The sequence below is a fragment of the Primulina tabacum genome, chromosome 1, assembly GCF_025594145.1.
Source record: "Primulina tabacum isolate GXHZ01 chromosome 1, ASM2559414v2, whole genome shotgun sequence".
Lineage (NCBI taxonomy): Eukaryota > Viridiplantae > Streptophyta > Magnoliopsida > Lamiales > Gesneriaceae > Primulina > Primulina tabacum.
This window is the reverse complement of record NC_134550.1, coordinates 11,549,076-11,621,164: the sequence shown is the minus strand read 5'-3', so window position 1 is coordinate 11,621,164 and position 72,089 is coordinate 11,549,076. Positions and strand designations below refer to the sequence as shown.

The following is a 72,089-nucleotide window of genomic DNA, read 5'->3' as shown; positions in this document are numbered from 1 at the left end:
ATCGAGTACATTCCGAAGTACATGAAGAACACCTACAAAGAAAACTTTCAGAAGAGCTCACACTCGAGCTAATGAAAGTTTTAAAGATTGTAATTGCTGGACATATGGAGTAAGAGGTCATATTTCAACCAACTGTACAGAAAATGAAAAAAAAAGAAATAAAATGCTTCGATCCAATCCCAGATATTGAAGAAGCAGTTTATTATATGTATCTTATTCAAGTATACCGGTTTGAGGATATTGCCTCAGACGAAAGTATATATGAAGAAGAAGAAGTCTTAAGTTATGAAGAATCTGTTGGAACAGAATCGGAATATGATTGAAGACGAGGTGTTTCGACACGAAACCCATGAAGATTTGTCTGGTTTGTTTAGTCAGACAACAATATCCCATAACATGGTTCAAAGGATCATGAGGGAAAATTCTAGTCTTCAGAGGTATCATGAATTCTCTGCAGGACATGTATAAAATTTCTTAGGAAGTCTTGGCCTAAGAAATAAAAAGCATCATCGAATATATAAAGTTTTCAGAAGAGAAATGAACATCCCCATGGAACTTGCAGGAAATAGAATGGAGATGCAGTTAATCCCTTTCGAAGAAATTAAGGATGAATTACAAAAACTCAAGATAGAAGTAGCAAGAACAATGTCCTGGATTCATATCGGAGCAATCCATATTATGATAAATGCTACTTTTAAAGAAGGAATAGATTCACCTATTGATATCGCTATATGCGACAAACGAATGGGGAATCTTCAAGATTCAGTACTGAGAAAAATATCAGGAAATCTCTGTGCAGAGAAAATTGTAGGAGTAATTTATCCAAGAATTGCCTAAAACCTGGCAGACCGAGATTTTAGCCGAGCTTTGACGTTACATCAGAACTTCAAAGAAAAAAGGCTGATGAAAGAGGGTAATAGACTGTACTCTATTACCTATCAAATTTCATATGCTCTATCTAATACACATAATTCAGAATTGTTTATTAGAAATGAGTTTATTGAAATACCTGAAATATTTGGAAAAGTTTCTCAGACAATTTATCTAGAAAGAGTTGAATTTCCCTTAATACATGAAACAGATATCCAAATACAAGACAAACTGATTCTACAAAAGAATCAAAGTCTTAGATTGGAATCAAGAAGACTATCTTTCCAGTGAGATAAAATCATGAGCTACAGGTGGGGAGAAACACTTGTCCAAGAAACCCAACAGGCACTAAAAAATTTTTCGACAATAGTAAAGCTTAGATGTCCAGAAGAATGGAAGGAAATAGAAATATTATTTGATATTATGTAACAAAGGAATCAATTTCCTTGTAATACCATATACTATTTAGAACAACTCATGATAGGAACTTACCAAGGAATGATCAACATCGGAGAATTAGAAGTTAATATCAAAGGAATTCCAGGAAAAGAACCAGATCAATTGGTTCTTGGGCTAGAGTTTCTTGAGGAACATAAACCTTGGAAACGTCTAGAACATGGAATGGAGTTTATGGTTGAGGATAGGATGTGGAAAATCCAATGACCACAAGCCAATTCTCGATATAAATTCTAGTAGGAATTTTATACGAACGATATAAATCAGAATACTTTGCTTCTTATATTGATTCAGGTGCTGGAATCCATACAGCAAAAAGAGGAGTTTTTTCAAATAATTTAGAATAAAAATTACCTAAAATTGCTGGAAAGGATTTCTCTAAAAGAATCTTAATCTTATGTAAATGGATTAAGATGACAGAAATATTAATCGGAGGTACGGGACAAACACTGTAACGACCATAGGCTATCCCGATCTTGGGCTCCCTCAAGGGGCCTTTGTCCCTCACAGGCTTTCCCATGCGCCATTACTCAGAGGACTTCTCCATCAGTCCATGATTTCGTGTAAGAAATCATGGTGAGATAAAAAGAAACAAACCCAGACTAGTTATTAATTACCAAGAAATTAATAAGATTCTGGAGTTTGACGGGTATTTTATACCAAGTAAAGAACATATAATTAGTTGCATAAGAAATACAAAGATATTCTCTAAATTTGATTGTAAGTTTGGATTTTATCAGATTCGGATGCAGGAATAAAGCAAGAAATTCACAGCTTTCTTCACACCATAAGGACACTATATTTGGGAAGTATTACCAATGGGATTGGCTAATTCACCTCAGATATTTCAAAAAAAAAAAAAAGGATAATCTATTTAAAGATTATTTCAAATTTATGTTTGTATATATTGATGACCTTTTAATTGCGTCTAAAAATATGGAGGAACGTATCAAGCATTTAGAGATTTTCTCTAAAGTTTTAAGGAAGAAGGACTGATTTTATCTGAAAAGAAAGCAGTCATTGCCACAAGAAAGATTGAATTCCTCGGAATAGAAATTGATGAATCTGGAATAATTTTACAGGATCATATAGTAGAAAAAGTGCAAAATTTTCCAAACGAGCTAAAAGAAAAGAAACAACTTCAAAGTTTTCTAGGAGTTGTTAATTTTGTTGGGATGTTTATTAAAAACCTAGCAAAACACAGGAAATTATTCATTCCATTGCTGAAAAAAGATGCGAAATTTATATGGACGGAAGAACACACACATAGACTTAGTCAACTTAAGGAGATTTGTAAAAATCTTCCAAAAATGGCTATTCCTCAGGACGAAGATGATTTGGTACTATATACATATGCCAATGATCATTGGTGGGCGACAGTATTAACTAAGCTCACACTGGAAGGAGAACAACTATGCAGATATTGTAGTGGACTTTTCTCAGATGCATAAGCCATAAGATGACATATTAACGAAAAAGAATTTTATACAGAAAAAAGCAACTTTGAAAAATGGCCATTATTTTTACTAGTAAAGAAATTTACTTTGAAAGTTGATAATACACAAGTAAGAACTTTCTTAAGAAATAGAATAGAATCTAAACCTGAGAGTGCTAGATTACTAAGATGACAAACTCTATGTCAAAATTAAATTTTTGATATTGTGATTATAAAATTTCATGAAAATATTCTTGCAAATTTTTTAACAAGAGATGGACAACGGTGATATCGATGCCATCATAAAGATGAAGAGACATTTGAGAGAACACCTTGGAATGCTTCAAAACGAGTTTAACAAGCTTGCCCTAAATGCAGAAGTTGCGGGCAGGTTATAACAAGCCGATAAGTTAATTGTCTCTGATCGAATTACAGGATGTTTACAGGCTTATACTCAGCTATAGTTTGTAATGCAAAGGCCTATCCTCCAATGCATTGAGAAGCCACTGGTTTCCCAAATGGAGAGTTTTCGAGTACAAGACTCTATACCTAGTGCAGGGGATTCAAATACCCCTAGCACAAGTGTTAAGTCGAGATCATCTCCAAATGAGTAGGCTGAAAAAAAATTGAAACTCCAGATTCATATCTCGAGTCTTCAAGTCAACCCTTCACCTCGGAGATTGAAGAGGGAAAGATCAACCTTAGACCAAAAACAGACAAGGATAAATCTAAGGTTCATACTAATGAAGTTACAATTTCCCCATTTCAAGTTTATCAAAAAAGTTGAGAGAAATTAAAAAAAAGAGTAGGCATTAATCTCGCCACAATCAGGATTGATGTTTCAGGAAAATATCCTAGGATATGGATGAAACCAAATTCATATCCAAAGGAAGTAAAAGCTTGGTATGAATTCGGGGCTCTAGCCTCGGTTTATACTACATCACCCAGCTTCCCAGAAATTTCGGAACTACCTAAATGAATTCAGGAAACAGTTAATAAAACATGGGCAAATAACGACTATTTATCCAGAGGAGACATTCTGGAGCTATAATTTTTCAGTATAGCACCAGAACCAGCAGGAAAAGGCTCTCACGAAGCCTTTCATTTTATCAAGTTAAGGAGGCCAGATATAAATGTCCAAAAATTTATCAAGGATCCTCCGACAGAAGAAACACAATTTGTTTCTTCAATAACTGAAGATGACATTTCCACCAGAAGCATGGGGTCTATGGGTCTGTCTAACCGAGATGGACAAAGTCAAGTTTTCGTTTAAGTTTTCTCATAATCTGATAAACGGATCATTCATGTTAAATACTATGACATGAAAAATAACAAGTTTTGCAGAATATTTATTTGAAAAGAAAAGAAATCTTTTGTGGAATAGCAAGCTGTCGGGGAGTAAAGAAACTCGTCGGAAATTTTGCAACATGGCTCATGTGGGAAGATGGTTAGAACAGATCTGCTCAGAATTCCCAAATCAAAAGGAACCAGAATTTGGAAAGGGCTTTAGACCTCAGTCAGACAAAAAACATCTTGCAGAAACAGGACCAAGTGGTGAGGAATCACAATCACGTTTTCCTCGAGGACATCAAAAGTTTAAGATTCTTTGACAAAAATGAGTGGACATGTGACAACAATAACTTTTTCTTGGGGATAACAAAAGATAAAGATTCCCCGACAAAAGCAAGTAGACATGTAATTTGCCCACTAACAAAAGGACTTGGACCCAAATAAACCTATAAATACAAAGTAAATGGGAACAAGAAAACCACACAAGAATTAAAACGAAGTTTGGAACCAAAGAAAATGTATTTTACATATTTTAAGGGTTTCGAAAGACGGATTAAGGTGATAAGAAAACAGCTGATGATTTTCAAAGATCTACACAAACAGTTTAAAGAAGCAGGGAATGAGATCTCAGCTGATATGATCCAAACACATATCTACTGGTTATGCCAGGAGATAAAGATAGAATAACAAGATGTTTCTAGATTAATGATCTAGAAAAAGACGTCTTAAGAAAAAATGGAGGGACCATGATAAACATAAAAATTGTACATTAATTAAATATTTTATAATATATATTTATAGTTTTTGTTTTATTAAATGTTTAAATATTATATGTTTTATAATAAATTGTATAAAAAAATACGTTATTGTGTAATTATAAGTTTTTATTATTTTTACAGGTTCGATAAAACAAGAATAACTTTGCCGTTGCAAATGGGATTAAGATGATTCTTGGACCTGTAGAAAGTTGATGATAATATCTACAATATTGGTGACAAGAATGAGATAAAAATCTTCTCACATTTGGGATCAAATTAAGCAACAAATAAAGTTACCAAAGGAGTGACAATTTTACCATACTCTAGCATTTTAACCATATCTCTCAAATTACTTGGTCAAATGGTTAAAAAAAATACCACAATTCAAACAACTCAATTATCTACATGTTTTGTTTTATGTGGAAATTCGAACTACGTAACCTGACTGCATGAAGTCTAGGGTTTTACTTAAATTATGTGCTTAATGATTTCTTTGCATTTAACGCATGATTATTGCATGGTTAGGTGTTATTGCATGCGTATTTTAAAAGTTTCATGCATTAGGATTTTAAGTTGTATTTCTCGCTCGAACGAGTAACGGAGACCGGAGATAATCATGAAAAATATTTTTATTGAATAATTAATTTTAGTTATTTAATATGAGGTGTTTTATATGTGAATTTCGAAAATTGGATCTTGGTGGGTATTTTTACTCGTCGGGTCATATTTTGAATCGGTATGCAAAATTTAGCGAATCAGAAGACTTTTTGAGGGTTCGGTAATATTTTCAAAAAGTACCTAAACGAACTATTTTTCGGGAGTTTTATTGAGCTTGATGAGTTTGTTTTAATGCTTAATGGGCTCAAAATATTTTTAAATTTTAATTAGGACCGATTAGTACATTTTTTATTACTCTAAAATCCATCTAATCAAACCCTAAACCTACTTTACACCCCATGGACGTCCACCTCATTCTCCAGCAGCCACTTTCACGTGAAAACAGTAGCAAACCAGCAGGCATTTCGAAATCCTCCATAATTCTTCAAGAAAGCTTCTCTCCCGCCTCTCCGTTTCACGTCACACACGCATATCTTCTAGTATTTGAGCTCTTAAATTCCAAGGCAATCACGTATCCCCTTTTTCTCTTCATTCACGCCGATATTATGCTGAAATATATGTAAATTCAAGTGAATTTATTGATCTATCTTGAGGTTTTGTTTTTATGCAAAGATTTGTTATGAAAGTGCATCATTTTGTTTCATTCTCATGTCTTCTTGATTATGGTGCAAGGGGCTGCAAGAATTATGACCTTAAGGGGCTGCACATGTCGAGGATCAAGGTATGATAGGTGCTGGAGTCTCGAGTTGTCGAGCTTGAGAAGGAATCGTCCGGATCGAGAGCTTTGTTCAAGGTGTCGGGTAGATCGGATGATAGAAAGCCGATGGTACGAGGGTGGATCCAGGCCTTGTACTAGACTCTAATGGGTCTGAGTCATGGCCTGGAAGGGCTCGAACACCGCTGGTCTTGACCTTAGGACCGCACAAGGGAGACGAGAGAAGGGAGTGTCACGGTTGTGTGTTTTTTGTGACTAGCGAATGGTTGCGACTTGCAACATGCATGGGGCCGTGAGCTGGGGTTAGGTCAGTCTTGGAGGGTCCTAAAGTGGGCCAGGAAGGGCTGGTCCAAGGCTGGTCCTTGCGGGTTAGAACTAGGATTGATAAAACATGAGTTTGACGCGACTACGGTTTGAGGATTAGCAAGGGCCGAAAATCCAGCAGCTTGCAGGGGCTGTTCGAGGGACTTAGTGGTCTGGTCTAGACGGTTTAAGGGTTGTTAGGAGGTGATTAATTTGTGTTAAAAATTTGGGTGAAGTTTGGTAAAGTTTCGGGTCAATTTGGGTTAAATCCGAGACACTGATCCAAGTTTTAAAACGAACCCTATAAGTTTTGGAACGAGCTCGAGTTTACGTCTAAGAAATGATTATAAATATGTTTTAGGGTGTTTTAAGGAGTTTGATAAGTTTCGAGTCGAAATTTTGAGGTCCATGGGTAAAATGGTCAGTTAGGGTTTCCAGGGACAAAATGATCATTTTGCACCCGGATCAAGTTTTTAGTTCTGGCAGCGCCCTGAGAACGAGTTGGCATGTTTCAAAATGTTTATGTTATCATGATTATGATTTTTATGCAATTATAAATGTACGTTGTATGCTTGATTTTAAGGAAAATTTCATATATGCATGATTTTGATAAGTGATGAAAATGATTATGTTTTTGAAGGATGAGAGTTGGTTGTGACTGACGATATACGTATACGATGAGCTGTAAGGCCAAGTCTCAATGGATGGGTAATACTGTCGCTGATGTCCCTGCCGCCGGGTACCACAGTTATATGTAGATGGATCCATCGAATAGAGCTAATACGAAAGTCACAACTAACGAACTGAATTCGATTAAAGAAAATGAACAAGTATATGATGACATGATGAGATGTTTTTGACACGCTATGCAATGATATGAAATGTTTAGGTTCATGTTTCTTTTCAAGGACATGTATTTTTAGTACGGTACTTTTCACTGTTGCATGTTATGTATATGTATTTGCTATTAACGTTACAGGTGTGTTGAGTCTTTAGACTCGCTAGGTGTGAATGATACATGTGAGTTTGTTGATGAGGAGGCAGGAGGTGTCGAAGTCTGAGTAGACGGGGCTGGATGTACGCACGTGAACCCAAGGACCACATATTTTCCGTACATCATGATTTGAGACAGTAGTGGACATGCATATTTTTCTCAGTCATTTTATAACGTTATTGGTTATCAGGATTTTTACTCGTTCATATTTGTTTTATTTTTAAACTACAGTAAATTTCATTCGGTAGATGATTACTATAATTTTTGAAAGGTGAAATTTTCAATAGCATGCATAAATTATGAAATTTTCGAGAACGAGATCGTAAAAATAAAAAAAAAATTAGTAGCATTTTAAACATTAGACATCTCATTACCATTTTGCACCTGGACCTAAAAATCTCGACACGAAGCCAACCAAACTTATTAAAACATCTCAAAACATATTTATAATAGACGTAACCTCGAGCCCATTCCATAATTTTTATGATTCGTTTTAAAACTTGGACCGGGGCCCCGAATCAACCCGAAACTCAACCAAACTTTTTCTAAATTAAACCATGACTTGGACCTATATGACCAGCCCCTATACTACTCGTTTCAGACCACCTAAGACCCTCGAGAATGACCGAACATCAGCTGGAGTTTTCTGCACTTTGCAACCTTGAAACCTTAATGCACCTAACCCTCAAATATTCGACCCTAGCCCAAACTAGACAAGACCAGCCCCAAACGAGAACACCCTGGGACGTGACTGGACTCTCCAGGAACAATCTAGCCACAGGTCACAGCCCCATGCACGCGTGAACGTGCAAGCTTTTTCCGAACACCACACGCGAGCCCCATATTCGAACCAAGCCTTCCCGATCTACCCTCAGCTCACAACCATCCACTCTTAGGCCTCCCTAGACCACAACTTGGACCCACCAAGGTCTGCACCATGGCCTGGTTCAGCCCCACACGGCCGTGCCTCACCCTTTTTCCTTGCCCGATCGACCAACATCACTAGAAGCCTAAGATTCGATCGGCTCTCCTCATGGCTCGATCCAGATCCGGCTCCAGCATTGACACCTCAGATCTCGACTTGGACCGCCCTAAAAAAACATGATCTAGCATTCCCTTACACAAACAAGTCAAGAACGTGAGTTACATGTAACAGAATATGCATATTTCGTGTCAAAATCGTGTAAAACCTTGAAAAATGATAGATCTAAGAATTTCTCATTCAAAAACATACAAATCAACATATGATGATGTGAATGATGAGAAAAAAGAGATAGAGGATGTGCCTTAGCGTATATACGCACAAAAACCTCAATATAATTGCGTAGAACGTGCACCGGAGGGACGGGGAAGAGATTCTTTGAAAGAAACTTGAGAAAATTCGAATGGATGGCTGCTGGAATTTTTGAACCAGCTGCTGGAAATGGAGAGGGGGTGGCAAAAATTCTTAGTGGGGAGTTTAGGGTTTTTGGGAGGTAGATTATGTATATTATAATTAGTATAATGGACCCTTAATTAAGAATAATGAGATTAAGTAAGATTTTAGGCCCATTAAGTAATTAAAATTGTCCCATTAAGCCCAAAAACACTCCTGTAAAATATTTCATTTAGGTACGTTTTTGAAAATAATGTCTGAATCCTCAAAAAATCTCCCGACTTGCTAAATTTTGCGTACCGGTTTAAAATATGACTCGAGGAGTAAAAATACCCTACAAAGTCCATTTTCGAAAATACCCTTAATTACACCATATATTAAATAATTAAAAATAATTATTTAATAAAAATATTTTTCCTTAACCATCCCCGGTCTCCGTTTCTCGTTCGAGCGCGCAATATTGCTAAAAGCCCTAATAAATGAAATCTTAAAAACCATGAAATAAAACACCTATCCATGTCATGATCATGCATTTAATGCATTAGAAATAATGAAACACATATTTTAGCAAAACCCTAGATTGCATGCAGTCAGGTTACGTAGTTCGAATTTCCTAGACCTTACAATTCCTCCCCCCTTATATTGAATTTCGTCCTCGAAATTTAAAACGTACCGAATAACTCTGGGCTCTCGACTCCTCATCTCTGTATCGGTCTCCCAAGTTGCCTCCTCCTCGGAATGATTCAGCCACTTGACTTTGACCATCTGGATCACCTTGTTCCGTGGTCTCCTCTCCGGCCTGTCCAGTATCCAGGTAGGTCTTTCTTCGAATGACAAGTTCGGCGTCAACTGCAGAGGCTCATAATTCAGCACATGCGAAGGATTCGACATGTACTTCCGCAGCATCGAGACGTGGAACACGTTATGAGTTCCCGCCAGATTCGGCGGTAATGCAACTCTGTAAGCTAGTGTCCCAACTCTCTCGAGGATCTCGAATGGTCCTTTGAATCTAAGACTCAGTTTGTCCTTCTTCTCAAATCTCCTCACATCCTTTATCGGTGCGACCTTCACATGTAAGGTCCAGGAATTTAATTCATTTAACCTGAATGCATGCAATCTAGGGATTTATTTAATTATGTGTTTAAATTACTTTTATGCATTTTATGCATAATTATTACATGATAGGATTTATTTCATGAAATTTTAAAAGTTCATGCATTAGGATTTCTTGATGCATTTCACTCTCAAACGAGGATCGGAGATCGGGGAATTATCAGGAAAAATATTTTTTATTACATGATTAAATTTTATTAATCGATATAAGATGTTTTAAATGAATTTTTCAAGAAATGGGCCTTGTTAGGTATTTTTACCCGTCAGAGCATATTTTTCAGTGGTACGCAAATTTCATCGAAACAAAGGACTTTTTGAGGGTTCGGGTAATATTTTCAAAAACTTTCCAACATGAAATATTTTTCGGGTGTGTGTTTGGACTTAATGTGCCTACTTTTAAGCTTATTGGGCTAAAAATCTTTTTTTTTTAATTTTTAAAAGGCCATTTAGGGCCCATTATCTTGTTAATTAACTATTTAATATTACCTAATGACCCACTAAACCAAATTATTATTCACTAGCCGACACCTTCCCCTCCCCTATCAGTTTTTCTCTCGGTTTTCCAGCCTCCCACAGCTGAATGGCTTCGCACATAGCACTTTTCTTTCAAGAAAAATTCTCCGGCGCTCTCCCGACACTCATTCTTCGCCGTTCTTGCGTAGAATTCACCAAGACATATTTGTATCTTCCACTTTCTCTTCATACATGCCATTATATGCTGGAATTATTGTGTGTGTTCGAAAGTTTAAAGATCTTGCATGCGGTAGTGTTTTTGGTTTAAAACTTGTCATAAATCTTGCATAGTGTTGTTTATTAATCATGTTTTCATGCATGCTGGTGTAAGGGGCTGCCGTCTTGGGTGGATAGAAAGCTGTTTTGGTCAAGAATATCGATGGCAAGGGGCTGGTGTTATGGCTTCGGTGAGTGGAAGGAGTAGCTAGTGGGGATGCGTGCAGTAAGGTCTTGTTTTCGGGTAGATCGGGGGTGGGCGTGTACATTCATGTGTGGCTCGACCCCAGCCAAGGAGCCGACCCTTTTGGGTCTGTGAAGGGTCTGGGTGAAGGCTGGAAGTTTCTGGTCTTGACCCTTAAGTGGTTCGACGGGGTTGGTGCACAGTTGGTCTCGTGTGGTTCGAAGGTGGAGTGGTTTGAGCTGTGGCGCATGTCCGCGAGTTTGGGGGCTTAGAGCGTGGTTGGGTCAGTCCAAGGGGAGGTCCACGAGCTGGTCTTGGTCCTAGTCCAGGGCTGGTCCAGCCCGAAGTCGAGCTAGGAAGGAAATAGTCGAGCCTTGTTGCGTTAGGGTTGGAAGCGAGTGCGCTGGAAATTTCCAGCAACATTTGGGTTTCTTTCATGGGTCATGAGGGGTCGGGAATTGTTGGTTTTAAGGCTGGTGGGGTAGGTTTAAGACATGTTTTAAGTTGGGAGGAATTTGGTTAAGTTTCAGTTTGATTCGGGTTAAAATCGGGACTCCGGTCCAAGTTTTAAAACGAATCGATTTAAGTTTTAAAATGAGCTCGAGTTTGCGTCTAGGAATGCTTATAAATATGTTTTGAGATTTTTAAGAGTTTGGTAAGTTTCGGGTCAAAATTTAGAGGTCCAGGGATAAAACGGTAATTTTGGGTTTCTAGGGGCAAAATGGTCATTTTACACCCGGGGTGAGATTTTGGTCCTGGCAGCGCCCTGAGCACAAATTTATCATGTTTTAAATGTTTATGCATCATGTTCATGAATTTTATGGAATTACGATAAATACGTTGCATGCTTGGTTTAAAAGAAAAAATTATGTATATGCATGCTTTTAATTAAGTGGTGAATATGATGACACGTTTTGAAAGATGAGAATTGGTTGTGACTGATGATGTATATGTATATGCATGGTTTTATTTAAGTGAATGGGTAATGTTGTCGATGATGTCCCCGTCACCCAGTATCGTGGTTATACGTAGATGGATCCATCGAATAGAGCTGATACGATAAATCTGGTACGAAAGTCACAACTAATGAACTGAATTAAATTAAATGAAAATGTATACGTATATGATGACATGATGAGACATGCTTTGACACGTTACGATTTTACAAGACACGTTTATGTTATGCTTTTAAGTTCATGAAAGATATGTTGAGTATGGTAATTTTAACTGCTGTGTGCCATGTATATGTACTTGTTATTTTTGGTACAAGTGTGTTGAGTTTTTAGACTCACTAGGCGTGTGTGATGCAGGTGAACTAGATGGTGAGGGGAGTGGAGGTGCCGAACTCTGAGTAGGCAGGCCTGGTGAGGTGACACTGACCCGAGGACCGCATGTTTTTCCGCATCATAATTTATGAGATTGAGAGGAGATGAACATTTTCATACGTTGATGATTTTTAATATTTTTATTCGTTTATGTTTACATGATTTTGGATGAGTTTGATTATTTTAAACTGCACTATTTTTACTGTCAAATATTTAAGATAATTTTTAAATGTTATATTTTTTTGTAGACCGCATGCATGCGAAACATTTTAATGTTATTTCGAAAGTGCGAGCTTTTATTTAAAAAAAATATTTTCGCACTTTTAAATGAGTAGACGTCACATCACGAACACATGATCACCCATTGGAAACTCTAGATCCATTCGCCGTTGATTTGCATAACTTTTTGGTCGGCTCTGAGCAGTCTCCATCCTGTCCCGGATCTTGACCACTAGCTCTGCAGTCTGACTGACAATATCTAGCCCCAAATCTGCTCTTTCCCCTACTACCTCATCCCAATAGACTGAGGACCTACACTTTCTCCCATAAAGTGCCTCGTATGGAGCCATACCAATAGATTCCTGATAGCTGTTGTTGTACGTGAATTCCACGAGAGGTAATTTCGGCTCCAAGATACCCTGGAAGTCGATCATGCAAGCTCTAAGTAGGTCCTACAAGATCTGAATCACTCTCTCAGATTGACCGCCGGTCTAACGATGAAAGGCTTGTACTGAATAGTAGCTTGATATCCAATGCCTGATGCAGACTCTTCCATAATGCAGACGTGAATCTCTGGTCCCTATCTGACAAATGGACACTGGGATCCCATGCAGTCTGACTATCTCTCTGATATACAGCTCTGTGTTCTGAGTCATGGTGAAAGTATTCTTGATCGGTAGAAAATGTGCAGACTAGGTAAGCCGGTCGACTATCACCCAAATGGCATTATATCCTTCAGCTGTCCTCGGTAGTCCTGTCACAAAATTCATGGTGATGTTCTCTCATTTCCACTCGGGAATAGGGAGCGGTCTCACCTTTCCTGCAGGTCTTTGATGCTCGGACTTAACCTGCTGACACGTCAAACACTCACACATGAAACGCAAAATATCTCGCTTCATGCCCGACCACCAATATAAAGACTGCAAATCTTTGTACATCTTCGTACTCCCTAGATGAATGGAGTACGGGGTGCTGTGGGCTTCCCTCATAATATCTGCTCTCACAGAATACCGCTAGGAACCCACAGTCGGTCACGATATCTGACTATGTCATCCTCAACTTAATACAATCTCAGGCCCTTAGACTCATTCCTCTGCTTCCATTTCTGCAACTTCTCATCGGAAGTCTGCCCTGGTCGAATCCTGTCCCTCAGTGTCGACTGTACTGTCAAGGTAGTGTCGACTGTACTGTCAAGGTAGAAAGAATAGGGGCACCGCCCTTGGCATAAACTGCAAGCTCAAACCTCTGAATCTCTGCGTGCAATGGCCTCGGTACCGACACCTAAGCAATCACTGCATGCTTCCTACTCAGGGCATCCGCGACCACATTAGCCTTACCTGGATGGTAGCTAATGTCGTAATCATAGTCCTTCACTAACTCCAACCATCTCCGCTGCCTCATATTCAACTCTTTCTGTGTAAATAAGTACTTCAGACTTTTCTGATCGGTGAAAATTTTGCTATTCTCCCCATACAGATAATGTCTCCAAATCTTCAAGGGAATTCTACTGCTGCTAGCTCGAGGTCATGAGTCGGATAATTCTTCTCATAGACCTTCAAATTTTTGAACGCGTAGGCTATAACTCTGTCATGTTGTATCAACATTGTGCCCATACTGAGCTTCGAAGCATCTGTGTATAGCACAAAATCTCCTTGTCCTGATGGCATAGCTAGGATTGACACAGAAGTCATTTCCTGCTTTAGTCCATCAAAACTCTCCTGGCACTCAGATCCCCAAACAAACTTCACGTTCTTCTTAATGGCACCGCGATGGAAGAAAATCCCTAGATGAACTTCCGGTAATACCTCGCTAGACCCAAGAAACTGCGGATCTCTGTCACACTCTTAGGCACTGGCCAATCTCTGATTGCCTTCAACTTTGCTGGGATCAACCTCAACTCCATATCGGGATATGATGTGGTTCAAAAATGTCACTCTGTCTAGCCATAACTCATACTTGCTGAACTTAGCATACAATCGCATGTCCTGCAAAGTCTGTAGCGCGGTCCTCAAGTGCTTATTGTGCTCCTCTATGTTCTTCGAATAGATCAGAATGTCCTCTATGAAAACTATGACGAACTGATCCAAATACAGGCTGAAATACACGATTCATGAGATCCATGAAAATCGCTGGCGCGTTCGTCAGTCTCATCAAACTCTCTCACCTTCAGCTGGTGGTATCCTGATCGGAGATCTATCTTTGAAAACACTGATGCCACCTGAAGCTGATCAAATAGATCCTCAATCCTAGGCAGAGAATATTTGTTATTGACTATGACCCTGTTTAGTTTCCTATAGTTGATGCAGAGCCGCATACTCTTTCTTCTTCACAAACAGTACCGGTGCGCCCCATGGAGAGAAACTCGGGCGAGTGAAACCCTTTTCTAGCAAGTCTTGAATCTGATCCTTCAACTCTTTCATCTCTGCAGGTGCTAGACGATAGTGTGCCTTAGAAATTGGCACTGTACCTGGCATCAGCTCGATAAAAAAGTCAACCTCTCTGTCTGGTAGAATGCTTGAAACATCGTCCGAGAAAACACTGGGAAAATCCATGTCTACCTCGACATCCTCTAGCCTCTGATTGACTGGCTCGGTCACTGTCACAATGCTCGCCAAAAATGCTTGGCAGCCTCTTCTCTTAAGTTTTCTCGCACAGATGCAAGAAATGATGTGCGGCATCTGCTGGTGTCTGGCTGCCTAAAAAATAAATGGCCTCCTGTTGGGTGGTCGGACAGATACTGACCTCCATCGAAAATCTATCGTAGCTCCGTTCGAAGAAAGCCAGTCCATACCCAGAATAATATCAAACTCAGGCAACGGTAGCACAATCAAATCCGCCTGCACCACATTTTTTTGTAATCGAAGATCCAATCTCTTCACTATCTGCGAGGTAAACATCTGATCTCAGGACAGAATCGAAACTCTGAACCCCAAATCCATGGCCTTTAGTATGATCCCTAGCCGCTTGACAAATGTCTCGAATATAAATGAATGTGAAGCCCCGAAATCTAGCAATTCATATGTGGCTACACATGAAATAAATATACTTTATGCGACAAAACATACCATCAAATCCATTCGTGTTGAAACTTAAGGAAATTCTCTATCATTGATTACCCCAAAATGTTCGAAAATCTCCAATTTAGTTCTAGAAGTCCTTCGAAAACTAGAAAATTTGCCCTTAGAATTTTCGGAAATTGTGATTTCACCCTTAAAGTTTTGAATTTCTCCAATCGGGTCCCTCTTTTTTGGAAAATTGAATTCTAGCCCCCATAACAATTCAAATTTAATCAAATTATTCTCTAAAACTCTCAAAATTTATAAATTTATTATCACAAAATCTCGAAAAATGTGAAAACAGCCCTATAAATCGAGAATTTGCAAAAGAGTCCCTACAATTTTGATTATTTTTACGATTAGGTCCCTATGCTTTTTGACTGTTTCATTTTGGCCCTTAAAACTCTTAATTAAGTAAATTCACCCCTTAAGTCAACCTTATTATAACATGCAACCTATTTTATTCCAAGTTATCAATCCCAAAAATAATTCCAACAAACAACATAATATTCCTTGCAATCGAGTCAATAAATTTTTTTAAAAAAAGTGTTACCAGTGATTAGTGTCAAGTCTGGCTCAACCACCACCTCCTCGGCATGCATCACATAGGCCCTGCCAGTAGTAGGGGCCTTGTTCCTAGGGCAATCAGCTGCTTTGTGGCCCTCTTCCTTGCAAATAAAACACTTGAAGGTCCCTCACATACACTTACCATATTGGAACCGGTTGCACTACTTGCAAAGTTGTCTCTCCTCCGGCTTGGGAGCCCCTGGAGCCTGTGGTGGATTCTACTGTCCGGGTTTCTTGAATTGTCCATAGGGCTTATGCTGCCCCTGATTCCTCGACAGCCCTGTGAACTGTTTTTTCTGCGGCTGTGAACTCTGCTGTGCCTGGTGCCTCTTCCGCTGCATCTCTGCATCAATATCTCCCAGGGCCTGTTCTGTCTGAAAAGCAAAGGCAGTGTCAGCATCATAAGTAGCCGGCCTCATCAACATATCATCCCGACTTATAGTGGGTCTGAGGCCATCCATAAAGTGCTTTAACTTCTCCACTGCATCTCTATCTATAAGGGCACAAATTGACAGCCTCTATCAAATCTCCTGATAAATTCTGTCACAGACAAGTCCCCCTGTCGGAGACTCATAAAATCTCGCGTCAGGTGTCCTCTGAAATTAGCTGGAAAATAATTATTGTAGAATATGTCCTTGAACTGGTTCCATGTAAGGGTAATCAAATCCACACTGTGAGCTGCTCCCTCCCACCATAGGGATGCATCATCCCTCAGCATGTACGTGGCGCACCTGACTCTATCGTCATCTCTCATATCCAAGTACTAGTAGTGCAACTCCAGTGACCGTATCCAACCTTCTGCTATGAATGGATCAGTAGTACCCTCGAACTCCTTCGAGTTAAGCCTTCTGAAATGCTCATATATATCCGTCTGGGGTCTCAGAGCCTGCTGCGCCTGCTCCATCAATTTAGTAATACCCTCCAGAACTCGGGTAGCGGTACCTCCTGGCGATGGTGGTGGTGGAAAGCCTCTATCGCCTCCAAGATTATCATCCTGCCTATCTATGCTAGAGGCTCGTATGGGAGGTATAATATCTGAATACAATCCAAATTCTAAACGTAACCCATCATGCAATTCAATCTACTCTTCAAAACATTTAATCCTTACAGCATATAAACAGCTAGACGTATACTGTAAAACATATATCTTGTAAACATGCATGTGATAGCATTAAACTATTTAAACATTAAACATTCAAACTTACAGACTTGAAACTTGACGACTGAGCTTCTGAAGCTGGCGGTGGCAGAACTATTTACAGGACCCTTGCTTTGATACCAACTGTAAAGTCTGCTATTAAAATACTACTAGAAAATTTTTTTATTAGCTATTTTCGAAAATTGCTTAAAACGCATGCATGAAAGAAGAGCAGTCCGACATGCATTTTAAAAAGTCGAATAGAAATACTATAGATAAATAAATATAAAACACCCTCAATTCTCAAGACTACTGTTTTAAAAGAAACCAATTGTAACATTCAAAATCCTGCCAAAATCATCAATAGGTGAAAAAATACGAAACGTAAAAACATAATGTATCAGTCCGGACTCATATACATGAAGTGCGGAAAAACATATAGTCCTCGGGTTAACGTGCACACGCCCATCTCCGCCTACTCAGTCTTTGGCGCCTCCAGTCTGCACATCATCATGCTCATCTGCATCATTCACACTTGTGAGTTTAAAGACTCAACACACCTGAACCGTTATAACAAGTATATATAAATAACATATAATAGTGAAAATTACTCTAATAAAAATACATTTCATGATCTTAAAAGCATGAACTTAAACATAACATGTCAAAGTATAAACGTGTCCATAACATATATCATCATATCAACATATACGTGTTCATTTTCTTTTATTGAATTCAGATCATTAGGTCTGACTTTTGTAACAGCTCTAATCGATGGATCAATCTACGTATAACCACGGTACCCGGCGACGGGGACATCAGCGACAATATTACCCATCCTCCGAGTCTTGGCCTTACATGTTCATGTTCGTATTAGTCACAACCAACTCCCCTCCTTCAAACATGTCATCGTATTCATTACTTATAAAAATCATGCACATACGTACATTTTCTTAAAACCAAGTGTTGGAAAATTAATTTCTGAGTTTGACACTGATCAAGTTAACTGAAGGCAACTGAACTGAAGACTAGTAACTGATATTTGCCCATACTGAAGATTAATTCATAAAAGAATCAAAGGCAACTGAACTGATCAAGCTAACTGAAGTTGTGCTAAGAAATTACGCATCAGTTGAGTATTGATAAATTGTATTGATGATACTAAGAATTTCAGTTTTGGCAGTGTTAAGTCAAAACTAAAGTGGGTTTGTACAAATCATTGTATAGAACAAAGTCTTTTAGTGAATATCCTATCTTCGAGATAGAAGGGGTGACGTAGGAGTATTTGAAATCTCCGAACATCCACAAATCTTGTGTTTTTTCTTATTAGTTATATTCTATCTGTCTTTCAATTATTTCTGCACTTTTATTAAGTTAAGTGATTGATATTGACAACAAGATTCGCAAATTCAGTTTTTCACTAAACTGATTCATTTATCGAAGAATTTGTGAAAATTGTCAAGTGTCTATTCAACCACCCTTCTAAACACTTTGTCACACCCAACTGATCCTAACACCAAGCATGCAATGTATTTTTCGTATTTTCATAAAAATTCATATTCATATTAACATATATATTTTAAACATGTAATTTTGGTGATCAGGACGTTGCTAGGACCGTTAACTCGACCCGGGTGCAAAATGATCATTTTGCCCCCAGAAACCCTAGTTGACCATTTTGCACTTAGACCTAAAAATCTCGACCCGAAGCCAACCAAACTTACTAAAACACCACAAAACATATTTATACTCATTTCTTAGATGTATCATCGAGCTCATTCCGTAACTTTAATGATTCGTTTTAAAACTTGGACCGGGGTCCTGATTTTACCTCGAATAAACCCGAAATTCAACCAAACTTTTCTGAACTTAAACCATGACTTAGAACTACATGACCAGCCCCTATACTACTCATTTCAGACCACCTAAGAACATCGAGAATGACCAAACATCAGCTAGAGTTTTCTGCACTTTGCAACCTTCAAACCCTAGTGCACCTAACCCTCAAATATTCGACCCTAGCCCAAACTAGACCGGACCAGCCCCAAACCAGACCACCCTAGGACGTGATGGACTCTGCTGGAACACCACACGAGAGCCCCATATTCGAACCAATCCTTCCCGATCTACCCTCGGATCACAACCAGCCACGCTTGGGCCTCCCTATACCACGACTTGGACCCACCAAGGTCTGAACCATGGCCTGGTTCAGCCCCACACGGCCGTGCCTCTCCTTTTTTTCTTGTCCGATCAACCAAAATCACTAGAAACCTAAGATCTGATCGGCTCTCCTCATGGCTCGATCCAGATCCAACTCCAGCACCTTGACGCCTCAAATCTTGACTTGTACCGCCCTAAAAAAACGTTATCTGGCAGCCCCTTACACAAACAAGTCAAGAACGTGAGTTACATGAAACAGAATATGCATATTTCGTGTCAAAATCGTGTAAAACCATGCAACATGATATATCTAAGAATTTCTCATGTAAAAACATACAAATCAACATATAATGATGTGAATGATGAGAAAAATGAGATATAGGGCGTGTCTTTGCGTATATACGCACAAAAACCTCAGTATAATCGTGTAGAATGTGCACCGGAGGGACGGGGAAGAGATCTTTTGAAAGAAACTTGAGAAAATTCGAAGGGATGGCTGCTGGAATTTTTGAACCAGCTCCTGGAAATGGAGAGGGGGCGGCCGAAATGCTTAGTGGGGAGTTTAGGGTTTTTGAGAGGTGGATTAGGTATATAATAATTAGTATAATGGGCCCTTAATTAAGAATAATGAGATTAAGTAGAATTTTAGGCCCATTAATTAATAAAATAGTCCAATTAAACTCAAAAACACTCCCGTAAATATTTCGTTTAGGTACTTTTTGAAAATAATGTCTGAACCCTCAAAAAGTCTCTCAACTTGCTAAATTTTGCGTACCTGTTTAGAATATGACTCGATAAGTAAAAATACCTTACAAAGTCCATTTTTGAAAATCACCCTTAATTACACCATATATTAAATAATTTAAAAAAATTATTTAATAAAAATATTTTTCCTTAATTGTCCCCGGTCTCCGTTCCTCGTTCGAATCCGAAATACTGCTAAAAGCCCTAATAAATGAAATCTTAACAACCATGAAATAAAACACCTATCATGTCATGATTGTACATTTAATGCATTAAAAATAATTAAACACATATTTTAGCAAAACCCTAGATTACATGCAGTCAGGTTACGTTGTGCTACGAAAGATAGTCAGTTTGTGTACTGATAAGTTGTAAGAAACTAAGAGTTTTAGTTTGGCAGTGTTTAAGTCCAAACTGAAGTGGGTTATTACAGTTTCTGTAATCAATCAAATTATTTTAGTGAAAACCTATCCTTGTGATAGAAGAGGTGCAAAGGCCCTAGAACTCCTTGCTTGAAAAAAATTTGCGGAAAATTAAAAATTTTCTTTTTAAAAAATAAATGGATTGCCTCATTCATAAAATCAACTGATAACTCAAGTTCAATGTTTAAAATATAGCAGCGGAAGAAAATAAAGTTTGCCGAAAATAACAATTTAAAAATATTCAACAGCTGATAAAATGTCTGAGCATAAAAAGTGGCAAGTGCTGAAACTGAGGTCCTCGGGTGCCACTACTGCCGACTCAAGCTGGCTCACTGGTCCCCGCCCTCGGCCCTGGCCTCATCAGTACCTACAACAATCAAGTCTAGTGAGCCTAAAGACTCAGCATGCAAATATCGTAGGTAACGAGTAAATACTGAAGTAAAATGTGCATGGGATAAAATATCATGTCATGAGGCATACTGAAAATAACTTGTAATGAGCAATTATAATACGTGCATAACTGAACTGAAATCATAGTAAAAATGTTTGCTCCTTGGAGCCCTGTACTGAAATAACTAGTAAAAATTTTCTGTTGAGATTATGGTCTACGCCTGTGGCCCCTGCACTGAACTGAACTGATCTGTAACTGGCTACCGGGGAGTATCAAACTGAACTGAGCTGGCCGATCACTGGCGACCGGGTGGTACCAAACTGAACTGATCGGTCACTGGCGACCGTATAAAATAATGCTCCCATAATAGTGAATTGACCACAAGCCATATCGCATAAATCTAAAAAATAAGTATTTTCTATTTTCATGCACGTAATATAATTAATTGGCATAATGAAAAATCCTGTAATTTTATCAACTGGATTGGGTTGGATCGTCCCCAGGCTCGCTGCAACCTAACTGTCATGAAGAATATGCAATAGCTTAAACTTGACCAACTATGCAATTTTCGTTTGAAAATGCGACAATTACGTCTACCGACTTCGTATTTAATCATGACTCCGAACCAACCCGAACCAACACTGAACTGACGTATAGTCATGATTAAAATACGTTTAAAATTATGAACTAATGCTCCTAAAATGATGAGGGTCGAAATCTAGGTGAAATGGAGGCCAAAACATGAAACGCTCTTTCGAGAGTCAATTTGGCACATCGCACCGTAAATTCTCGTACGACCTCAAAAATGATCCGAATCACGAACGGTCAAAAACACGACCTTCCCAACTCAAAGGGACACTGTCCAGTCCAAGGCCATAGGCTAAAAGCCAACCGAGAACTCGAACGAGCCACCGAACCGACACAGCAACTTGCTGTAAAATTCCGGCAACTGTACCATTGCGTAACTTGTGTTGTTTTCGAGACTACCGGCCATTGGAGGCGTGAACCACCGACCAGATACTCTTACCAACATCCCAAGGAGTGATTTGAACCATGGCTAAGGGCCCTAGGCCAGCCACAATCTGCGTCACACCATAACTCAACCGAAACTCCAACCGAGAACCAACGTGCATGCGTGTGTAGTGTTTTGCTTTGATCGATGTCTTGCGTCGTTCCAGTGGCCATTTGATTGACCATGGCACGATCTAGACATCTAAGAGCATGGTATGAACCGTGGCTATGGGCCATAGGCCAACCAAGATCTATACCAAGCAACCCAAAACCGAAATGCATATGCTGAAATTTGAAGGGGCCGAAGGGACATGGGGCTGTTGTGATGTTTTTATTAAAACCGATGAGCCATGGACCAAGCCACCAAAGGGCGACTTAGTCACGTCTTAGACTTACTAGAGGAGTGATACAACCATGGCTATAGGCCCTTGGGGCAGCCAAGATCAGATCCTTCCTCCATGACAACAAACTGAAATTTTGAAACTCATAATGGACCAAATGAGAGGTTGCTGTCCATTTCTGAATTTCCAGCAACCAGGGGCTTGAACGAACGGACAAATCTGATCCTAATGCATCCTATTACGTGTATAGATGTCACCTTGGGAGCCTGGAGTCGAACCATCCACCTGAATATACACAAACAAGCACAACCGTGAAGAGCATCATGAAGGGGCCGAAATCTGCACTTTGTATTTTTCTGAAAATTCTTGATATATTTCGGTTATGCTATAAAATGATGATCATGTAATGTTAAAAATATGATAATAGGACTTGATTGAGGTTTTGAAAGGATCTAGACATGCCTTGGTTATCGTTTGAAATAGAAACGAAAAGAAGAGACGAGACGGCGCGGAGGAGACTGGAGTTGCTTGCTTCTCTACCTTTCTTGGCTCTCGATTTTTTTCTTGCCTTTCTCCCTAGCTATGGCTCACGATTTTCTAATCTGAATACACTCTAAATTTCGAAAAGGAGAGGGGAGAAATGATGGTTATGAAGGTGAGGAGAAGGGTGCACTATAATAGGATCATATCAAGACTAAGTCTTCTCATTTGAATTTTGAATTCTAGTTTGATATCAAATGATTTCTTGGTGCTTGCTAGGTGTAGTGGCCGATTATTTCCATCCTAATCTAGACTAGGATCATGCTAATTAATTAATAAATGGAGGTTGATAGATAATTGGAATTATTAGCATGCTAAAAGATGGCAAAGAATTGGTCAAGGGTGAGTTGGCAAATGAGTTGATCAAAAATCTAAGGGGGGCCGAAATTTAAAAAAAAAAAGGTAGGGGAGATGTTGATTATCTAGTCAACTAATAATCCTTAAAAGCCTTACTAATCCTTTAATTAATTTAGTGAGCTAACCCCTTAATTAAGCAACTTAAATGGGCTTATTTCTTAATCACCTCAAGCAACTTAAATTAAATCCTCACACCTTCTTTTTAACTTAAATGAACTTACTTGCTAGCTAAATTAACTTCTGGAAATATTTCTCAAATCTTAAATTCTATCTCAAAACTCCCACTCCAGTCCGGCCTCAATGAAATAACTGAAATGCTAAAAATCAAACTACTGAACTGAAATAATAAATAATTAACTTCAAAGAAATGCATTTAAAATAATCATGCAATGAAGTCAATTAATTTTTAAAAATCTAGAATTATGCATGGCTTATACGTCTACTGATTTACGGGTTCTACAAGAGGTGACGTAGAAGCTTTTGAAGTCTTAGAACATCCATAAAAATCTTTGTGTTCCGCAGTTCATTTATTCTTTGAGTATTCAATCTATCGGTTAGTTTATTTTCGCACTTCAAACTAGTTAACTTACTGATATCGACAACAAGATTCTTCAATTCAGTTTATCACTAAACTGATTCATATTTTTGAAAAGAGCCAAAAATCTTAAAGTGTTTATTCAAACCCCTTCTAAACACTTTGACCCATCAAACCGATCCTAACAAGTGGTATCAGATCAGCTTCAATCTTGTTTCTGAATACTTTCTGATACATTCTGTCTATACACCTGATCACCATGTCTTCATTCAACAAGATCCCTACGTTCTCAAGAGAGGAATTTGATGATAGAAAAATCAGAATACAGGCTCATTTAGCTGCACAAGATGACGATATGTGGTACGTTATAACTGACCGACCTATGAAGATCATGAAATGGAGCACCTCACCGCATTGAAAACCACGAGAGGAATGGACAACTGAAGACAAGAGAAAATAAAACTTGGACAATGTGGCAAATGATATTCTGTATAAAACATTGGGCAAAATTACTTTCAGCAAAATCAAGATGTGCAAAAAAACCAAAGCAATTTAGGAAAAACTGATTCAGTTGTGCGAGGGCAATGAGAAAACGAAGGAAAACAAACTCTCAGTTGCATTACTAAAGTTTGATAACATCAAGATGAAGACTGGAGAATCAATGAATGAGTTTGATGAACGAGTTAGCAGCATCATAAATGAACTGAATGCACTAGAGAGAGTGTATTCAAATAAATAAATTGCACTGAAGGTTGTTCGTGGTCTTCCCAAAGAATGAAATGTAAAAACAATGGCAATGAGAGAATCCAAAGACCTCAACAAAGTGGAGTTACAAGATCTATTTGCAGATCTCAAGGCATACAATTTGAACTACAGACGAGAGAAAGAGAACCATTGACTAGTTACAACTGCTTCCAGCGCATTAAAACCTGAACCAATTGGTTCAACTGAAAAATCTGTAGAGCAGCTAAGCAGTGATTCCATGTCATTGTTCATCAAGAAGTTTGGAAAATTTATGAGAAAGAACCAGGGATCCTCCAAAGACACTCTCACAAGAATATCTTCAAGGAGGAACCAAATGTTTGCTTCAACTGTGGCAAAACTGGACATTACATTACTGACTGTCCTAAACCAAAGAAGGATAGTTGATGTTCAGCTAAAAAAGAAAAGAAATCATTTGAGCGGAGAAGAAGAGCTAAGTATGACAAGAGATCAATAAAAAAAGAACCATGAAGCTTTATTAGCTGAAGAAAGCAAATTCAAATGGGCTGAAACTGATATTGAAGAATCAGAATATGAGAGCACGAGCAGCTCCAACGATGAAGAAGAAGTAAAATGCCTGATGACTAATGATACAAGACTGGAATCAAGCAGCGAGCAGCTATTTGATTTTAGCTCAACTGATTTTATACGGGCAGAACTTATTTCCACATTATTCGACACTGGTTAATAAGTATCACAAACTTGCTCTCTGATTTGAGAAGGCCAAAGCAAAGCAAAATGATCCTCAAGACAATAAAACTGAAACTGATGAATCGGTTGAAATGTTGAGTATAAAAAAGGAGATTGCTGAGTTAAAATTTGAAATGAGTGAGAACCAATCATTGATTCAACAGCTGAAACTTGAGAATTCAAGACAAACTGATCTGATTCAAGCTTGGAATAAGCCATCAGTCATATTGACTGAAATGAAAGATTTTCAAAAATCAGTTACTGACAAAATTGGTTTATGCTTTAATAACCAAGATGAATCTCCAACCAGTGGTACCAAGCCAGAACTGAACATGTGCAAAGGGAAGTATATTCACTTTGTAAAATCAGTTATGGTAGATGAATAACCAGAGCCAAGTAAACTAGTTGAACAAACGATTGACAATAAGAACAAGGCTAAGAGGTATGGAATCGGATATAGCCGTTCGAGTTCAAATGATTCACGAAGCTGGTCACCTAAACGATTCAGCTATGAAAATCCGAACTCTAGGAATGCTTATTATAATCGTAAGCCTGTTCAGAAAAAATATCGGATGAACAATCAGGTGAACAAGGTTAAAACGCATATTGTTTCATCTACACACAACACACCAAGCACACACAGACAGAGAAAACTATCTGGAACACAACAACTGAAAAGTCAGTTAGACTGGTCTAAGTCTGGGTTCCTAAATGACTAATCAGTTTAGGACCCAAATAGATGTGGGTACCAAAATTATTCATTGTGTGTTACTGCAGGTGACAGGTACATCAACTAAAGACTCAATCTGGTACCTGGATAGTGGATGCTCAAGATACATGACAGGGGATGCTGATTTGTTATCCCAACTTGTCAAATATTCTGGTCCAAAAATCAGTTTTGAAGGTGACTCGAAAGGTAGAACTGTGGGTAAGAGTAAGCTTATCCATGGTAACATTATTATTGATGATGTTCTAATTGTTGATAATTTAAAATATACTCTGATTAGCATTTGTCAGTTATGTGATAATAATTTTTTAGTTTAGTTCAACAAGCACACCTGCACAGTCAAGAACTCAACTGATAATATCATCATGATAGGAAATCGGTGTTTTAACACTTATAAAGTTAGTTGGACTAAAAAATCTAATGAACCAGTTTGTCTTGTCGCTTCTAATCTATTTAAGTATTGGTTATGGCATAAAAGGTTGAACCACTTGAATTTCAAATCCATCGCTCATCTGAGTAGTCATGATCTTGTAACTGGTCTGCCTAAAATTGAATTTTCAAAACATAAAATATGTTCAGCATGTCAATTTGGTAAATAAGTAAGATTTTTTTAAAAAAAAAACAAGAGGAGTAGATATTCCTCTAGATGCTTAAAACTGTTGCATATGGATCTGTTTGGTCCTACACCAGTCATGAGTTTAGGGAGAATGAAATACACCTTAGTGATTGTCGATGATTTTTCAAGATTTACTTGTGTTATTTTGCTCAAATCAAAAGATCAAATTGCTGCACAACTGATTAAACTTTTCAAAAGACTTTTAAATGAAAAATAGTTGGGATTGACAGAATAAGGTCTGATCGAAGGACTAAATTTGTCAATCAAAATTTTTCTCTATTTTTAGAAAATTCTGGAATTAAGCATGAGTTCTCAGCTGCAAGAACATCTCAGCAAAATGGTGTAGCTGAACGAAAGAATCAAACTCTTAAAGAAGCCGCTAGAACAATGCTTGCTGATTCCGGTATATCTCAGAGATTTTGGGTAGAAGCAGTAAACAATGAATTTTATATTCAGAATAGATCAATGATTAATAAAAATCATTTGAAAACGCCATATGAGATCTGGAATGGAAATAAAAGCGTGTTGTAAATGCTTTATTCATAATAATGACAAAACTCATTTAACTGCATTTGACGCTAAATCTGATGAAGGAATTTTTCTTGGTTATTTTTTAGTTAGCAAAGCTCACAGAGTCTTTAATAAGCGTACCATGAACGTAGAAGAATCAATTCATATTGTAGTTAATGAATCTGCTCTAACTGTCAAGCCAACTGATCCGATCAGTTGAGCTGACTAATCGCTTAACAGAAATTAGCTTGGAGGATGATAGTGAAGAAGAAGTTAACATCAACCGAGACATCCTTTTAACACCTGAACCAGATAGTGGTCACTAGAAGAAAAACGCTAAAAGTCAACGGATTTTATCCGTTGTCTTTTAGGCTGAAAAACTGATGTTGTAGGCTGTGTTGTTAAAAACCTAGCCAAAGACAACGGATAAAAACCGTTGTCTTTGATAACAAAGACAACAGTTTTGCAACTGGTTGAAAAATGTTGGGTTATATGAGCTACGACAACGTTTTTGCAACAAATTAAAATGTTGTTGTTTTGAAGTTACAATAACATTTTAACAGTGGATAAAAAACCTTGTATTTTTTGGTTTACAACAACATTTATGCAACGAATAAAAACCGTTGTTGTAAGTTATTTTAACAAGAAGTAAAAATCGATGTCTTTGACCTTGTTTCCAAATAAGTTTTGCATCATTTTATAACGGTTGTCGTTAATTTTTGAAAAACCGTTGTCTTTTACATTTTATATACAATGAAATATTTAATTAATAGTTTTATAAAAACACCAATTAAAAATTCTTGAAATTACAACTAATAAAACTAAAAGACATACAATCATCCTCAAATAATTAAACCCAAAAGTACAACTAAAATGATGCCCACATCAACGTGCCATAATCCATAATATTTTGATCCAAAATAAGTATACAACACCAAAAATACTAGTTATAACTAGATGTGCATATTTTTTTCAAGCTTTTTGTATTCGTCGATCGAAGCTGGCAAGTGTTTATCATTTTGAACTTATCTTGCTTTACAAAACAAAAACCATGGTTATATTTTTTCGAATATTTAGCTGAGCTCAAAAACAAAAAAAAAACACTAGAATGACCATGCATCAAAGCTACAATGGAGAGATAACTGAAAATAACTTGAACAAAATCATGAAGTATCAGTAAAACCAGTTCCAAATTCTTACAAACGTTAACATCAATTTAACTGTGAATGCACCTGATTACCATGTAATGAAAAAATAACCAAGATTTATTAGCGTCAACAACGAAAAATAGGTTAAAAATTTTTGTTTGGGACTCCATAAATTTCGGCATGACCTCCCCATAAATAGGACATCTCGAAAAAATCTAAATAACATAACGACTGTATACTTGAAAATAAAGTCCATCGATTCAAACAAAAAACAAATCACATGCAGAGCCGGCCAAGCTCGATCACTCTAAATAAAATTATCAATCAAGTATAACACCATGTATACAAATACACGGAGTATCTCCTCGAAAAATGACTCAAGATGTAGTTATTTAGTACTTACCAACAGTGGTAGTGGACTTGCCTTCTCCAAGAGGCGTTGGAGTAATCCCTCCAACCACAACTTAATGTCCATCACCATTTCTTTGAAGTTCATCGAGCACTGATAACAAAACCTACAAATACTCAAAACAACCTGCGCTTAATCCACACTAACACTAGTCTGATCTAGTTCCTCTACCATGAACGGCAGTTAGATTCAGACCTCCTGTCATCTTTAGTTATGGGAGAAACCAAGTTTGGCATTTAGCATCTAATTTGAAACGATAATGTTGGAACATTTCATGTTCGCGATCTTGATTTTGATGTTAACAAAACGTGTTATTGTATTTCTAACATATTTACGCAAGTGTGAAGTTATAACACAAGAAGCAAACTGAAACTGAATTTTGCACAAACTGAATTTCTGGCAAGTTTCGGTATTTTGATGATATCTCCAAGCTAGATGATTCAAATGACAATCCGCAAACTGAACTGATCATAAAACCAAATTTGGAACAAGTTGTATTTCACGTAGTTGGGAAAAATTGGATTTTATCATGGTCTAACTGATCGCTGAATTACCGAACTGATTGCACGAAAATAGCAATCAGTTGGGTTTGAGCAGGTGTAGTATTTTGGTCATAACTCTCAAGCTCGGTTATCTAAATGAAGCGATTCAGTATGCGTTGTAAAGATAAGATGATGATCTACAAATCATATTCAGAAGTAAAAGTTTGAATCAAAGCTTAAGATACTGATAAATAACGATGAAACTACTGGTTTTGCACAAACTTAAATCAGCTAGGCTGATTTCAGCAAACCAGCTGAAACTGAGCTGAACTGAACCAGCAGTTAACCAGCTGAACTGAACCAGCTGCTGACCAGCTGAACTGAACGACCAACTGAGTTGACCAGAGTTGACCAGTTGGGAAAATGTCCAGCAAGGCGAATTTGACATTTTCAATTTCAGAAAAAGTACAGAAACTTTCCAAACGGTCATATTCTTGTATCTAACGTTATATCATTGTTGAAACCTTTAAATACAACATCTTGAAGATCAAACAAGAGCTTTTGAAGGGGATTCAAAGCATGGGCAGTTAGCATGAAGAAATCAGCTAGTTGAGAGCACAAGCCCTTGTGTGAGGATACATTTGATATGTACGCTGTAAATGAAAAATTTCTCACACACAATCACTCACACATATACAAGAGAGTTGAACTTCAAATATTAGTTGAGTGAGTCTTCACACAAAGACGTAAAACAATGTGTTTGTAGTCTTTGCATATGAGACATTAAACAATATGCTGATTGTGAAGTGCTGCCTATAATCTTGAGTTCTAGGAGTTCAGTTAGGCAGTAGCATAAGTCCTAGCTGAATGGGTTTGTACATAGAGTTGTATAAATCAAAGTCTTTTAGTAAATCCTTCCCAATGGTAAGAAGGGGTGACGTAGGAGCATTTGAAGTCTCCGAACATCCATAAACAAATTTGTGTCTATTTGTTTATTGCATTTACTTATCATTTTCATAGTTTTAAAGATGCATTGTTGAAGTATTTTATGTGTTCCTGAAATATCAAATATTGGATACCAAATGTTTGATAAAATGCTTCAACTAAAATATTTTTACTCATTCAACTTGCATATATTTTAAATGTTTTACAAAATATTTAATCAGTTTCTACGAAGGATTATTTCGAGTGTCTTCCGCTTGGTTTGAACACCAAACTCGATTTACTTCATCGGTGTTCAATATTTCAAGAACCGAGCTATTGTAGCTCAATGATAATCCCCCAACAGATCTTAACAGATAACTAATAACCGAAGAATACAATGTTTCCTTGACGTTCAATTCAATTATGTCAATGTGGAGAATGTTTCGAACATTTTAGTCTTAATTTTTATTGAAGAAAAATTATTCCTAACCTCGATTCTACTTACGTGGAACATTTTTGGAAATTCTAGTTACCTATGCACCCACAAAGAAATTTACACAGGCACCTGTATTCCAAGTCAAAAGCCCATTTCTCATCACCAAACAATAAAAAAAACGAAGAGAAAAAAAAAAGAGGAAAAGTAGCATCGCATCTCCATATATGATTTTTGAAGTCGAGAACAGCTGAATGAGCTGCTGTTGACAACTAACACCACAAAGAATTTACATAAAGTACCTGGAGCTCCGAGATTTTGGTTTTGAGATCAGCTTTCTTTGCAGAAGGGATAGATGCTCCTTCCACGTGGCCATTTAAAGAGGTTACTTTCTGATATCAAGGGAAAGATAAAATAATTTAATAACTCATAAGATCAGAAAGAATCGGAAAAATCCCTTCTTGAATGAGGATTAGCACGAGTCAGTGCTCGAGGATATATGATATTTCTTCCGGTAGATAGGAAGATAGGGCAAGTTTCAATCTTCATACTATAACATGCAATCCAGAATGATTAGGGTAAGAACCTGTTCCAAAATGGTTCTGTAACATCCGAAAAATCAACCTACGTAAACTACATGCATGCAAATTATTTTAATTACTTAATTGTTTTATTTAATTGATTTTAAATGCTAGCATGATACCTATTAAATGATTAAAGGTATGATTATATGATTAAATGATAATATGACATGCTTACATAAAATTGAAATATTTCACCCGAATATTCGATAATAGGGAGGGAAAGAAGACCGGGGATGACCAATACTAGAATATATATTTTTCATTAAATATGTGCAAGGCTTCTTAATATGATTAAAATGATTTAATTTTTCTAAAAATGTTGGATTTCGAATTCTTTTACGAATCGAGCTCGATTTTTTCCGGGAACCGGTTTTGGGCAAACAAGGAGTTTTAAAAGATCAAAAATATTATTTTGGAAAACTAATTTTATAAATTTTTATGTTTTAATTAAATAAGTGTTATTGGGTCCAATTTAATTATTTAAAGTAGGTTCAATTGCTCTTAAACTTGCAAGCCCAAAACTCAAGCCCATTAGCATGTTGATTAATTTGTAAATAAGGACTCCAAGTTTTTCTAAACTAATAATTCATCTTCAATCAGCCGAAAATTCACTCCCACACACATACAAATTTAAAAATTAAAGGAAGGAAGAAAGGCTAGGATTCTTCGTCGTCCCGTCGTCCATCTTCGCACCCTCGCCAACGATTGAGTATTCGAGGGTTATAAACGCAAATGCACATTTTTAAACTCTTTTAAACATCATACAAATCATAATACGCATGATTTAATTGTTTACGCATGAAAAAAATAGGTGTTTGAATATTTTTTCGGTAGAACATTTATTTTAAAAAATATGATGTTTTTACGCAAATATAAAACACGTTATGATTTCCAACGAGTACGCTGCCAATACATGATGATATATGGTTAAAACATGATAAAATTAAAAGGGAAACAACCTGGAAAACCGAGGGAAAAACCAGGAAGATACCGAGGATTTTGTGTTGGGTTGCACTTGGGTCTAGGGCTCTGTTACTATGCATGGGTGCAGGTGGGCTCGGCCAGGGCTGGCTGGGGCTCTAGGGGGTCATGGGTGAGGGCCTGATAGAGTCCTATCAAGGCTAGGACTCATGGGTATCAGCTGGTGAAGAGTCCACATGGGGTAGGACTCTTCCCATGTGTGAGTTTTGTTCAGTGGAGGAACTGGTGCATCGAGGGTTTAAGGATTGGGATAGGTCATCTAGGAGGTGGTCCAGGGTCGGTTAGAGTCAGGTGGACTCGATGGTGGCTCGACTGGAAGTGTCCTAGATTAACTAGGAGTCCTAGTGCATCTAGGTAACCCACGCGTGTACTTAGGCTGAGGGGCAGAAGCATTTTGTGGGCTTAAGGGCTTGTTCCATGGGCTGGACTTGGTCAGTAGGATTTCTAGGAGGGTTGGCTCAGTTTTTGCTTGAGGTGGCTTGACCATGGCTCTAGTAAATTGGGAGATGGCTCGGGTTGTTCAAGCAAGGGTCATATTTAGAATTAATTCAATAAAAAATTGGAACCATGGGTCTACGGGTGTGTTTCATGGTTCACAAGGATAGTTTAGGTAATAAAAAGGTTATGTTTAAAGTTTGGGAAGAAAATATTAAGTTTTGAATTTATTCGGGACTTAAACGTCTCACGAATCGTTAATTAAAGAATTAATTAAAAAGCCTAGATTTAAGCTTAATAAAATTATGGAAAATTAGAATTAAGCTTAAATAATTATTTGGAATAAACCCATGTCATTAAAAGTAAGAAAAAGATAAAATCGAGAATTTTTACGTCTAGGGGCAAAACGGTCATTTTACACTTGAGAAAGTACGTAAAAGATTGGCAGCATCTCGAAGGATCATAACACATGTTAAATGATATTTTAGGATTTAAAATGATGATTTTTATGATAATATGATATCTTATGATTTATGGTAAAGGTGTGCAATTTTTACTATTGTAAAATGCTATTTTTGGTAAGCTATGCTATTTTATTATTTTAAAAGAAAAAGAAAATATTTTGACGGATATGAATTAACTGTGACAAATGATATGTGATATGTTGGGGATCCGTTTAAGAAAGAACGGTAAACTTACAATTTTGTGGAGATGTCGTGAGGGCCAAGGATCCAGAGGGAGCCCATATTCGGGCCAAGGCCCCAGAAGGATCCCGTCTATGGAAAAAGGCCCCAGAGGGACCCCGACGATCGTATTTTCATGGTGGAGCCTAGTGCCCACCCCCTTGGTCCATGTGGAGCTGAAGACTAATCAGTCTACCGGAAGATAAAAGCTAGTAACTTTCAAGGATCAAACTTCACCCAAAATGATAATTGATTGAAAGGTTTACGATTAAAATGATTTTATGATAAATGAATTACTTATGCTCTAAAGCTAATTTAAATGTTTTATTTATGCTCAAAAGCTATTTTAAATGATTTAACGATTTATGATTTAATTATGCTCAAAATGATTTTAAAGGGTTTATTTATGTTCAAAAGCTATTTTAAAAAAAAATTATGATTTTAATGCATGTGATTGTATATGTATTATTTTCTACTCATGTTTAGAACGTGCTGAGTCATTAGACTCACTAGGTTTGTATGATGCAGGATTTGATGATTTTATGAGAGGCGCTGACGATTAAGTGGATCAAGTGCAGCAGTACACACCCAAGGGCCATTTATGTTCCGCACTAGCTAGATAGATAAATAATTTAAAGATTTATGTTAATGATTTTATTATAGATATTTTTATGCTTTATTTTATTGTTAGTTGATCTTTTTAAAGGTCGATGTAGGATTGTTGGTAGTTGACGATTTAGAGATTTATTTTATGCACTTGAGATTTCTTATGTTAAATTATTATGATTGTTAGATATGCAAAGTTATTTTATTTAGATTTTCGAGTTTATTATCTAAAAAAAAAGTAGTGGTCGTTTCATTTGGTATCAGAGCCGAGGTTTTCCCCAAAGGGTTGTGTACTGTCGCTCCGAGAAGCTCAAGAATTCACGCATCAAATATGTGAGTTTTTACTGCTTTATATTTTATATGCTAAAATTTCTTTAAATTCTTATATGATGCATGATATAAATGTTAGTTGCATGCTGCATGAAAAATGATTAAATGCATGTTGGTTACGTGGTTGGACGACGTGTATAGAAATGCCTCCTAGAAGGATTTTACGTAGGACTGATGAGGTTAGACAGTAGGAAGAGATTCTACAGCCTCCACCTAATCAAGATGCTAGTGCCCGTGTACCAGCCAGTATGGCACGTTTACTAGAGCAACACGTAGGAAATGGTGCAAGGGTTAGACCAGAGGCTGCTTATGAGCGTTTTAGGAAGATGAACCCCGAGGATTTTCATGGCACTACTGATCCATTCGTTGCTGAGGGATGGATTAGATCTTTAGAGGTCATCTTTTGTTACATGGAGATGGAGGACAGCTAATCGAGTTCGTTGTACCATCTATCTGCTGAAGGGCGACGCTTACTTATGGTGGGAGGGAGCGAAGCGAGGGGTTAATCCAGATACATTGACTTGGGAGGAGTTCAAGAGGGTGTTCTATGACAAGTACTTCACATTTGATGTTCGTTCTAGGCTTAAGAGAGAGTTCATGAGTCTCCGTCAGGGGGATTGGTATGTTGTTGAATTTGTACAGAAGTTTGATAGGGGCTGTCACTTTGTGCCCTTGATTACGAATGATGCTGCTGAAAAATTACGACACTTTCTAGATGGTTTGAGGTCGACTATTCGTCGTGATGTGATGCTCAGCGATCCTACTGATTATACTACTGTCGTTGCCAAAGCTTTTAGAGCCGAGCAGTCACTGGAGGACATTGAGTGGGAGCTACAGCGAAAGAGGAACCGTGCTCAGCAAGCTAGTCAGAGTAACAAGAAGCCTTATGTGGGATCACCTAAGCAACCAGAACCGCCTAAACCACAAGGGCAACCACCTAGGGGGAACATTCTGAATGATGATGAGAGACCACTGTGCAAGGAGTGCAATCGTCCACATTTCGGCAAGTGCATGTGGGGAACCTACAAGTGCTTCAAATACGGAGATTTGGGACACAAGGCTAAGGTTTGCCCAAAGTTCCAGCAACCCACTGCTGGAAGGGTCTATGTGATGCAAGCTGAGGAGGCTGAGGCAGAGCCGGCACGACTCTGATTTCTAGGTAACCTAGCTGTTTAACATTGTTTCGATGCTTTTATTGCATGAAATGTTAAATTGGGTTAAGGGATTTGATTGGGATAATGAAGAAGTTAGAGAAGAAAAGGTTGCATGCTCTACCTGAACTGGATTTAGGAGTCAACATTGGGAAATTTTGGGTTAGAAATGCAATTTTCAAGATTTGGATGACCGAATTGAAAGAGTAAGATTTAAGTTAGAGGTTAAGTTTGAGGTGGATGAAGGAATCTAAGCTTTACAATCATCAAGAAAAGGAAAATTTCGAGGATGAAATTCTATTTAAAGGGGGGGAGATTTGTAACATGCGAAAAACCAACCTACGTAAACCACATGCATGCAAATTATTTTAATTGTTTAATTGTTTTATTTAATTGATTTTAAATGCTAGCATGCTACCTATTAAATGATTAAAGGTATGATTACATGATTAAATGATTATATGACATGATTACATAAAATTGAAAGATTTCACCCGAATATTCGACTATAGGCAGGGGAAAGAAGACAGGGGACGAACAAAACTACAATATGTAATTTTCATTAAATATGTGTAAGGCTTCCTAATATGATTAAAATGATTTAATTTTTCTAAAAATGTTGGAGTTCGAATTATTTTACGAGTCGAGCTCGATTTTTCCCGAGCAGCTGGTTTTGGGCAAACAAGGAATTTTAAAAGATCGAAAATATTATTTTTGGGAAACTAATTTTATAAACTTTTATGTTTTAATTAAATAAGTGTTATTGGGTCCAATTTAATTATTTAAAGTAGGCTCAATTTCCCTTAAGCTTGCAAGCCCAAAACTCAAGCCCATTGGCATGCTGATTAAATTGTAAATAAGGACTCCTAGGCTTTCTAAACTCATAATTCATCTTCAATCAGCCAAAAATTCACTCCCACACACATCCAATTTTCGAAATTAAGGGAAGGAAGAAAGGCTAGGATTCTTCGTCGTCAGGTCGTCCATCTTCGCACCCTCGCTAACGATTGAGTATTCGAACGTTATAAACGCAAAGACACGTTTTCTAAACTCTTTTAAACATCATAAAAATCATAATACGCATGATTTAATTGTTTACGCATGAAAAAATAGGTGTTTGAATATTTTTACGGAAGAACGTTTATTTTCATAAATATGATGTTTTTACACAAATATGAAACACGTTATGATTTCCAACGAGTACACTGTCAATAGATAATGATATATGGTTAAAATATGATAAAATTAAAAGGGAAACAAGCTGGAAAACCGAGGGAAAAACCAGGAAGAGACCGAGGGTTTTGTGTTGAGTTGCACTTTGGGTCTAGTGTTCGAATACTATGCATGGGTGCAAGTGGGCTCGGCCAGGGTTGGCTGGGGCTCGAGGGGTCATGGGTGAGGGCCTGATAGAGTCCTAGCAAGGCTAGGACTCGTGGGTATCAGCTGGCAAAGAGTCCACATGGTGTAGGACTCTTCCCATGCGTGAGTTTTGTTAAGCCGAGGAGCTGGTGCAGCGAGGGTTTAAGGGCTGAGCTAGGTCATCTAGGAGGTGGTCCAGGGTCGGTTAGGGTCAGGTGGGCTCGGTGGTGGCTCGACTGGAAGTGTCCTAGTGCATCTAGCTAACCCACGTGTGTACTTAGGCTGAGGGGTAAAGGCATTTCCTGGGCTTAAGGGCTTGTTCCATGGGCTGGGCTTGGTAAGTAGGGTTCCTAGGTGGGTTGGTTTGGGTTTGACTCGAGGTGGCTCGACCATGGCTCGAGTAAATTGGGAGATGGCTTGGGTTGTTCAAGTAAGGGTCATATTTCGAATTAATTGAATAAACAATTGGAACCATGGGTCTACGGGTGTGGTTCATGGCTCACAAGGGTAGTTTAGGTAATAAAAATGTTATGTTTAAAGTTTGGGAAGAAAATATTAAATTTTGAATTTATTCGGGAATTAAACGTCTCACGAATCGTTAATTAAAGAATTAATTAGAAAACCTAGATTTAAGCTTAATAAAATTATGAAAAATTATAATTAAGCTTAAATCATTATTTGGAATAAACCCATGTTATTAAAAGTAAGAAAAAGATAAAATCGATAATTTTTACGTCTAGGGACGAAACAGTCATTTTACACTTGGAAAATACGTAAAAGCTTGGCAGCGTCCCAATGGATCATAACGCATGTTAAATGATATTTTAGGATTTAAAATGATGATTTTTATGATAATATGATATCTTATGATTTATGGTAAAGCTGTGCAATTTTTACTGTTGTAAAATGCTATTTTTGGAAAGCTATGCTATTTTATGATTTTAAAAGAAAAGGAAAATATTTTGAGGGATGTGAATTGACTATGACAAATGATATCTGGGGGATTAGTTTAAGAAAGAACGGTGAACTTACAATTTTGTGGAGATGTCGTGACGGCCAAGGCCCCAGAGGGAGCCCATATTCGGGACTAGTCCTCAGAGGGATCCCGTTTACAGGCCAATGCCCCAGAGGGGTCCCGTCTATGGGAAAAGGTCTCAGAGGGATCCCGATGATCGTGTTTTCCTGGTGGAGCCTAGTGCCCACCCCCTTGGGCCATGTGGAGCTGAAGACTAATCAGTCTACCGGAGGATAAAAGCTAGTCACTTTCAAGGATCAAACTTCACCCAAAATGATAAATGATGGAAAGGTTTGTGATTAAAATGATTTTATGATATATGATTTACTTATGCTCTAAAGCTATTTTAAAATGATTTATTTATGTTCAAAAGCTATTTTAAATGATTTTATGATTTAATTATGCTCAAAATGATTTTAAAGGGTTTATTTATGTTCAAAAGCTATTTTAAATAAAAGAATGATTTTAATGCATGTGATTGTATATGTATTATTTGCTACTCATGTTTAGAACGTCCTGAGTCATTAAACTCAATAGGTTTGTATGATGCAGTATTTGATGATTTTATGGGAGGCGCTGACGATTGAGTAGATCTAGTGCATCAGTCCTGGATGCTTCGTTTATTTCCTGTTCAAGGGAGGATGCCAGTTCCATGGCTCTGAACGCATAATCTAACACTGTCGTTACTCTACAGACTCCCTTAGCAATCCCTTTCTCGGACAAGAGAGTGAATGCCTTGGCTTCCCTCGTGTTTGAAATATGTGTACCTGTAGACATGAACAAACAACTTTAGAATCCTAAAAACATTCACCTCTAGATAGCAATTAAATTTCCATTATATTTACCTATGCAGAGCTCAACAGAGATTGACAACCAGTCTTCATTATCAGGATTAGCAAGTAGATCCTCCACTTTCTTACCAATTGAAACTACCCTGATAGGGTCAGGATATAGCTGCATCAACATACGTGAGCGCTTGCATCAATATTGAAAAGTAGAAAATACAAAACATTTAATCCTTTGTCTAATAAAATAAATTAAAGAGAAATTGTTTGGAGAAGCTTACCTCCCCAAAAACAGCTCTTGGACCTTTTATACTCTTTGCATCAATCAGCCTGGTCTCCTTTGAGAATACATCCCCTTCCTGAATTTGTTAATTTACAATTGACTCAAATTTTCGCAGCTCCTCAGGCTTTACAGGTTTTCCTATTTCAAGTGTGAAATCAATTGGAATACTCGTAAAGAATATGATAAAAAACGACAACAATCTTACCATGAGAAAAATCAAATCTCAATTTTTTCAGGAAGAACGAGTACCTTTCTCGCTGTCTTCCCCATTCAAATCTCGAATATTGGACGGTTTCTTTTTTTATATTTGGTTCAAGATTCGGATCCAGACTCAGAATCTCGTGCACACACTCAACTTTGAACAGGGCTGAATCCACTCGATTTCTTCTCGATTCAATATAGAAAAGAGGTGCAGAGGCTTGGGGAAGAACTTACTGAGCTCGACGCTTCTTGTCTGGTGGTCTGGGCGGCGCTCGGTGGCAGCTGGCAGGGTGTGGGAGTTGCTCATCAATGTTCCGAACAAATCCTTGAGATACAAGAATTCCATGAATTAGTGAGGGTAATGGGAGCTTTGATGCTTTGAGGCCGCCTTCAGCATATTGAAGCACAGTCTTAAAGACTAGCTTCCCAAAGTTAAACACTGCGTTAGTCCCAATGGAATATAGAACCAAAGCTTGGTGTTGGGTCACGATGGTGGAGTTTGTAGACGGTGTCCAATAACGGATGGCCAGCTTGTGTAACACCGAATAAAAAAAGGTCAAGTTTGCAGCAGAGAGACGTAGTGGATGTGCTGGGAATTTAGTGATAAGACCCTCGGTGAGTGTGGAAGTGACATCGTGAATGTCAGGAGGGAGTCCATCTTCAAAATCAGTTAGTGTATGGTAGTGCATACTGATCGCAGCTGGATTGAACTTATAAATTTTGTCTCAAACAAATACTTTCCCATATTTAGCCGATCTTTCATCACTGACTCTTGGTGATAGATTGGCATAGAATTCCAGCATCGGTTTGCGACAAAATGGTATGACGGTTGAGACCGTTGAATAAAGCTGACAGTCCATAAGAAGTGCTATCAAATTTTCCCTTGCAAAGGCATCACCATCCACATTCTTTTCTTCCAGAAAGTCTCGATGTGCATGCAGATGCCACTGAGCAACTGATTTCTCAGTGTAGAACTTGTCACTAAAGCCCATAGTCAAATCATAACCACTGACATTGGTGTTGTCTCCAGTGTCCTCAACATCTACGACAGCATCTGCAGCAGCAAGGGAATCTTCACTATTTTCATCAGCAGTAGCAGCAGCCTCATCAAGGGCGTCATCAGAGATGTGAGAAGATGAGGAAGAGTCTGAACCCTCGGGACGGGTGTCCTCAAATCCTTGCATCATTTCAGCATCATATTCTTTCTGTGTAGGCACAGGAACAAAAAGGGACAGAAAACATGTCCTTCTTCAAAGTGGCCATGAACTGGGACAAAGAAATTTCATCCTCATTAGGCTGGGTAGTCTCTGGTGGAGGAACACTGGTGGTATTCTCATCAGATTCTTTAGCTTCATCAGACAAAGTGCTACTCGTCTTTCCCGATGTGACTTTCTTCCGATCCATGAATTCATAATTCGCATCTTCCGAGCAATCCCCCGAAGTGTTTTCTGGATCAGCAAGAGATGGTCGGCTGGGCCCCTCCCCTTGGTGACGAAATCGCTTGGATGTCGTCAAGTCAGGGTTGTAATCCGCCTGTCTTTTTGATCTTCTGACTTACGGTGGAGGTGGACATACTCTGTTGACAGTAGTAAAATCCGACAAATGTTCATTATCTATCTCATTCTCCGGCTCGCCTGGGGGATTACTTCTAGTGGCAAAGGCTTTTCAATAACAGGTATCATCTCCAGATATGGCTCAATAGTAGATGTTGTGGGAGCAAGGGTAACATCTTCCCTGTGTCTCATTTCACTTCTAATGTCGAGTGGGTCGTATCCACTTCCTGCCATTGATACAAACTGAATTGCGAGTAAGGAAGAAAAACAAGAAACTTTCAAAGAATTGGGAGAAATTGCACAGAGAGAAGTTACGAAATCTTGCGGAAAGAATTTTGCAGATAAAGTGGAGAGAAACGGTGTGGATTAAAGAGATAAGCATGTACTCTCAGTACAACGGTTAAAAAAAAATCAAGATTCACTCAATCAATTGATTTGATCCAAACGGTAAAATAAATAACGGGCAAAAGATTTTTAGCCGTAATCACTTCCCAAAATTTACCGAGATAATTACGCCTAATATCTTCTCAAAATAATTTCCAAAATTGAAACCCACATCGATTTAACACCACTGAACCATCCAAAATCACAAATATTGGATTTCTAGCAAAATCTGGATTTTCACCGAATTTTCTATGTTGACATATTCAACCCCTCATGACGCAACAATGTTCACAGTATTATGGTTATGCATGGCTTATTTATGTCTAGAAACAGAGTGTAATAGAAATAGAAACATGAAAACAAGTATGATATATGTTCACAGATGAAGTGTTTTCACAAATATTGGCAACATCTCCTGACAACATGTCCAATTGCAAAAATTTATTTTGATTTTTCTGCACACTTAGAGGCTTATCAACTTTCTGACCATAGAAGTGGTAGCTCCTACACTAGAAGAACGGTCTTCTTTAGGACTCCTCTAGGTAGCTTTTTCCAATTTCTTCTATTTTGACTTATGTATTTGTTAGAATTACTATTAATTTTTTCCTAGTCATATTTGTATTTTGGATTTTATTTTATTCTATAATAGGAAAATGTGCTAAATCCGGAATTAGATTAGTAGAATATTTTATTTGTAGAAGTAGGATTAGTAGAGATTAGTAGAATATTTTATTGAGAGATTTGGTACCGATTATTCTTGTATAAATACCAAGTCTAAGGAATAAAAAATTGATTCAGCCAAATTCACAAAATTAACATGGTATCAGAGCCATAATCGATCCGATACTTTAACCCTACGATCTCCCTTTCTTTTTTTCCGATTGCTCTTCTATTACGAGCAACCCGGAATTCCTTTTTGGATGCTTTATGGCTGATTCATCTTCCCCGAGCACTCCAATTGATGGCGAATCTACCACAAAACCCATTGATGGAGGCCACTCTTCCACCAATCTTAACCAGAATGAAATTTCCACCAATTTTTTTATCACTACCCATAAGCTTAATGGTACCAACTTTCAGCAGTGGTCCCAATCGGTAACCTTGTTCATCAAAGGTCGAGGAAAAATTGGCCACCTCAATGGTACCACGAGTGAACCTGCCAAAACCGACCCATCCTACAATGCCTGGGAGATTGAGAACTCCATGGTTATGTCGTGGTTGATCAACTCCATGGAGCCCTCTATTGGTCGCTCCTATTTGTTTCTACCTTCAACACGAGCTTGGTGGGACGCTGTCAATGATACGTATTCAGATGTTGGGAACTCGGCTCAACTCTATGAGGTGACTACTAAAATGCGGGATGCTAAGCAAGGATCCAAATCTGTCACCCAATATTTCAACGATCTCATGGCCTTGTGGATGGAATGCGATCTGTACTATGACTTTGAATGGAAGTGCTCTGCGGATCATGCTCGGTTCCTCAAATTGATCGAGAAAGACCGTGTCTTCCAATTCCTTGCTGGCCTTAATAAGGATCTCGATGAGGTTCGTGGTCGAATTCTTGGCCGGGATCCTATCCCGACTCCGCGGGAGGTTTTCTCCGAGGTTCGTCGTGAAGAAAGCCGCCGTACGGTCATGCTAGGCCCCGACGTCGCTTCTTTCGAGCCTTCTGCCATGGCTACCCAGGCCCCTGCCCCAGCCAAAGTTCGAACCAATGACCCCCGGAAATCGGGCAAATTTGACTATTTTGAGTGTGATACTGTCATAAAGCGTGGCACACTCGTGAGAAGTGTTGGGCCCTACATGGCAAGCCCCCAAAGTTACCATCGAGCTCGAAGACTACAGAAAAAGGTGTCGGGCTACTACAACCTCTCCAAGGTCTTCTGCCTCTGCCACTACGATTTTTTCCGCTGAACAAATTCATCAATTGCTGAGTCTCCTCAAGCCTACTCCTACTTCCTCATCGACTTCCCATGTTCGTCAAGGTAACATCCCTCGAACTTTAGCTTCGATCTTACACCATCGGCCATGGTTTATAGACTTCGGTGCCACCGATCACATGACGGGATGTTCCGAGTTGTTTTCTTCTTATACTCACTGTTCGGGTCGTGTTAAAGTCAAAGTTGCGGATGGCTCATTTTCTTCCATTGCTGGCAAAGGCTCCATTACTATCTCACCCACCTTAACCCTTACCTCTGTTTTACATGTCCCTAATTTACATTGCAATTTACTATCCGTCAGTAAATTAACCACTGATCTAGATTGCTCCTTACATTTTTCCCCTGATGTCTGTGTTTTTCAGGACCGTCGTTCGGAGAGGATGATTGGCAATACTAGACGAGTGGATGACCTCTACATCTTTCACCACGAAGATGGCGCTGAAGATCGGCCTTTACACCTAGGCTTTTTTTCTTTTTCTAATGTTTGTCTAATTAAGCTTTTACATTTCCAATTAGGTCAATCGAGTTTCCATTATTTAAAACATTTGTACCCTTTTTTGTTTACAAATAAAAATCCGTCTTCTTTTCAATGTGATATCTGTCAATTAGCAAAGCACCATCGTGTTCACTATCCACCACATCCATATACACCTTCTGCTCCATTTTCCCTTATACACAGTGATTTATGGGGTCCATCTCCGGGTCCCGACTTATACCAATAAAAGATGGTTTTTAACATTAATTGATGATCATACTCGATTTTGCTGGGTATTTATTCTTAAAGATAAATCTGAGGTAGCCCTCACATTTAAAAATTTTCACTCCTTTGTAAAAACTCAATTTCATACCGATATTCAAGTCCTACGGACTGATAACGGTCGTGAATACTTTAATTCCATCCTGGGGGAATACCTTATCTCTCACGAAATTCTTCACCACAGCTCTTGTACCGATACCCCCCAACAAAATGGTGTCGCAGAGAGGAAAAAATCGCCATTTACTTGAGATTGCCCGCTCCCTCATGTTCCAATCTAAAGTTCCTACTCGGTTTTGGAACGATGCCGTGTTAACCGCTGCCTATTTGATTAATCGGCTACCATCCAAAGTTCTTCGCTTTAAAACTCCTTTTACATTGTTTCACTCCTACTTCCCGCAGAACCGTTTGTTTACCTCCGTCGACCCTAAAGTTTTCGGTTGTACTGCCTTTGTCCATAATACATCCCCCACTCGCTCCAAGTTCGATCCAAGAGCAATAAAATGCATATTTTTGGGTTATGCTCCTACACAAAAGGGTTATCAATGTTATAATCCCATCACTAACAAATCTTTTGTTAGCATGGATGTTTTGTTCTTTGAAAACATTCCTTACTACGACTCGGTTACATCTCAGGGGGAGTGTGACCTTCCCGACCCTATTCCCATACCATTACCCACTCCCTTCGTAACTCAACCTTCTTCGGTGTCGACCCTGCCCTATGGGGACCCGGGCTCTAACTCAGTTCTTTATGGGATTAGTCGAATCGTTGTTAGAAAACGTGGGTCAAATTTTCGCGTTTAACTTTAAATCAAATGTATATAAACCAAGCATAAGAACTCTCTTTATTTAATTACAACAAACGTAATTACGTGGTTTGTTACATTCATTCCAAACTAAAGTTTCATACCATACAATTTCCAAATCATAAGTAGTACAAGTCTAGTACAATAACTACTAGCAGTCCTTTGTGCCCGAAGTCACAACTCTATCTCGATCGCATCTCGGTCGTGACCCTGATCCTGCCCCACCTGTTGTTATGCACACATACAAACATAACAACAGCCGGAAACTCCGGTGAGAACAAATCACAGTATAAGACATGTAAACATGCATATTATGCAAGGGAATATAAATCATGATACATGACTATACAAATACAACATGAACATACTATCATGAGGGGAATCAATACAACATGTTCCATAATCTATGAACATAACAATATAAGCATGTAATCTCATTCAATTCATGTCTTGACTTGACTCAATTCTAACTCTAGGGATCCCGGTGTGAATAAGACGTCACTGTCTGTCACCTACCCTCCCAATCGGGGTAACGGTACGTCTTATTCCTAGACTTCGGTCATGTCTGTATCGAGTGTCTACACACGGAGTCGAACTGCTCCAATGCGACGATACTACCGAACATCTAGTTTGACAAATCTGTCAACGACTCCTATCTCAAGGCTTGAATATACTTCCATAAACAAGGAATAAACATTCAAAATAATAACATAATCTAGTATGTGATTTTGTTGGGAAACTCAAATTGAATCTCATTTGAGTTGTGTCTTCCCCAAACAAAACATGAATTATACATTTCGTTGATAAACCTTTATCGATGTCGTGGTTTCGATGTCGAAGTGAGGCACGATGAATCTGAAATGGCAATGTTCAATAGATACAAGATTAACACTCAACTCAACCACTACATGTACGAATCAATAATCAATCTCGATACAATTCGACGGCATAACGGCATAAACTTGCGATACCGACTTTTCAAATCTCACCATATAGCAACATATCATAATCCTCAACTCATCATCATCATAATCTGCCCATTAGCATCTCAAAATTTGCAGGAATTTATACACATATATGCTGGAAATCATAACAATGGCATACGACATCATTTCTTCGATCCGGTTTCGAATCTATAATCACTAAAATTATATGAACACATAATCTTTATCATATCAAGCTTTCCTCAACACCAATATTTCAAATCATGCAGGAAATTAATAAACTTACATCCCCTTGAAGCTAGTAGCACAAGGATTACGAATCTAAGCTCGGATTAAAAATCGGTTGATTGAATCTTGCAAAACCAACAATTCAAGCTAGGAAGAAAACTTGAGGATTTCTGAATTTCCTTGGAGTCTTTCGGTCCTTAGCTGGTGCAAAGGAATGAAATGAAGCCAACACTATATATATCTTGCATGGCCTAGGACAAATGGCTTATTCTTTGGAGTACACGTCTCGCGCATATGCGCGACATCTCGCACATATGCGCGAGACCTACGGGTCTCGGCAATAAAATTCCCAACTCCTCGCGCATATGCGCGCGTTATCTCGCGCATGTGCTCCCAAGTCTCTGGAGGTTTCGCGCATATGCGCGCCTCGTCTCGCGCATGTGCGTCAATGTTTCTGGACATGTCGCGCATATGCGTGCATTTCTTCGCGCATGTGCGCCATAGCTTCGGCCCTTCTCATTTATTCTGAATATTTTCTCATCTTCTCCTATGTCTTTCCTACTCCCATCTCACTTAGTACTTCTCATGAGATGTCATGCATAGTCATATCTTCGAATCTCACGTCAATGAAGACCAACAAATCTAGTACTTCTCATTACCTATCATGCATACTCATATCTTCCGAGTCTCACATCAATGAAGACTAATAATCCCAAGCCTTACATGCCCTCTGACCAGGCCTCGGTTCTTCAGGTCTATTCTCGGCGCCGCCTTCCTGCCATTACTTCAGGTCATGCCACTCCTCTACCACTGCCTGATTCCAATTCGACTGACGATCCAGGTAATACATCTTCTCCCTTACATACCCCGTTCTTTACTGATTTGGATGTTCCGATTGCTCTTCGAAAACCGACGCGGGCTTGTACCAGGACACTTTTATATCCCATGAATAATTTTATTTCCTTTGCTAACCTTTCCACTTCCTATCGAGTCTTTGCCTGTATTATACAAACTACCCGTGTCCCTACCTCTATCGATGAGGCCATGGAGGATCCGAAATGGAAGGAGGCTGTTCTGTTGGAGATGTATGCCTTGACTACTAATAATACGTGGGAGGTGGGCGTGTTACCCGCGGGGAAGCGTGCGGTTGGCTGCCGCTGGATATTTACAATCAAGTATAATTCCGACGGTTCAATAGAGCGCTTCAAGGCTCGGTTAGTTGCCAAAGGTTATACACAAACTTATGGGGTGGATTACGAGGAGACCTTTGCCCCGGTGGCTAAGCTTAATACTGTCCGTGTTCTACTCTCACTTGCCGTTAACCTTGATTGGCCTCTTTATCAGTTTGATGTCAAGAATGCTTTCCTAAATGGTGAGCTTGAAGAAGAAGTTTACATTCAGCTCCCTCCAGTCTTCCTTGCAGACTCTCCTCCGGGTCATGTTTGTCGCTTTCATAAGGCTATTTATGGCCTTAAGCAGTCTCCCTGGGCTTGGTTCGGGAAGTTTACATCAGTCATCACTACCCACGGTTATTCTCATGCTCAATCGAACCACACCCTGTTTTTTAAGCACTCTTCTCAGGGTCTTGTTTCGATTTTGATTGTGTATGTCGATGATATTGTTCTTACCGACAGTGATCTTCCGGAGTTAGCAAGGCTTAAAGGAATTCTCAGTTCTACCTTTGTTATGAAGGACTTGGGAACGCTACGTTATTTTTTGGGGATGGAGGTCGCGCGCTCATCTGAAGGGATTGCTCTGTCCCAAACCAATTATGTTCTCGACTTACTTCGCGACACAGGTCTCCTACATTGCAAACCTGTTACTGTTCCAATGGATCCTAATGAGAAATTGTGCGATGTTCCTAACGCTGTTCCCGTTGACAAGTCTCGGTACCAACATTTGGTCGGCCGCCTCATTTACCTTGCACATACTCGCCCCGATATTGCTCACGCTGTGAATGTAGTCACTCAATTCATGCATGACCCTTATGAACACCATCTTCAGGCTGTTTTTTGCATTCTTCATTACCTTATGGTACTCCGGGTTCGGTCTTTCTTTTTCGCAAGAATTCTTCTCGGAATGTGTCGGCCTATACTGATGCGGACTGGGCAGGTTCGGTTCATGATCGCCGCTCCACGTCGGGTTACTTCACTTTTGTTTGGGGAAATTTGGTCACCTGGAAGAGCAAGAAACAATCTGTTGTTGCCTGAAGTAGCGCGGAGGCAGAATATCGAGCTATGGCTGACGGTGTGTGTGAACTATTGTGGCTACAGATTCTACTTCGGGAGCTGCATATGTCCTTCACTACTCCTCTCCGATTATTCTGTGATAATAAGGCTGCTATCACCATTGCTCATAATTCGGTTCAACATGACCGGACTAAACATATCGAGATTGACCGTCATTTTATCAAAGAAAAGATTGACACCGGGGAAATTTGCATTCCGTACGTCCCGTCCGATGGTCAACTTGCTGACATTCTTACGAAGAATCTTCATCGACCTCAGTTTGACTCTTTTAAATCTAAGTTGCGCATGATCGACATCTATGCATCAACTTGAGGGTGAGTGTTAGAATTACTATTAATTTTTTCCTAGTCAGATTTGTATTTAGGATTTTATTTTATTCTATAATAGGAAAAGGTGTTAAATCCGGAATTAGATTAGTAGAATATTTTATTTTTAGAAATAGGATTAGTAGAATATTTTATTGAGAGATTTGGTACCGATTATTCTTGTATAAATACCAAGTCTAAGGAATAAAAAATTGATTCAGCCAAATTAACAAAATTAACAGTATTAAATTCAGAAGAGGTAGCTCTCACACTAAAGCACAGTCTTCATTGTACTCTTTTAGATACCTTTTTTCAATCTTTTCTTCTGATACAGAACATATTTATAATTCATTTTTCATTTTACTCAATCTTCTCAAGTCACCTTTCACGTGGGTCAGGGTCATGGAGTACATGATCATCCTTCAACTACTTTGTGATTTAATCAGATTGGTAATCATGTCCAAGTGTGTTAAGTTAAATAGAACAAGAAATTATAAATGCACTAGAAGATTATGCAACATTATTCCAACACATCATATCACAACATGAATGAAATGCAGAATGCCTAAATCCTAAAAATGCACATGCATGTTAGATGTTGTCCGAGATGTTGTCACATCTAAGACAACATCTGTGATGGTTCAGGCAGAACACATTCTGAGAGACTTCCTAAGGTTGGAAAAACTCTCAAAATCCAATGTTTTTGTGAATATGTTGAGCAGTTGGTTATTTGTACCAACCAATTCCATGCGGATCAAACCTTTTTTCTACTAGATCTCGAATAAAATGATGTCGGATGTCAATGTGTTTTGTTCGAGAGTGTTATGCTGTATTTTTTGAAATATCAATTGCACTCAAATTATCATAGTACACAAGTAGGGTTTCACTCTTAGGTCCATAATATTCTACCATTTGGTTCACCCATAATAGTTGAACGCAACAACTTCTAGCTGCCACATATTCAGATTCAACAGTTGAAAGTGAAACACAATTTTGTTTCCAACTATGCCGCGAGATTAAATTATTGTCAAGATAAAAACAACCTCCAGATGTACTCTTTCTATCATCTAAATCACCAGCCCAATCAGCATCAGATAAACCTACCAAATTGGAGTTAGTTTCTTGAGTGTGCCATAATCCTAAATCAATTGTTCCTGCTATGTAACGTAGACTATGCTTAACAGATTTTAAGTGAGAGATTTTAGGATTGGCTTGGTATCTAGAACACAAGTATACACTAAATAAGATGTTAGGTTGTCTGACTGTCAAATACAGGAGGCTTCCTATATGCTGCAGTATAAAGTGTTGTCAACATTTTCGGCAACATCATCTTTGCACAATTTTTCACTCGAGCCTATAGGTGTCTTCATGTGTTTGATGTTTTCATTTGCAAATTTCTTAACTAGATTTTTGGCATACTTACTTTGACACATAAAAATGACATCATGCATTTTTTTAATTTGCAAACCAAGAAAGAAACTCAACACACCAACCATGCTCATTTCAAAAGTAGATAACATACACTCAACAAAGTCATCAGTATGTTTTTTAGAGGATGCACCAAAAATTATGTCATCAACATAGACTTGGCAGATAAGGATTTCACTTTTAGACTTTTGAATAAAAATATTTTGTCTACCTGACCTCGTTTGAAACTTTTTTAATTAGATACTCAGTCAGTCTTCCATACCAAGCACGTGGTGCTTGCTTCAAACCATAGAGTGACTTTTTAATTTGTAAACATGATTCAAATGATGTGGATCCTCAAATCCTTTAGGTTGTCTTACATACACTTTCTCACACAAAATCCCATTCAAAAATGCACTTTTGACATCCATTTGAAAAGGTTTGATTTTCATGTAGCATGCAATTGCTAGCAATAGTTGGACTGACTCAATTTCAGTGACTTCAATTTCACGTGTTGTGCTAGGTGTTATAACATGTAGGACAGCACCTGCATTTTCCAGTAAGATTGGAATTTCCAGAAGATCTTTCATATCATCTTCTGCTGTTTTCTTTTTGAGATCTGCACAGTCATAAAAAACAACATTAACTGATTCAATGATAGTTCTTGTTCTTATGTTGAACATACGATATGCACGACTATTCGTAGCATAACCCACAAACAAACAATTGTCACTTTTCGAATCAAATTTTGCAAGTTGATCCCTGTCATTCAAAGTATAACAAACACAGCCAAAAAACATGAAAATATTTAAATTTAGGCTTCTTTCTCATGATTATCTCATAAGATTTCATGGTTGAACCACTTCTTAAATACACCATATTCGAAATATGGCATGCATTGTTAAGGGCGACCTCTGCTCAAAATGCTTTGAGATGTTCTTCGAAGCTAGCATTACTCTCGCCATTTCCTGCAATTTTTTTGTCCTGAGTTCGGCTATGCTATTTTGTTGTGGTGTTTTTGGAGCCGAAAACTCATGTGAAATACTTTTTCTGTGACAAAAAAATGAGAATGAAGAGTTTTCAAATTCCTTACCATGATCAGTCTTGATCTTTCTCACCTTCAATTATGGAAGATTGTAATCCTTGTGATTAATTGTTTAGAAACATCAAAAGTGTCCGACTTTTCCTTAATAAAACTTACCCATGAGAAACGTGAGAAATCATCGAGACACGCAAAAGAATACTTCTTACCTCCGAAGCTTTCACTTCCATAGGACCCATAAGGTCCATGTGCAATAACTCAAGACAACGTGTTATCCCAAAGTATGGCAACACGAGGTGTGACACGCGAGTTTGCTTACCCTTTTGGCAATCTCCATAAACATATGGTATACCAGATGATAGATTAGGCATACCTCATACTGCATCGTACTTACACAAATTCTTCAGGGTTTTGAAATTCACATGACCGAGTTTTTGATGCCAAAGGTCAAGTTAACTGACTTGCACATGTTTGCATGTATCTTCTCCACCTATTTTATAGCAATTGTCTGAAGACCTTGTTCCTGTCATAATGCACACGTTAGTTTCATTAAAAACCTCAAACTTGACATGTAAATTATCATAACACAATTGGCTTATGTTTATCAAATTTGATTTTAATCATTCTACATGAAGTACATTGTGGAGCTTTGGTAGTCCTTCGACATTCAATGTTCCCTTTCCAACAATCCTTCCTTTAGCTCCCCCTCCATAGGTTACTCTACCACCTTTTTTATCAACGTAATCAGTGAGATGTTCTCGTGATCTTGTCATATGGCGTGAGCTTGCACTATCAAAGTACCAATGACCTGCAATGTTAGTTTTTAATGATGTATAGACAACATTACAGTGAGTATTTACCTTTGGTACCCAAATTTGTCTTACTGTAGGTCGACGATTGGAGGTGTTGCAATAAGTATTGGGCAACATTCGGGGCAATATCCAATTCGCCTTTGAATTCATGCAGTCTCTCTTAAGTTTAAAGCAATAGGGCCTGATATATCCAGACTTAAAACAGTAATGACACACATACCTGCATTTTCTTTGCATCGAAACAAGTGCCGCAGGTTGTCTTTTTGGTGGAGGGCTTTTACTCGAAGATGTAGATTGTGAATGTTTAGAATAATCAGCTTTTCCTTTCACAAAAACAGTATATTTAGATGATTCACCAATTTCAAACACAATGTATTTGTAACCTAAACCCTTCTTTTCATCTCTTTCCATCAGAAGTATGGATTCAAGCTTAGATGTGCTTGAATTGAACTTGGTTAGTGTCTCAGTCGCCTTCTGAAGTTCATCCTTGTTCTTACATAGTTCCAAGTCCTTTTTGCTCATGATTACTTCTAGTTTGACAACCACAGCTTTTAGCTCAGTGTTCTCCTTCATGAGAGTTGTGTTAATCTTATTTCTTTTAATCCAATCAGCATACAACTCTTATAAAGCTTCTGTACACTCTCAAGAGTGATTTCTTCATCATCAGCTTCTAATTCATCATCTGCACTTGAGTTTCCAGAAGTTGTAGAATTAAAGCACAATGATTTTGAACACGTGTTGCGCCCAGGTGTGGAAACACCTAAGGGATTTACCTGCAGCCAATGTTTTTCTTTCAAAAGTGCAGGCAAGGAGGTGTGATTGTTTTCTTCATTGGATTCATCCTCATCATATTCCTCATCGCTTAGAGAAACATTGTACCCTTTATTCTTGTGAGTTCTATTTGCACATTCATTGGTATATTGTCCAAATCCATTGCACTCTCTACATTGTACTGAATCATACTTCTTTGGATTAGGCTGACACTTTCCTTCATTTCTTTGTCAAAACTGGCCTTGGGCAGGAAACTTCTATGGTTTTTCAGGAGCTGGTAGACTAGGAAACTCTGATGGTTAAGTCCTGCCTTCTTTTTGTCTCTGATTCTCTTCAAATAAACCCCTAATTTCTTTGTGATGTAGGAGATAGAGTCCTAACAAAGATCTGATTCATTAACCTCTTGGGATAGTTGAAGAAGATCATTATATGAATCATTAGAAACTTGGAAAGCAATAGTTTTTCCCTTGACCTTTTTCTGCATGTCCATGTTCATTTCGAAGGTACGAAGTGAACTTATCAAATTCTCCAAAGCTATCTGAGTTGTATCCTTAGCCTCATCAATTGCACATTTTTTATGTTGCACATAACCGAACCGAACCGAAATATTTAGTCATAACCGAACCGACCGAATTAATTTTCATAACCGATGAAAACCGAACCGAATTAAAATCGGTTAATTTGGTCGGTGGCCGAATTAATCGATTAGTTTAAAAAAAAATTGTTATTTAACTTTAATTATATATGTAATTTTTTTTTGAACACTACAGTTTACACAAATACATAAAAATATAAAATCACACACATCACAAATATATAAGTTTTGTTTAAACACAATTAATACATATTATATCGATTTTAAAATAAAAAATTAAAATATTTTAAAAAATTGATAAATAAAAAAATTTATTAAATAATAATATTTATTATATCGGTTAATTCGGTTAACCGATTTAAAAATTTTGAAAACCGTACCGAACCGAATTAACCGATATAACTGAATTTTTTTAATTTGAAAACCGAATTTCCGAAATAACCGAACCGAATTTCCGAATTGGCTCGGTTCGGTCGGTTAATTCGGTTTAACCGAAATCTTGCTCACCCCTAGGTAGGATGTTACTACATCCGCTTTCATTCCATACCCAAAAATCCTCATATCCGATTAACTATTTATTTAATCGGATAAAAAATCTTCTCAACACCCTCATCCATTCGGTTGGGTATCAAATTCTCAATCAAGTTGGGAGGAAATTGTAATCCTTAATTAAAGGAAGTTGTCTTCACCTTTATAAGCTCCGTTGATCGAGGTTCTCTTTCTCAAAATGCACCCTCTTTTCCCTAATAAAGCACCTTGGACGTATTAAAGTGGCTCTTCTTTCCAAAATTGTTGATAATTAATTTTTGTTAAAATTTAAATTTAAAAAACATAAATATATATTATTATTTTCATAATTATTCTTTCTCATGTACTTGGTTCTATGACATTAATATTGCCATTTTCTCAACAACAAAAAAAATGTATTTCAAATGTCATCGTTATTGAGTGAACATAAAATTCATCATAATTAACATGTAATACTATATAAACATGAAATGGATGGATTTGAAGTTTATGGATTTACTTCTCTAAACAACTAAAATATATTTGAAATCTTCAATTTAAAATCCTTCCACCCAAGCGTAACCTAAATAAATTCGATGAAAGATTTAGTAGAATTGTTATTTAGCTTGTCTCTCTTAGTGAAGAATAACTAACCGTGAACTTACTTTGAAAGTCATAATAGCATTGTCTAGATAGTGGGATGCAAAGAGGCCATAAGGAGTCAAAGAACCTCAACAAGCTAGAGTTGCATGATCTCTTTATCGACATCATGATTTACGAGTTCGAGTTGGGCATCTGGATTGATAAGATTTGCCCACATCTCAGCCAACATGCTCTAGGTGTTGTTGTAGTTATCCTATCGGACAATGTAGAGTCTACATGCAAAAACTCTACTGAACAGATTAGCAATAAGGTCATATTACTCTTCGTTAATAAGTTTAATAAATTTATACGCAATAATCAATCTAAATTAAATCTCACCATAAAAAAAGACCAAACAGTTTATAAGCAAGCTTCCTTTAACTATGACAATAAAAACTACTTTATTACTAAATGTAACAGACCTAAGATGGACGAGAAGAAGTCTTTTGAGAAAAGATAGTTCAAATATGATAAGAAGTCATACAAAAAGAGAGATAAGAAGGTGCTTGTTGCTGAGAAAAGTAAAAGCAAGTAGACAAACCCAAATACAGATGCATCCATCTCTGAGACTTCATCCAATGAAAGTGATTAAGAACCGATTCGGTGCTAGATGGCTGATGTCAAGCTGGATAATGCAGATTATGAGGTATTTGATTTTAGTTTTAATGAATTCACACGAGAGGATTTCATTATTGCACTGCATGACATAGTAGATGAATACAAAAGATTTTCGCATTCATTCGATGGAGTTAAAACGGAGAACAAAAATTTTATGGATAACTCAGGCACCTCGAGCTGCACACAACGAAAATAATTTTATAGTCTAAGGGTGAAAATCAATCTACTGACCATAGAGAATGGCAATAAGCGAATAGTATTTTGATTAATTAATGAATATATGTAAATCGATATTGATCCTTATTTTCCAAAAAATAAAATAGTTACGAATTATTAAAAAATAAATTTAATAAATTTCAATCCTATTTCAACACTTCCACAAAAAATAAATAATGGTATCAATTATAATCAAATGTTGTTTATAATATTTTATTATACTGATTAATTTTATGTATTGAATTTTAAGTATCGGTATCATGTGACAATATTTATCAAATATAGAATCATATATTCTTAATTATATTTTAAATAAATTAAAATTATTTAAAGCAACCATTTTTAATTTAATAATATTAGTAATATTTCAACAATTCCATAAGGAATAGAAAATATTTGGTGAACATTGATTGTAATTGAGAAATTGCCAAAATATTTGACCAAAGATTTAGTGAGATTGCCAAAATATTGTTCATGAATCTGCAATCGTACATGACCAAAGGTAATCCTCTCCTTCACTTCCTCCTACAATTCCTCCTACATATTTAAATTAGATAAATAAATATGTTATATCATATATTACTCAAATTACCAATTAATATCTCTGTCAATTCTTACCTTTATTACAATAAAAAATATATAATATTTATGGAAATATTGAAATATAATAAAAAAAATTTACTTTAAAAAAATTTTATTTTAATTAAAAACTATTCACACCATATCATTAAGGTACATTATTTTATATATCCTTTTTTCTTGAAATTCATCTCTTTTATTTATATATTTTAATTTAATTTTTCGACTCTCTTTTATTTATTTGAAACATAATAAATACGTGTATATGCAATTTTCTTTCTTAGTATACCAACATTGAATGATTGAATATTATGTGAGATACTCTTGATTGTTGAAACAAAAGTTCCAAAAATTTTATGGAAAGTAAAAATCTTTTATTAGATAAAAATAAAAATTTTAATTTATTCATAACTTTTGAGATTATATTATTTATTTATTTATTTTAATTTTAATTTTTTTATTATAATACTAAATTTAGTATAATTATGAACGAAAAATATGAGTAGATGATATTTCTATTAGATATTGAATTGTGCAGGACTGATGGATAGAAATACTATCTTGAAAGACAATCTTACATATCGTAGGTTGGAATTTGATTGAGAAAAAAATAAAGAAGAAAATATCATTTGCACTCTTTGTTGGTGTAAATCATCATGCAAACTATAATTTTTGGTGTAGCATTGTTATATGATGAAACTGCTTAAACTTTCATGTGGCTCTTTCATACATTTGCTAAAGCTATATGAATGGAAAAACTCCTGCAACTATTCACACCGATCAAGATGCCAAAAGCTTAAGTGGAAAAATGGCCTGAAACATACCATCGTCTGTGCATTTGGCACATTTATCAAAGTGCAGCAACACATCTTAGTGTTGTTTTCTCGAACTTTAAAGAGTTTTCAAAAGATTTCAGTTCTTGCATATATAAATTTAAGGAAGAAATGGATTTTTTGACAGCATGACCTGAAATGTTGAATAAATATGATCTTCAAAGTAATACATGGCTTGAAAGTATGTTTAAAATTAAGGAAGAATGGGCTCTAGTATATGGAAGGCAAACGTTTTGTGCAATATATGACTATTACTCAGGGCAGCGAGAGTATGAATGGCGCTTTGAAAAATTGCGTAAATTATAAGAACGATTTGTTTCAATTTTTTCAATATTTTGTAGATTGATTGGTGATTGTCGCTATGAAGAGTTGAAAGCTTATTTGCGGCCAAACAATAGTACACGTGTATTTTTCTTTCCGGTCAAAATTCTAAAGCATGCAGTAAGTTTTTACATGCATGAAACCTTTCAATTATTTTAAAATGAGTTGAGCAAGGCGCATGATTCAAAGGCAGAAGTTGTTTCTGAATCTGAATCTATATCCCACTATAAGATTTCACCTTTTAGTAAACAATATCAACATACTCTTACATATGATTCCTCATATGATAAGATTTCTTGTAGTTTGAATTTGATAGTTTATTGTGTTCTCATGTCCTCAAAGTATTCATTCACTTGTAGAAATGTCATGAGAATTCTTGAGTTTTATATAAAGAAAAGGTGGACCAAAAACATCTTCACCACCTACTGATAAAAAAGAAAAATCTTTGGATGAGATGAACGAAGAAGGTAAAAATATAAATATCGAAATGTGATACAAAGAACTATATCGATTGCATAATCAACTCATGACAGAAGAGACATATGAACGGGCAAGAATTAAACCAATTTTGGAGAGCGGTTGTAATGAAGTTGTAGTAAAAGGATTTAAAACTAAACCAAATTCAAGAGCAAAATCTGCTTTGGAAAGAGCAAAAAGGAGGACGTCAAATTATAACAAAGACAAGGCATCATTCGTAAATGATACTGATACCAATACTGAACATGTAATTAATTAAATAAATTTTTGGGGTAATGTTCATCAAATTAAATCACTTGCATTCATCTCGGCGTCACTTTCTTTATTTTGAAATTATAGAGTTCTCAAATTCACTCTTCTAGTTGGAGTAGATTTGACACAATCATGTCACATGATTCATTTACTTATAAGTATTACTTTCGTAGATTATGATTTTCTCGCATATATATCTTATTATTAAATGTGTAAATGCAACGGCATAATTCTGGAGTTTTTTATTTGAACGACTGAAGGCAAAGAAAAACAGGGGTGTCAAAATCAGATACGACCCATCAACTTGACACAGTTCAACCCGAAAAAAATAAGGTTTTGGTTTGGAGTTTTCGGGTTCGGGTCAGATCGGGTTGGACCCGATAGCTGACCTGAAAAAAATGATCGGGTTGGGTTGGGTTCGGGTCAACCCGGGTTGATCTCGGTTTGGTTTACTTTAAGCTTTACTCTACTGTTTTTCTTCACCATTTAGTTCACTGGTTTTTTACGAAAGTTTACTGTACTTTATCGCTCGATATATTGTGCAACATAAATCACTTGCATTCATCTCGGTGTTACTTTCTTTGTTTGGAAATTATAGAGTTCTCAAATTCACTTTTCTATTTGGGGTAGATTTGACACAATCATGTCACGTGATTCATTCACTTATAAGTATTACCTTTGTAGATTATGATTTTTCTCGCATATGTATATCTTATTAAATGTGTACATGCAACGGCATAATTCTGGAGTTTTTGGTTTGAACGTTTCATCAATTGAAGGCCAAGAAGAAGATGCTAGGAACCAAGATATAGATCACTACTCAGCCTGAAAAATAGAAGATATCTTGGTCTTGATGTCCTCTCCCTCGGGTCTCAACCTATTCGTACATATCTCTCGATTTAAAACACAAATAGATCAAAAGACCTCTTATTCACACGAAAATTAACATTTCGGAGTTTACCTTTTTTTTTTTTTGAAGCATTTAGAAGATATATAATTTTCCATATTTACTTAAAATTCTTTCTAAAATATCACGAAAAATATATTTTAAGGTTCAACCTCTACTTTTTTATAAAAATCCATTAAGAGAAGGAGGGGGGGGGGGGGGGGGGGGTACTACTTGACAAATTGCTTTCTAGATGCTATCTATCCGTTCAGGATCCGGCAACAATAATTCTGACCAAACTCAAAAAACCATTCATTTCTTTTTGTTTTTTGATAAGAAAAATACCATTCATTTCAATATAGAGTAGGAAGGTCATATATTATCATAGTAGAGATGAGCATAACGTGGAGTATGTAACATTCATAAGCAGGTGAATGGTTACCACGAAAAAGGAATTGCAGTTTTTCTTCTCTTTCGTCGAGCTTAAAATTTAAAATAAATCATCAATAACTTATGTTGCCTCACTGAGATTACTGCTGCCAACAAACAAACTTTCATTAAACCATTGTCCATGAAAGCTAAATACACCCATCTTAAGCCTATTCGGAGTCGAAACTATTAATCATCATCTGATGAATCTGTGGCTGATTGTCTCCCAAAGTCACCAGCAACATTTGTATCCTGAAAGCACAGAAAATGACTAGCTTTTTTAACATGGAAAATCGAGATAAATAACTTTCACAACCGATGAGCAGTTAATCGTCTATTCATATAACATAAATGACCGAGGATTCAGCCAATCACAGTTTTGTTCTTTATCTACTAAGGCAATCATGGATTTTATCTTTAGTCCTAAAAGGTTCCTCTACTCTTTTCAAGCAACCGATCAATTTGATATTTTTAAACATCAATAATTACTAGATCAACCCCCTTTTTGTCATGCTACTTTCTCCGACAAGCATAACATAACCTACACAACCATATTATTTATCATATGTCAAGTTTGAAAAACAAATTTACCATAAACCATATCACTATTAAAACGCTCTCAATGTTTTAACTTATTATTTGTGTAGGATATCCCGTACTAAACAACAATTCTCTCAATAACACTGCGCACATCAGATATTAACTAACTAGTCTTTCTGTCCGAAAATCTAAAAAAAGAACCAAAATTAAATTATCATGATGGGTAAATTATTAATTAATACTTTAAGGACCAAACCAGGTGCTTTTGAACCCCAAGGAATTCACGGTGTGATAAGACATAAACCAAAGAAAAGATTACCTGCATCTTATCCCAATCTTTCAACCTGGGGTGCGTTAGCATGTAATCATCACGCAGAGGGGCCCAAGATGGAGCTTCTTCATCCATAGAACCACTGGGTGTACCAACCTGCAAGATTTCAAACCACAATAAAGTCCAATCAGGAACCAAAGGAATTGGGTGGCTCCCGGAAAAAAAATGTTTAATCACATGGTAAATGAGTTGATAACCAGAACCTTAGCAGCAGCCTGGGCAGATTGTGACGATGTCTTGCCCAACTCCGAAAAGAAGGCTTCTTTCCTCCGCTTCGTCATTACTGACATATTTCCATGACGGTTATTGCAACAAAATCAGATAATGCAAGAAAAAGTATGATTTGAATTCTCACCGAATGCTAATTCATACTTTGGAAAAAAGTCCTTCGGTATTTCATTCTTCGCATAGATTGATAGTTATTTGCATTAAAATTACATGTAACAGATAGTGTTATATATCTGTTTTAAAATCAATAATGGATCGGCCTTTAGTCACTAGACATGAAAATCACAAACCAATGTTTGACTTCATTTCCAAGAGATTCTCATTTTCCCAAAATGAACCATGCCAGGCTGCGCCCAACACCTTGGACAACTTTGACAACCACGTTTTCATTCATTCTCAAAACAACACAATTATTATATTTTAATGCAATGAAACTATATTTTGAAATTCCAAAATGCCATAACAAACTATTAAAAATTCAAATAACCCAATGCACTCTCACATGATATGACATCATCAATAAAAAATTGTTTCTTTCAGGGAAAAAAACCCAAATATTCTGCAAAACCCGTAATTCATCTTCAAATAAAACAAACAGTACCTCTGGTACTGTTCAAGTTAGTCACACCAACCTCAGAATTTACCGTACACACTACAAACATAACTCTTAACACCTCAGATGCAGTTTGTTTCTCAAACCTGTCTCAAGTTCTAAACAAATTGAAATTCATGGGATGACATCATATTCCAAAACATATGATCCAATTTCAGTTCCATAATAAAGTAATTTAGCGTATAAACCTCTATTCCTCAATGGACATCAGCTACACATCATAATTCTCAGACTAACTATGAAGAAATCACATAATCTATTTGACCTAAAAGTCTTCAATATGATTCTACAATCAACAAGGCTTTACTTTTTATATACATAAAACCTACAGACTTGCGCATGCGTAAAGCAAGCACGCATTTGAATATGAAGAATTAATATATGTTGGAAAATAATGAAAAAAATTAAAATAAAAGATTTTTCTAATTGGATTCCATAATTCCAAGAAATATAATATATGTTGGAAAATAATGAAAAAAATAAAAATAAAAGATTTTTCTAATTGGATTCCATCATTCCAAGAAATATAAGTGGAACAAAGAAAGAAATACCATGAACAAAGAAAGAAATACCAAGAACCAAGTATATGGGAGATTGAATAGAAAGTCAACCGTAATCACATACTTTTCTCATCTTTTGTTCTCGAGGGATTTAAGCCTTTCTGAGCATTTTGCGCCTTGTTTACCTGTGTGAAGCACAAAACAGAGATACAAAATGCAGCAAATTGTGCTATGAACAAGGGCAAAAATTGAAGAAAATGGAAAGCATGAGCACTAGAAGGTAATGTACAAAGTTGGCTCGAAAACTTACAGCATTGAACAACTTGACAACTGTAACACCCAGCAGTACACATGGCAATGATAAGATCAAATCAGTCTCTTGACAAAAATAAATGAGCCCATTCAGTCGTTTTAAGCAACAAAACAATTTGTACCTCCTTTAGTAGCCACTCCCAACAGAAACTTTTCATGTGCATCCAAATAATTAGTAGGCTTCACATGTCCCTTCTCACCTTGCTTCTCATCAAAAGAATCGATAAACAACAAAACACTATCAATCAAAGAGCAAGTAGGAAAAAAACAAGGTACATCCTTAAACCAAGTCTAAATCAATAAAACCCAATACCAAACGCTTCTCTTTCTTTGCCTCCCCCTTTACTTTCCTTTCCGCTTCTTCAGCAAGTTTTTCACCTAAAAGCTTCTTATGAGCAGATAATACAGGGCCCTGCAAACAAAACACATTCAGAGTTCGTACTCTAATTCCTCTAGAGCTCTATTTTAATTAAAAGATTTTTCACTCTATAGTAGACGTCCAAGTCTTCGACGATCATTTAAAGAAATACACTTTCTTTTAACAAAACAAATGAATTAATCTCTAATATACTAGAAAATTCTTTACACTTACTGTGATACAAATATATATACCTCCCTCAACCTAAACACAGCCTTGAGCAGAAATAAAGTTTTCCAGAAATTCAGCTTACCAACACATTCGAATCCTCACCGCTCTTCTTAGCAAGAATTTTCTTAAATGCCAACTTAAAAGCTTTAATTCCCTCTGTAAATTTTGTTACACCAGGCTGGATTCCGCCCTCTTCGTCTTCTGAAACTTCATTCTCCTCCTCGACCCCTAAGTCATCGTATTCACCATCTTCGTCCGAATTATAATCCCTAGCCCTTTTTTGAAAGAACTTTCTGTCAATTTTGCTCATAGCCCATTCAGTTTCTTTCAACATCCTTTTAAGAAAATCTAACCACTGCAAACGCAAATCAAGGAATCATACATTGCTATGGGAAAAATACTAGCTATTAAACCACCCTCTTAGCTCCAAATGCAGCTTGCATCTGAAACAAGTAATTGATGGAATGCTAGTAATAAGAGGCAAAAGAGCCAAATCAAGCCGAATGCTACTCTTATTTTCATCGAAGCTCAAAAAACGATCAATTCTAGGTTCCAATTAGGCACTAAAGCTGGACCAATAAATGCCAACAACTCCAATAATCATTGTATTACCCATAATTCTCAATTATACGCACAAACTAATTCGATACAAAATTCATTTAAAAATCATAAATCAATCATGAACATTTCATAAACATTTAAAAATAATCATGATATCATAAAAACAGCATTTAGGGCACTGCCATGACTTTTACTATTTTTTAGGTGTAAAAAGTCCGTTTTACCCCTGTACGTGACATTTTATGTTTTTGACTTTTTTCTTGATTTCTTGACTCTAACATGTCCCAAATAATGATTTAAGCTTACATGAATTTTTTCCATAATTTTATTTAGCTTAAATATTATACTTTTTCATTAATCTTTAATTAATTGTTTTGACGGTGTTTTAATCCCAAAAAATCCCAAACTTTAATATAAAATTTCTAAATTACAGACTTTGACTTTTAATAATTATTTAAGCTTAAATATAATTTTTCATAATTTTATTAGGCTTAAATCTAGGCGTTTCCCAAATCGTTTATAAACTTAGACGTACTTCCCGGTTTTGACTCGTATGGACTTGAAACTTTTCCAAACCTTACCAAACTTTAACCAAAGCTTCCTAACACATAACTAAGCCTTATTGAACTCAATTCAAGCCCACAAACTCCCTGGAACCTGCCACTACAGCTGCAGGTTTTTCTACATGGGTATTCTAGTCCTACTAGGACTCTAACTTATCCTGTTTCGGTTCCAGCCCCTAACCGCTTAGTCCAGGACCTGGTCGACCCTCCTAGGACTTAGACAGAATCCTCAGCAAGCAGCTGGACCAGGCCCCAAGTCCCAAAAGAGCCCAGCCTTGCAACCCGTCCACCATAACCATGCGCAGCCCCATTTGCCCACGCGATCCCAGCCCCTTTTGGCCTATCATCGTGCTGCCTCCCTTGAACTCTCCTACAGCCCCTTAAGACCCCTGGACAATCCCTTAACAGCCTCCCATGCCTGAAGCCAAAAAGACGCAGCCCCAGCCCCATAACATGCAATTTTCGTTCAACCTACTTCACCCTACTGTCCAGCCCTTAAACTTTCATCTATGGGTCCTTAAACCTTCTGGAAAACGTCCCTTGTGATGCCCCTACCATGGCAGCCCCTTTATGCAAATTTATCACAAGTTTTGGATCACAAAAACATGCTTTAAACCCATGTATATGTGTAAAAACGAAAATAATAAAAGAGATACTTGTTTCATGCCAATCATCATTAAATATATATTAGGGTGTAATTGATGAGAAAAAGAAGAATTACGGCGTGCCTTTGCGTGACTTACGCACGAAAACCTTTGACGTCGAAGAACGGAGGAACACTTTGGCTTGCTCTTGCTAGCACCTTCGAAATTCTCTTCCTATCTCGCTAGTGTGTGTGCCGTGAGTTTTAAGAGAGGGGTGGGGAGAGTTTCAGATTTTTAAAAGTGTGTGGCCGTGTATTTCTTGATGCAAAGTGAAGGGTTTTGGTGCTCAATAATTTAGAAAGTGGCGTGAGTTGAATGGTGTAGGGCTTGTGGTGTTTAATGTGATGGAGAGAGTTTGAATTTGATAGAAAGTGTGTGGCCGTGTGTATGTGGGTGGGGGAAAGGTTTTGTTATTTTAAATACTCATATAATTATTAATCAAGGCTTAGGCCTAATAAGCCCTCAAATTAGGCCTAATTATCTTTGATTAAATAATAAAAATTATTTTGTTTAATAAAGTTCGTGAATTTATTAGCCGAGTTGCAAAAACTTTTGCATTTTTGTTGAAAAACCAACACCGATAAAATTTACGTCCCGGCGTATAAAATCACCTCAAAACCCCTTATTTTCAAAAATATGAAAAACATTAACCATATTTTAAATAATTAAAAACAATTATTTAATGAAAACATTTTCTATTTTTCAGCCCTCGGTCTCCGTTCCTCGATCGCAACGCGAATAACCTTTAAAAAATACATTTTAACGCAACAATGTAGAAAAATATATTTTAAACATACAAATATGCACAACAAAATTAATCCATGAAATTAAAACATCTAATTAAAATACACACTGAATTTAATAATTTGCGCATTTGGTCCGCGTGGACCTTTAAATTTTTGGGCGTTACAATAGACTTGTCGAATTTATACCTCGAAATCTTCCGATGATCGAACCTACAATATATAACCAATATGTAAGTCAATATAGAACAATTTAATCATCGAAAGAGAATTAAATTGGAGCGGGCGAAAACCCAGACTTTGGCAGCTCACTTATAAGAACAAAAGCTGGGATTTCGTACCCGAATATGCGAAGATCGAAGCTTTAACTAGCAGCTAGTGGTCCCGAGGTGGTGGCTCGCCGGAGATTCGTCGAAATCTCGCCGGAAAGAGCTAAACGCTAGCTAGAAATCAGGGGAAACAAATAGGCTTCAATCCCTATTCAAAATACCACAAATCCACCAAAGAGACGAAACTAAAACTCACCGGAAAAGCGCACAAGAACTTGCGCAAGCACAACTCTCAGAACAGAGCTCGGTGCTCTGATTTCTTCCGATTCAGCGCAGGAAAAAGAGTGCTATGGCTGGAGGAAGAAGTTTCTAAGCTGTTGTGTTTCTTCTCCGGCGAGTGGGCGGCGCGCGGTGGTAGGGTGCGCAAGGGAGAAGAATCGGGAAAGATGATTTGGGGAAGGTTTCTCAGGGTTTACGGCTCCTTGTTCTATCAATACTATATATTAAGTTCGGGCCCAACAGAGATAAAATAGATACTAATTTTTTCTTTTAAATTTGTCAATATAACACTTTTTTTTATTTCAATAAAAAATTTTGTTTTTATTTTTTTAAAATTTTAACAATTCAAATAGCAATTTAGTTCTTTGATAATTTATCAAATTTCACTTTAGTTTCTCGATGATTATAAAAAAAGAATTTACATACATGCACCGTGTGTGCAAAGTAACTAGTATTTATTATTAAATAGCTTGGGCTTTTATTAATTGAAATGGGCTGGATTCTCGCATATTATAGTTATTGTTGAAAATAAAAATTTGAATTATTGAATGTTGAAAATAAAGATTTGAATGATTGAATGTAGAAAATAAAAGTTGTAAATATTGAAAATTAGTGTGTAATGATATATTTTTTTTGGATTATTTTCAAAGAAATTCTATTAATAGTTACTTTGCATAATAATACTTTTTCATTCATCTTTTCATTACAGCCATGATAATTTTATTACAATCCTTATATTAATCTAATCTATCATCTCTCCGCCGTCGCTATCACTGTCGTCAACAAACACTTCTATTGTTGCTTCCTCCTCCTCTGCCATATTTTCTACCACAAGATGCAAGTAGTTGTTCTGGTCCTGAAGTTCGTCCATGATGGCATGCAGTTTTGCAATATAACATTCTTGCTTGGCGATGAACTGGTCCTGCCGCTGTCGAGCCTGAGCAGCGCGATTCCTCTCTGTCTCTACCCTTTCCAGCAAATCCTTGTTGAGTGAAGCTAAGCGCCCGATGCGAGCTGAATCAGTAGGAATCTGTAGAAGTTGGCTCTCAGCCAAGTCAAGATGGTGGGTGAGACGCTGTACGTCTGTCTCCAGTATGTCTCTGATCTCACTAAGCTCTTGCTTTTCCAGTTTCTCCCTCGTAATTTGCGCCTTCAAAGTCGCAATCTCCCTAGCCTGATTATCTATCGTGAGCTTACGCATACGGAGGGCAGCCTGAGCACGAGTACGGGGAGCATCCATTTCCTAGAATAAATGGAGGTAAACTAATCAGAATCGTGTAAAGGATAGAAAGGCACAAATAATAGAAACAAAATTTTCGTGGAATTTTCGATACTGAGAATTTGCATAACAATTGGAGGGATAGATTTTGAAGTGGATCAAAATTTTGGGAACAAATGGAAGTTGGATTCAGATTGGGATGCACTAGGCTTTTGCCAAAATTTGATTCGTCAAATTTTGTCTGTCAAAATCCCAGCGGGATTATGAACCTGGTTGCTCTGATACCACTTAAATGTCACGCCCCGAGTCCGAAGCGTTAATGACATCCGGCATTGTTTTAAAATTAAATTGAAAACAATAAAGCCTCGTATCAAATCAAACTAGTCTTTTTCATAATTATAATATTGTCTTACAATGAAAGAAGAATAAACTTTTACATCAGAGTTCGCGGAATCTAAATAAAAGAAAAGGTAAAAATTCTCGATTCCTTGATCTCGAAATCTTATCACCATCCCCAGAACGCTTCTTGCTCCTCCTCGTTCACTTGCTCTTCATTTTTATCTGAAATTTGTAAGGGGTGAGTGTTTTGGGGAAACACTCAGCAAGTGGGGTCGATCGATTCCAAAGATACATATAGAACTTAATTCTTTAAAAAATTCATTTAACATACTTTCAAAACTTATTACCTTTAACTTATCATATCAGAACGAACAAATATGGGACAGATATTTCAGAACAAATCAGATTTTTTTGAACGATTCAGAAACCGACACAACACTGTTACTCATCTCATTTCCATGGTCAAATTGTCCCCAATATGTTAGTCCTCTAAGGGGTGAGGCCAGAACACGGTTTTATACCAACCGATGGGGGCCAGACAGAACATGATTTTATACCCACCAGTGGGGGCAACACAGAACATGGTTTTATACCCACCAGTGAGGGCCAAATAGAATCACAATTCTCGTCCCATTTCAAATTTGAATCGTAACAGTGTACACAGAATTCAGAAACAACAGACATAACTTATCAGATTTCTCAGAGTTCAGATTTTCAGGTAGACACAGCGGAATCAAAGGAATTCGAAGAACAGAAGAAAACATATAATCGATCGAAAACTTTAAAATAACAGACAGTGATTTTCGAAAATTTGGACACACATATCAGTATGTCATATCATTCATATACAAGATTTAAAAATACAAACAAATACTTAATCAAAAGCCCACTTACAGATTTTTGTAGGAAGTTTCTTGTCGAAAATCGGGCAGCACTTCGGCGCAACTCCAACAAATGTTGTCTTTGATCGAGCAGCACTTCGACACGGGATAGCAACTCTGGACTGCACGAAATTCCTTCATCCTTCTTCCTTGACTTCGGCCGAGACTAGTGAAGGGTGAGGGGACCAAATTTTTTGGCTTGTTTTTTAAATGGATTTGTAATGCATGAAGTCACATATTTATAGGCCAAAATTTGCCCCTTTGTCTCCCCCAGGGCCGTCCACCTTGCCTCCCTTGGTGGCCAAGAAAATGATTAATGGTGGTCAAAGGTAAGCCAAGCATCAAAGGTCACTTTCATGCATAATAAAGGTGTCCTAGCCCTTAGCTCCTCTCGCAGCTCCTTCATGGGTTAACTCAAAGGTCATTTCTTGCATACTTAACTTGTCCAAACCTTTAGCTCCTCCTTTAGCTCCTTTTTTGGTCTTGTTAGGACAAGCTTGGTTGAGCTTCTTTGAGCTGAAGGATCGAGTCCTTGAGCTGGGGTTTTACTCCTCCTGTGACAACTCTTTGATGGATGCGGTTATTTGCAGCTCAGCCTCCCGTTGAGCTAATCCCTGAGCTTTGAAGCTACTTCCTCGAGTTAAATTTGATGAAAATCTAAGTTAATATTCAAGTTATTTAGTTGGAACGAAAATTGTTGAGCTTAATTTGAGTTAAATTTCAAGTTCTCATTACTTACATGATTTGCTTCGAATCGGAAATCCCGGGTTCTCACACAAAAGACATCAACAAGCTAGAGTTGCATGATCTCTTTATCGACATCATGACTTACGAGTTCGAGTTGGGCATTTGGATTGATACGATTTGCCCACATCTCAGCCAACATGCTCTAGGTGTTGTTGTAGTTATCCTATCGGACAATGTAGAGTCCACATGCAAAAAGTCTGCTGAGCATATTAGCAATAAGGTCATATTACTCTTCGTTAATAAGTTTAGTAAATTTATACGCAATAATCAATCTAAATTCATTAAATCTCACCATAAAAAAAGACCAAACAGTTTATAAGCAAGCTTCCTTTAACTATGACAATAAAAACTACTTTATTACTAAGTGTAACAGACCTAAGATGGACGAGAAGAAGTCTTTAGAGAAAAGATAGTTCAAAGATGATAAGAAGTCATACAAGAAGAGAGATAAGAAGGTGCTTGTTGCTGAGAAAAGTAAAAGCAAGTAGACAAACCCAAATACAGAAGCATCCATCTCTGAGACTTCATCCAATGAAAGTGATTAAGAACCGATTCGGTGCTAGATGGCTGATTTCAAGCTGGATAATGCAGATTATGAGGTATTTGATTTTAGTTTTAATGAATTCACATGAGAGGATTTCATTATTGCACTACATGACATAGTAGATGAATACAAAAGATTTTCGCATTCATTCGATGGAGTTAAAACGGAGAACAAAAATTTTATGTATAACTCAGGCACCTCGAGCTGCACACAACGAAAATAATTTTATAGTCTAAGGGTGAAAATCAATCTACTGACCATAGAGAATGGCAATAAGCGAATAGTATTTTGATTAATTAATGAATATACGTAAATCGATATTGATCCTTATTTTCAAAAAATAAAATAGTTACGAATTATTAAAAAATAAATTTAATAAATTTCAATCCTATTTCAACACTTCCACAAAAAATAAATAATGGTATCTATTATAATCAAATGTTGTCTATAATATTTTATTATACTGATTAATTTTATGTATTGAATTTTAAGTATCGGTATCATGTGACAATATTTATCAAATATAGAATCATATATTCTTAATTATATTTTAAATAAATTAAAATTATTTAAAGCAACCATTTTTAATTTAATAATATTAGTAATATTTCAACAATTCCATAAGGAATAGAAAATATTTGGTGAACATTGATTGTAATTGAGAAATTGCCAAAATATTTGACCAAAGATTTAGTGAGATTGCCAAAATATTGTTCATGAATCTGCAATTGTACATGACCAAAGGTAATCCTCTCCTTCACTTCCTCCTACAATTCCTCCTACATATTTAAATTAGGTAAATAAATATGTTATATCATATATTACTCAATACAATTAATATCTCTGTCACTTCTTACCTTTATTACAATAAAAAATATATAATATTTATGGAAATATTGAAATATAATAAAAAAAATTTACTTTAAAAAAATTTTATTTTAATTAAAAACTATTCACACCATATCATTAAGGTACATTATTTTATATATCCTTTTTTCTTGAAATTCATCTCTTTTATTTATATATTTTAATTTAATTTTTCGACTCTCTTTTATTTATTTGAAACATAATAAATACGTGTATATGCAATTTTCTTTCTTAGTATACCAACATTGAATGATTGAATATTATGTGAGATACTCTTGATTGTTGAAACAAAAGTTCCAAAAATTTTATGGAAAGTAAAAATCTTTTATTAGATAAAAATAAAAATTTTAATTTATTCATAACTTTTGAGATTATATTATTTATTTATTTATTTTAATTTTTAATTTTTTTATTATAATACTAAATTTAGTATAATTATGAACGAAAAATATGAGTAGATGATATTTCTATTAGATATTGAATTGTGCAGGACTGATGGATAGAAATACTATCTTGAAAGACAATCTTACATATCGTAGGTTGGAATTTGATCGAGAAAAAAATAAAGAAGAAAATATCATTTGCACTCTTTGTTGATGTCAATCATCATGCAAACTATAATTTTTGGTGTAGCATTGTTATATGATGAAACTGCTTAAACTTTCATGTGGCTCTTTCATACATTTGCTAAAGCTATGAATGGAAAAACTCCTGCAACTATTCACACCGATCAAGATGCCAAAAGTTTAAGTGGAAAAATGGCCTGAAACATACCATCGTCTGTGAATTTGGCACATTTATCGAAGTGCAGCAACACATCTTAGTGTTGTTTTCTCGAACTTTAAAGAGTTTTCAAAAGATTTCAGTTCTTGCATATATAAATTTGAGGAAGAAAGGGATTTTTTGACAGCATTACCTGAAATGTTGAATAAATATGATCTTCAAAGTAATACATGGCTTGAAAGTATGTTTAAAATTAAGGAAGAATGGGCTCTTGTATATGGATGGCAAACGTTTTGTGCAATATATGACTATTACTCAGGGCAGCGAGAGTATGAATGGCGCTTTGAAAAATTGCGTAAATTATAAGAACGATTTGTTTCAATTTTTTCAATATTTTGTAGATTGATTGGTGATTGTCGCTATGAAGAGTTGAAAGCTTATTTGCGGACAAACAATAGTACACATGTATTTTTCTTTCCGGTCAAAATTCTAAAGCATGCAGTAAGTTTTTACATGCATGAAACCTTTCAATAATTTTAAAATGAGTTGAGCAAGGAGCATGATTCAAAGGTAGAAGTTGTTTCTGAATCTGAATCTATATCCCACTATAAGATCTCACCTTTTAGTAAACAATATCAACATACTCTTACATATGATTCCTCTTATGATAAGATTTCTTGTAGTTTGAATTTGATGGTTTATTGTGTTCTCATGTCCTCAAAGTATTCATTCACTTATAGAAATGTCATGAGAATTCTTGAGTTTTATATAAAGAAAAGGTTGACCAAAAACATCTTCACCACCTACTGATAAAAAAGAAAAATCTTTGGATGAGATGAACGAAGAAGGTAAAAATATAAATATCGAAATGTGATACAAAGAACTACATCGATTGCATAATCAACTCGTGACAGAAGAGACATATGAACGGGCAAGAATTAAACCAATTTTGGAGAGCGGTTGTAATGAAGTTGTAGTATAAGGATTTAAAATTAAACCAAATTCAAGAGCAAAATCTGCTTTGGAAAGAGCAAAAAGGAGGACGTCAATTATAACAAAGACAAGGCATCATTCGTAAATGATACTTATACCAATACTGAACATGTAATTAATTAAATAAATTTTTGTGGTAATGTTCATCAAATTAAATCACTTGCATTCATCTCGGCGTCACTTTCTTTGTTTTGAAATTATAGAGTTCTCAAATTCACTCTTCTAGTTGGAGTAGATTTGACACAATCATGTCACATGATTCATTCACTTATAAGTATTACTTTCGTAGATTATGATTTTCTCGCATATATATCTTATTATTAAATGTGTAAATGCAACGGCATAATTCTGGAGTTTTTTATTTGAACGACTGAAGGCAAAGAAAAACAGGGGTGTCAAAATCAGATACGACCCATCAACTTGACACAGTTCAACCCGAAAAAAATAAGATTTTGGTTTGGAGTTTTCGGGTTCGGGTCAGACCAGGTTGGACCCGATAGCTGACCCGAAAAAAATGATCGGGTTGGGTTGGGTTGGGTTCGGGTCAACCTGGGTTGATCTCGGTTTGGTTTACTTTAAGCTTTACTCTACTGTTTTTCTTCACCATTTAGTTCACTGGTTTTTTACGAAAGTTTACTGTACTTTATCGCTCGATATATTGTGCAACATAAATCACTTGCATTCATCTCGGTGTTACTTACTTTGTTTGGAAATTATAGAGTTCTCAAATTCACTCTTCTATTTGGGGTAGATTTGACACAATCATGTCACGTGATTCATTCACTAATAACTATTACCTTTTGTAGATTATGATTTTTCTCGCATATGTATATCTTATTAAATGTGTACATGCAACGACATAATTCCTGGAGTTTTTGGTTTGAACGTTTCATCAATTGAAGGCCAAGAAGAAGATGCTAGGAACCAAGATATAGATCACTACTCAGCCTGAAAAATAGAAGATATCTTGGTCTTGATGTCCTCTCCCTCGGGTCTCAACCTATTCGTATATATCTCTCGATTTAAAACACAAATAGATCAAAAGACCTCTTATTCACACGAAAATTAACATTTCGGAGTTAAGCTTTTTTTTTTTTTGAAGCATTTAGAAGATATATAATTTTCCATATTTACTTAAAATTCTTTCTAAAATATCACGAGAAATATATTTTAAGGTTCAACCTCTACTTTTTTATAAAAATCCATTAAGAGAAGGAGGGGGGGGTACTACTTGACAAATTGCTTTCTAGATGCTATCTATCCGTTCAGGATCCGGCAACAATAATTCTGACCA

General features: G+C 36.8%; 3 protein-coding genes across 5 annotated transcripts; 1 reads left to right on the top strand and 2 right to left on the bottom strand.

Moving 5' to 3' along the window:
- Positions 1-34,214: 34,214 nt before the first annotated feature.
- On the top strand, positions 34,215-35,118 carry LOC142504907 (uncharacterized). The gene is made up of 2 exons (XM_075617749.1): positions 34,215-34,361; positions 34,429-35,118. Exons 1-2 carry the CDS (start codon positions 34,215-34,217, stop codon positions 35,116-35,118), a joined length of 837 nt encoding a protein of 278 aa, XP_075473864.1.
- Positions 35,119-37,906: 2,788 nt separating this feature from the next.
- On the bottom strand, positions 37,907-39,053 carry LOC142517914 (alanine--tRNA ligase-like). 3 transcript variants are annotated; one of them, XR_012813427.1, is made up of 4 exons: positions 38,809-39,053; positions 38,558-38,697; positions 38,337-38,445; positions 37,907-38,258 (listed from the first exon to the last, which is right to left on the bottom strand). XR_012813427.1 is itself a non-coding variant. In XM_075620434.1 (4 exons), exons 1-4 carry the CDS (start codon positions 38,827-38,829, stop codon positions 38,056-38,058), a joined length of 411 nt encoding a protein of 136 aa, XP_075476549.1. In that variant the 5' UTR covers positions 38,830-39,053; the 3' UTR covers positions 37,907-38,055. The 3 variants fall into 3 exon arrangements, 1 of the variants encoding a protein (XP_075476549.1); XR_012813428.1 differs by lacking the exon at positions 38,809-39,053 and adding an exon at positions 38,765-38,791; XM_075620434.1 differs by having other exon boundaries at positions 38,558-38,635.
- Positions 39,054-58,299: 19,246 nt separating this feature from the next.
- Positions 58,300-61,778, bottom strand: LOC142541461 (uncharacterized). The gene is made up of 8 exons (XM_075647998.1): positions 61,506-61,778; positions 61,148-61,246; positions 60,957-61,038; positions 60,833-60,852; positions 60,647-60,707; positions 59,385-59,464; positions 59,170-59,277; positions 58,300-58,562 (listed from the first exon to the last, which is right to left on the bottom strand). Exons 1-8 carry the CDS (start codon positions 61,755-61,757, stop codon positions 58,500-58,502), a joined length of 765 nt encoding a protein of 254 aa, XP_075504113.1. The 5' UTR covers positions 61,758-61,778; the 3' UTR covers positions 58,300-58,499.
- Between the last annotated feature and the right edge of the window lie 10,311 nt (positions 61,779-72,089).

Excerpts from the sequence above, each read along its gene's own strand:
- LOC142504907 (XM_075617749.1), top strand. The coding sequence starts at position 34,215 with ATGGCACGTTTACTAGAGCAACACGTAGGAAATGGTGCAAGGGTTAGA. Across the intron at positions 34,362-34,428 it reads GATGGATTAGATCTTTAGAG|GGCGACGCTTACTTATGGTG; the intron begins GTCATCTTTTGT and ends TATCTGCTGAAG.
- LOC142517914 (XM_075620434.1), bottom strand. The coding sequence starts at position 38,829 with ATGGGGAAGACAGCGAGAAAG. Across the intron at positions 38,446-38,557 it reads CAAGAGCTGTTTTTGGGGAG|CTATATCCTGACCCTATCAG; the intron begins GTAAGCTTCTCC and ends ATGTTGATGCAG. Across the intron at positions 38,259-38,336 it reads CTCTGTTGAGCTCTGCATAG|GTACACATATTTCAAACACG; the intron begins GTAAATATAATG and ends TCATGTCTACAG.
- LOC142541461 (XM_075647998.1), bottom strand. The coding sequence starts at position 61,757 with ATGTTGAAAGAAACTGAATGGGCTATGAGCAAAATTGACAGAAAGTTC. Across the intron at positions 60,853-60,956 it reads GGGAGTGGCTACTAAAGGAG|TTGTCAAGTTGTTCAATGCT; the intron begins GTACAAATTGTT and ends TGGGTGTTACAG. Across the intron at positions 60,708-60,832 it reads TTGTCAAGTTGTTCAATGCT|GTAAACAAGGCGCAAAATGC; the intron begins GTAAGTTTTCGA and ends TGCTTCACACAG.